This window comes from Hemitrygon akajei, chromosome 30 (genome assembly GCF_048418815.1).
Source record: "Hemitrygon akajei chromosome 30, sHemAka1.3, whole genome shotgun sequence".
NCBI classification, from domain to species: Eukaryota; Metazoa; Chordata; class Chondrichthyes; order Myliobatiformes; family Dasyatidae; genus Hemitrygon; species Hemitrygon akajei.
The window spans coordinates 30,182,611-30,254,699 of NC_133153.1; the positions used below are offsets into that span (position 1 = coordinate 30,182,611).

At 41.2% G+C, this 72,089-nt stretch overlaps 2 long non-coding RNA genes across 2 annotated transcripts; both read left to right on the forward strand.

Annotated features, from left to right (window-relative positions):
* Positions 1-18,811: 18,811 nt before the first annotated feature.
* On the forward strand, positions 18,812-58,162 carry LOC140718746 (uncharacterized). The gene is made up of 6 exons (XR_012096777.1): positions 18,812-18,958; positions 29,103-29,166; positions 42,261-42,340; positions 52,395-52,834; positions 57,039-57,190; positions 58,000-58,162. It is a non-coding gene; the product is annotated as an uncharacterized lncRNA (long non-coding RNA).
* Positions 58,163-65,526: 7,364 nt separating this feature from the next.
* Positions 65,527-70,218, forward strand: LOC140718916 (uncharacterized). The gene is made up of 2 exons (XR_012096830.1): positions 65,527-67,104; positions 68,908-70,218. It is a non-coding gene; the product is annotated as an uncharacterized lncRNA (long non-coding RNA).
* Positions 70,219-72,089: the final 1,871 nt, after the last annotated feature.

Consider the following 72,089-nt stretch of genomic DNA (forward strand, 5'->3'; position numbering starts at 1 on the left):
TACAATCTACATTATCTATGTCTCGCTTTAATTTTAAACACTTTCATAATAGGCTATTCCTTTTTCTTCCGTATTCCAAGGAATAAAGATCTAGCCTAGCCGGCCTCTCTCTGTAACTCAGGGTCTTGTAGCCCTGGCAATATCTGTGTCAAGTTCTGTATAATTGAAACATGGCTCAGACAGAGTGAGAAGCAGAATTGTTCTGGTCATGCTAAATCAAACATATGTTCACTGTTACTCTGCAGAATGAATTACACATGATCTGTTAAAACAAACAGCGGCCCGCTCAGCCTTTATTTGTGCAATGCTGAAACAGTAGAACATCTTTTTCCTAGACCTTTGAACCTTTCGCTGTGTAAGTTGGTAATGTTGACCTTTACATTGATTTTGCTGCCTGGTTAATCTGATTATAGCTTGCAACTATCACACTGGGTTTTCTCTCCCCTTGACGATCATTCACTCAATAAACAACCCAGTGGGCCGCCTCTAAAGATCGGTATTAACCTAATTCATGAGCGATTGACAGTCGCTCCAATTTACGTAGGCTTGACCTTAAAAAAGATTAGAACGAAATGAAATTTTCTGCTAGTCTGATTGCCTCTCTCTTGAATGCAGAAGAGCACCCAGGGAGAGCCAAGATATGCTGGCTGCTTTTAAATCAAACATTCTGACAGCTGTTTTCAGCCTTTGTATCTGCACTGATGTAAAAACAAACCCTCCCAGCTCTCCTTTACCTCCACGCTCCCATATGGTTAACCTCTCCCACAAGATCACTGCTAACTGGTGGGACAATTTGGCCTATCCCAATGCTACTGTGGACATGTCTCAGAATCAGAATCAGAATTAATATCACTGGCATATGTTGTGAAATTTGCTGTTTTGCAGCAGCAGGACAGTGCAATACATAATAAAAAATCTATAAACTACAATAAGAAATATGTATATAAAACATTAAATTAAAAATAGTAGTGCAAAAAATAGTGAGCTGCTGTACATGATTCATTATCTGCTCAGAAATCCCATGGTGGACAGGAAAAAGCTGGTTATTAACATCTGCTTTTTCAAAACAAATTAGCCTTTTCCCTACTATTCACTTTTATGATCCATTCCATGGATTGCTCTCACTTAAAAAAAAAATTCTTTATATTAATTTAACATTTCCATTCAATGATTTGAGCTTACATTCTTCATGCTGTACCCCAGTCTAAACTGAAGTCATATTCTATATTGTTTGTTTTTACTTCATAATAAGTGAAATCTAAAATTGTCTCAGATGACACAGGTTGAGGCCTCCTATCTATCTTTCCCAGTTGTCTACAAAATAAATTGCTTTGTTGCTTTATAACACTCTTTCAATCGTAATGCTCCGCTAAATCAATAAATTGCAAACCCCCTCATGAAATAAAAACCAAGGATGCTAGAAATATTCACCAGGTCAGGCAGCCTCCGTAGAGAGAGATAAACAAGCACCAACAATTAAGCTAATGGCTTTTCTTCAAAATCTTCCATTCAAGAAAAGTCATCGCCCTTAAGTACCAAGTATTTCTGGTTTCCAGCACCTAGGGAATTTTTCTAGCAGTAGGTGCTGAGGGAGGTGTCCAAGAAGATGCAGTAACCACCTGCATTTCACTTCCCATCTTGCCTTTTGGGTGCCAAATGTTCCACTGCACTGCTCTCGGCCATATCCTGAGACCCAGTGATGTGTCCTGACTCTTCTATCAATCACCCACTTTGACATCCATTGCAGAATCCGTTCATAGATTCATGCTTTTCTTTCTTGATTTGTAAACGCACTGTTTCAGATTGTATTGAGCTACAATAGCAGAGCAATCTGAACCACATTTACCTCAGAGCATGCCTGTGTCTGTTCTCAGGGCAATTGCAGATTGGAAATAATTGCTTTCCAGACTGGGAGACAATATTTATGATCTCACAAATGAGTATGATGTCTCCCAAATGTCGGCTTATCCTTTCAATTATTTTTCTTTGTCCTTCATTTTCCTCTGCTTTATTTCTATTCCACTTCATTTTTCAACTTTCTTTCTTCATTTCTTTCATTCCCTTTCGACCCCCTGCCCCCCAGTTTGATGCATATATTATAATAATTTGTTCCAGAGTTCCATCTGCTCCCATTGAAACACAGAGACTTAAAATCTTAAGTAACAACAGGAATGTTCTTCCTTGCATCAGATTAGATTTAAACTTCCAAACCTCAACTATGAGCGTGTCATCTTCCCTTAACAAATGTGGGCAGATCTTTTCTGTATTACCAGCACGATCTCACTGTGCCTTTTATGTTCACAGTGTTAGTTCTTGCTCACCCGCTTGGAGTAGAAGGTGCATAAAGATGGAGGCTCTTCTGATGCAAATGAGGCTTTTCATTTGACATGGCAATCAGTTTGGTGTTGTGAAATTTGTTAACTTAACAGCTGCAGTACAATGAAATACATGATAAATATAGAAAAAATCAATCAATCAATTACAGTAAGTATATATATGTATATTAAATAGTTAAAAATTGCACAAAACAGAAAAAAATTGTCTCTACACTAAGGAGAGAATTGTTAATAACTAAAGGTGTAAACTCTAGCTAATGTCAAGGCCAAAGTCTAAGTGAATTTATTATCAATTTATGTGTACAATATGTCACCATATACTACCCTAAGATTCATTTTTTGCAGACGTTTATAGGAAGTTAAAGAGATACAATAGAATTTGTGGAAAACTCTACATAGAGTCTGAGAAACAAGAATCTGCAAAAGAAGACAAACTCTGCAAATGTCACAAGCAGGGGTTGTTTTTAAAAGGAAAAGAAAAGAGTTCTTACATTTAGTATGTGGATTGCATTTTCTCAGTGTCACCTCATGGGTTTGCGGTGTTCCTTGGATTGTTTACCTTTTATACCTAATTGTTTGTCTTTGGACTAGCTCTGGGTTTTCACTTTGTTTTGCAGGTGTCTCATTTAGTATCATGTGGATTATTAAGCTTGCTTTGTATTTATCACTTTTATTCAATTTGGGATAATTTAATTAGCATGGTATTGTCAATGTCTTGCATTGTAGCTGTTGTTTTTGGAAATTATTGCTTCACCTGGACACTTGGGTTGTCTGATTGATCCTGAGTTACTAGGTGCTCTAGGGTGTATTTCAGGGATGCATGCCAACCCCTCTTTGCTCAGTCATTGTAGATTCTTCTCTGGTAAAACTCTGAATGAGCATTTCTGTGTATCATGAATGATTTCAGTTCTTCAAGATTCTGTGTACTTTGCCTGAGTTCTTGTTAGTTTTTGGTAATTTATGGACTAAACCTTTTGTTTTCTTAGAATTGCCAAAGGCTCTGGGATTCCTGCACTTGTGTTCGCTAGTGACCCTGACAGCAAATGTCTTGAAGGAAAGAAGAGGTAGAGAGGGAATTTCAGAAAAACATTGAGGACGACAAACACTGGTGGAATGATGAAAAATCACGGGTGCACAAGAGGTTAGAATTGGAATGTTCCGATCTCTGTGAGCATTGTAGAAGTGGAGAGAGTAACAATTAGGAAGGGGGCAACACACAACCAAGGGAACTAAAATAAGGATGAGCATTTTAAAAGGTGATGCTGAATCAGAGGCCAACATGAGCCTCTGACCATATAATTATAGCTGATAATAATTTGGTGTGTATCGTGGGTTAGGGATGGGCACTAGAGAATCGGGAGAAGGTGGTTATATTAGTGTTTCCCAACTCTCAGCCCAGCCTATGCTAGCGGTAAATGGAGACATTCATCCTAAATTGTACTTACTGGTTTCCCCCATTGCAACACAGTCCATCCCATTTCTAACACTTTTTACACCATATTCATTAAAATTGCTGCCAAGTTTATCATGTATTAAAGGGACACATTTTCAGTAGGCATGTCTGTGTGCAGAGCAAGGCAATGAATAATCGGATTCACTTGGTTGGTATCTGGAATGAGCTGCTAGAGGAAGTTATGGAGGCAAGGTCAGTAACAACATTCAAGAGCTTCTTGACAGGTAATTGAATGAACAAGGCATAACGAGCATGGAATATGGAATAAACATGGAATTAATGCAGGCAAGTGAGATTAGGAGAGATAGGCAGTATGATGGGGTGTTGGAAGGGGTAGCACTTCTCGTGGCCGGCTTGTTGTTCTCTGCCCAGGATCAGCTCGTCCACCTATGGTCCCTACCTACCACTCATCTCACCTGTGGCTCCAATGAACTGTTTGCATGCGACGGTGGCCACACCCTGGTACACCCCCTCTGCAGGCAAGCTAAACCAGGTGAGGGTAGCTGGAAACCTCCAACCCCTGTGAGATAGGGTTATGCCTCCCTCAGAATGTGAAGCCAGTTCCAGCAGACTGGGCAGATGTGATCAACTACAAAATGCAATGGCCAAGAAGGCGGTGCTGCAACGATTCATGGAGAGTGAAGGGCTTGACAAGGCACTGAAAGCGTCATGGTCATCCGCCGCACTGATGAAGTCTCCAGTTGTGATGATTTTTTCATACCATTGGACCAAGATTTTTGAAGCCAAGAGAGTGGAATTGCTCCAGTGCAATGGCTTTTTCACTATAAAACTCCTCCCACACAGGTTTCATCATCCTTGGAATCAACAGACAACCCACACATGGTCAGTAAAGATGCAATGGGCTGAATAATCAGGTTCTATGCTCTATGTTCATGACCTGTGTTGTCTCAGCAAGCCACAGATGCATAAGAACCATTTGACAAGGAACAGTGGGGTCAGAATCCATTCCCATCTCTGGAATTAGTGCCAAAGTTTACCACTTGTAGAACTGCGCCTTGTATATCTCTTATATTTAGAAATGATCTGCAAATCTTTTGGAGACCATATGTCTCTTATGATGTTTTGGGATGAATTCATGTAATTTTTTTCCATGTAAGATTTCTTCAGATTATGATCTACAGATATCCAATTTGAGTGAGCAGTGACTCCAACATGATATTTAAGAGAAGCTTATCACTATTTTGAGTATCTGTTTTGGAGGACTTCAGTCATTAGGTAGAAATTAGTTAAAGTCTGCTCGATTTCCATTACTGAGTTAGTTTCCTGTGGAGCATTGATCAGTGTGAATTGACCCGCACCAGTGATGAAACTTCCTTCATCAACGTGAGGAATTGTGTTTATTGTATGTAATCCACTTGTTGATTCACAGCCAAGGAAGGCAAATCTGTAATGCTCTTTCTCCCTACTGTGTCGTTGTTAACTTAATGGCACAGCTACCCAGTGCCTCCAAGAATTCATTTGGCAGCCACAATGCTGATTAGGGCCATAGAAAGATCAATCTGCAGCATATAAGATACTGCAATTAGTCTCAGAGCCCACAGATTACAGAGGGGATAATCAGCCTTAATATTATACACTCAGTGGCAGCTTATTCTGTTCCCCATGTACCTAATAAAGTGGCCACTGAGTGATTTTCGTGGTCTTCTACTATAGCCCATCAACTTCAAGGTTCAATGTGTTGTGCATTCAGAGGTTCTGTTCTGCATACCACTGTTGTAACGTGTGGTTATTTGAGTTAGTATCACCTCCTGTCAGCTTAAACCAATCTGACCATTCTCCTCTGACCTTTCTCATTAACAAGATGTTTTCACCCTCAGAACTGCTGACTGGACACTGATTTGATTTTGTTTTTCACACGATTCTCTGTAAACACTAGAGAAGTGTGCATAAAGGTCCCAGGAGATCAGCAGTTTCTGAAATACTCAGACCATCCTATCTGGCTTCAACGATTATTCCATGGTCAAAGTCACTTAGATCACATTTCTTCCCCATTCTGATGTTTAATCTGAACAACAGCTGAACCTCTTGACCATGTTTGTCTGCTTTGATGTATTGAGCTGCCGGCACATGATTGACTGATTAGATATTTGCATTAAAGAGTGGTATACAAGTATACCTAATAAAGTGGCCATTGAGAGTCTTGTCTGTTAGTCTTCACCAGTAGGCGTCACTGGTTAGCAATCTAGAGCAGAAAAACACGTTGATTACATGATCCCCTGTTTGCAAAGAAGACGATACAGCATCTTAATGCACTTATTGAAAAAGATATTTTCTTCCATTACAGTAGCAATCAATATCCTCAACTGTACTTTTTTTCTATAGCATTTTGTGTGTGTTCCTCAATGATTCTAGGTATTTTGATCCTGTCTCCTACTGAAGAATTCATTCCAAGCTCTGAATATGAGGGGATATGTGGAGAACAAAATTGGACTAGGTTAGGATTATTGCAGGTTGCTTATTGATGGTTAAGAAAGAACCTATTATCATGATATATCACTCTATTACTCCATGAATATTACTGTTTGTCAATGAAAAGGCTCATGATCTCAAACTCAAAGTTGACTTCAAAATATTGAACTTATGGGACTAGAAGGGTAGCTGCACAGCCATGAATATATTGGCATTAAGCAGTTCCCTTCCAGCATTCTACAGGATGACATATTCCTGTAGAACTGAATTACCCACCGTCAAGGACAAGGAGTGAGCACATTTCCCAGAACCATTTGGAAGTGGAAATAATTGAGTTAAGTTAGAATCCTGCAGCCTCTTCCTCCCCACTCTGATCCCACTTCTAATCTCTGCATTTCTTCACTATTCCCGCCAACCTTCCCCTCTCTAAGGCTGAACATTCTGTCCTCAGCAAGGACCTTACCTTTGTCCCCCTTTGCCCTCACCGCAGTGAGTTCTGCACCCGGCAAGACACTGAGCTCTTCATTAGTCCCATCCGTCTCCAAGCCCACTTTTTCGGTAAGGATTCCAACCCCCCCACCCCCCCCCCACTGATGATCCCTTCTCCCATCTCCAACTGTCCTCACCTTCATGGACACCCCACACTGGTTCTCTGCTTGCTGTGCATCTTTTCACCTCTAATTGCCGACAAGTCATCAACCAGCTTGAGTTTAGCACTCTTCCCTCCTCCGCAAAGCTTCCCCCTTCCTTCATTCCCCATTCTGTTGTTGTTTTACCTTGTACTGCCTCAAAGCACTGTGTAATAATTTGATCTGTAGTAACAGTATGGAAGACATGCTTTTCACTATATCTCAGTACATGTGACAATAATATTCCAATTCCAGTTCCAGTTCCAATAATTCTATAACTGGTTAGATGCTACTCCCCCTCTGTCTAAACAATTAATTCCCCCTTCCTTCCTGTCTAACCTGGAGAAGGCATCAGCCCAGTGCTGAAGAATATTTCATCAGGATAACTGCATTTCAATCCCTCATTTTACTCTCTGTAAAATTCTTGTTGCAAGCCTGAAGCTCAATGTTGAGTAACGCACACAAAATGCTGGAGGAACTTTGTAGATCAGGCAGCATCTATAGAGAGGAATAAAGAATTGATATTTCAGCCAGAGACCTTTCATCCGGGCTGAAAAGCAAAAGGAAGAAGCAGGAATAAGAAAGTGGGGAAGGGAAAGACTACAAGCTGGAAGGTGATAGGTTAAGCCAAGTGAGGGGGCAGGTAGGTAGATAGTGGAGGGAGGGGGAAGAAGAGAGAAGCTGGGAGGTGATAGATGAAAGAAGCAAAGGGCTAAAGAAGAAGGAATTTGATAGGAAGGGTGGAGTGGACCATGGAGAAAGGGCAGGAGGAGGAGCACCAAAGGGAGGTGATAGGCAGGTGAGGAGAAGAGAAGGGGTATGAGGGGAGCACTATATGAAGCTTAATTTTGTAGCCTTTCAACAGCCACTATTCAGACTCAGAGCGTACAGCCTTTCCCTTCCAGCACCCTCAGCCCGACCATCCAGCCAGTGGTCCACAAATCTTCAAATGTACACTCCGACTCAAAGCGATTTGCATTCACTTAATTCATCAGAGACTGGAAATAGAATTTGGGTGCCCCCTGAAGTGCTTGGGTCACTTTCAGATCGGGAGGTGTATATTGACAGAAAACTTGTATTCACGGGGGCCTTTAATAACCTGCCTCTTTGAGGACTGAAGAAATATTATCAGCTGTAAATCAACAAAGATAACCTGAGGGCAACGTTTTATCTGGGAGAGTGATTAATTTCATCTGATCTGCAGCATTTGTTTAAGCGCCTGACGATATTGTGCTGTCAATCAGAGCCCTGGGAAAGGTTGATGACTTTGCAGGCTTCACTTGGATCCAGGACATGCACTTGGAGATTTCAGATCAGACACAATCACATGATAGGAAATTGCCTGTGAAGAATAGAACGAGGAGACATTTCCTAACACAAGAGGGCTGTTAATTTTTAGAATTCTACCCCGAGAAGCCTGTGAACAATAGATTAACAGATACAAAGAAAATCAGTGGATATGCAAATTGCTTGGGAAAATGGATTTGAGGTGAAGGGTCAGAAATGGTGTTGTATTAAGATGATGGAACAAGTTTGAGCGTATTTAGATTGGTATTGGTTTATTATTGTCAGACACACCACACTACAGTGAAAGGCTTGTCTTGTATATTATTCATGCTGATCAAATCAAATCAGGTAAATAATTAAGCACAAGGGTCCACCTTATCGTACAAGAGGTCCATTCAGGGGTCTGATAGCAGTGGGATTGAACCTACACACTTTTGTATCTTCGGCAAGATGAGAGGTGAGAAGAGAGAATGTGGAGTCTTTGGCTGCTTTACTGAGGCAGTGACAAGTATAGACAAAGTCCATAGAGGGGAGGCTGGTTTCCATGATGCATTGAGCTGCGTGCACAACTCTCTGCATTTTCTTCTATTCGTGCATAGAAAGGTTGCCACAGCAAACCATGAGGAAACTGGAGAGGATGCTTCCAACCCATTCTTGATTCTACTTCTTAGATTCTTGGAGAATTGTAGAAACGTGCAGCATAGCAATTGCACCTTCCGGCCTACTTCCTCCGTGTTGACCATGGTGCGTCTCAACACTAATCTCATTCACATTGGTCCTGCATTCTTTTGTGCCTTTCCTATCCAGTTATCTGTCCAATTGCCTTAACAAGATGGCATAGAAACAGATCAAAGGCATCCTTAACTCACAGGCAGAAAAACTGAGACAAGAGCATCCAATAAAAGGAGCAAGACTTCAGCACGTACTGCACAGCAAGTGTTCAGCTCCCTGTATGATGATAGAGTGAACGTCCAAAACCTGAAGCTGGAATATGTACTTAACACTCTGTCAATAATGATCCCAGAACCTGCTCAAAGCCCTCTGAACCTCAACCACCCAGGTCTTACTCTGTTCTGACTGGTGCCATCAGGAAGAAGACACAAGAGCCTCAGGACTCACACCACCAGGTTCAGGAACAGTTATTAACCTTTCACCATCAAGCGCTTGAATCAAAGGGGATAACTTCGCTTGTCTTCACTTACCCCAAAACTGAAATGTTCCCACGAACTATGGACTTACCTTCAAGGACTCTTCATCTCATGTTCTTAATATTTATTGCTTGCTTGCTTATTTATTTATCTATCTATCTATCTATTTATCATTCTCTCTTTTTTGTATTTGCACGGTTTGTTGCCTTCTGCACACTGGTTGTCTGCTCAGTTGGCATGGACTTTCATTGATTCTGTTCTGGCTATTGGATTTATTGAGTATACCTGCAAGAAAATAATCCTCAGGGTTGTATATGGTAACATATATATACATTGATAATAAATTGACTTTGAACTTTGAAAAGGGGTCTAAATTTGCCAGCATCAGGTGTCCACATTCATCCTGAACCACCTATGGAGGATACAGGATGTGAATAAAAATTATTGCACATCAGACCTGTAGACATAGGAGCAGAATTAGGCCATTCAGCCCATCTGCTCTGCTATTTAATCACAGCTGCTTTATTTTCCCTCTCAGCCCTACTTTCCTGCTTTCTCCCCATAACTTCTGACGTCTTTACTAATCAGGAACCTACCAACCTCTGCTTTAAATATACCTGGAGAACTGCATTTGTGTAATCTTCCAAGAGAACTAAATTTGTATGATTACTGTTAGGTAGCTGGAATACAAATACTCTTAGCAGTACTTGTTTCTAAGCATTTATGCCAATGTTATTTACTTATGTAACTGCCACCAATAACCTCTAAGCCACCTTCCCTCTTCAAGGCTCCACCTTCATCTACACTAGCAGCTGGAGATAACACAGCAGGTGTTCAGTTAATCCGTGCGCAGCTGCCATTTAATTAATCTGGATGTGTGGCACATTTCTCAGCAGAGCACACAATGTGCACAGGTCAGGGTTACTTGTGGCAGGCAGGATGAGTTGTACCAAAACACCCTGCCCCCTCCCCCACCTCCTTTGCTTACGTGTCTTTTGGTTAAACGTTGTTCTAAAATGTCTTCGTCAGACGCACGTCAAAACATACAGTGAACTGCGTCGTTGTCATCAAATCTAATCCGTGAGGATTGTGCTGGGGGCAGCCAGCAAGTGTCTCCATGCACAAAGCTTTACTAACCCTATCCCATATGTCTTTGGACTGTGGGAGGAATGTGGAGCACCCAGGGGAAGCACATGTGGTCATGGGGAGAACGTACAAACTCCTAACAGGTAGCAGCTGGAATCAAACCTTAGTTATTGATTGCTGGCTCCTTAAAGCAATTGCACTAAGTGCTACACTACCCTGCCACCCCTTACACTACTGTCCCTTTTCTATATTTTGGACTTTGATCCACTGATGTCCATAAGAAGACAGAGGTCAGATACAGTTGCACAAAAACCTGGGGATCTTGTTATCCACAGGGGGAATCAGTCACAATTGATCTTCCCTCCAGCATTTCCAAACTCAAATCCCCCAAAGCATATAACTCATTTCTTCCTCCTCCATAAGTCCACAAGTAGGACTTCACTATTTCAGAATGTTCATCGTCCACAGAATTAATTTCTTCTTAACTTAACCCTATGCAAGCCTTACTTTGACCATGCACTTTCCAGCCAAACTTGCAAAACTTTTAAATCCCTCAATTACATTAAAACTTTTCCATTTACTGGTTCCACATGCCTCGCCTTTATACCATCGACATCAGAGTCCTCTCCAAATCTTGAGCAATTAGTCTGAGGCAACGTTATTATTTCTTTCAACAAAGAACAGGACAGTCCCTTTCCTGTGGATTTTCCACTGATACCTATTGTATTGCCCACCATCCAGGCCATGTTCTTTTCTCACTGCTGCTTTAGCACTCACACCACTAGGTTCATGAACAGTTACTACCCCTCAACCAGCAGGCTTTTGAATAAAAGGGGATAACTGCACTCACTTGCCCCGTCATTGCAATGTTCCCACAACCAAATTATTTCACTTTAAGAACTCTTCATGTCATTATCTCATGTTCTCATTATTTATTGCTATTTATTCATATTTGCATTCTTCTGCACTTTGGTTGCTCTTTCACAGATCCTGTTGTGGTTACTATTCTATAGACTTGCAGAGTATGCCCACTGGAAAATGAATCTCAGAGTTGTATCTGGTGATATATATGTACTTTGACAATAAAATTTACTTTGAACTTTGTTTTCCCACCTCCTCTCCAACCGCTGAGTTCCCAGTGAAGCTGATTTAGCTGTATCTCCTTCAATACAATATTTGTTCCTCATTTTATGTTCTGTTGGCAGTGGGCAGCCCAAACCCCAAATAGTGATTGCTCAAAGGAACACCTCTAGTCAGTCTGCAACCAAGACCACCAGCAATTTAATCTTCCATCCTACTCCCACTCAGACCTCTCTGTCCTCTCTTCGTACTATTCAATTGAAACTCAATGTGACGACAAGAAACAAAACCTTCTCTTCCAAATAGGCACATTACAAATCTCCAGAGAACATAATGTACAACAGTTCAGATAATGATTCGGCTGCTCCCATTTAGCCATCATCTAGATCCATTGTTTGTTTCCTTCTTTGTATAATCACCATTCCTTTTCGCCTTACTTCATTTATAATAATATTGAGGATAAGTCTTCTCTACATGTGCCTTGAGAGGCTGAGTATACTGTAAGTCATCACTGACTTGTTCTGTGAAGCATACAAGATAATGGATCTTACTTTAAATATCTATGAAACAAAGAATACATGAACACAAGAGAAAAAGAGCAGCAGTACAACAGGATCATGGCTGATATACCTCAATACCTGTTTCTTGCCTGCCCTTTGATTCCACTAATATTCGAAAATCTGGTTTCAAATCAGTGACTGAACCTCAACAACCTTTTTGGATAGGGAGTCCCGACAATTCAACGCCATCTAAGCGAAGCCAATTCTCCTCACTTCATTCCCTAAAACCTACCCACTTTTTGAGAGTGTGATCCTGTGTTTCAGGTTGGAGTTCTGTCTGGGTGTGCAAGTGGGTAGGAAGGATGGATGGGAAAGGGACTTATTTTGCTGTTTTTGGCTTCTTTTATTTTGTTATTCTTTGTTGTTGTTGTTGCTCATGTTGTTCTGTGGGCATGCTACGTTGGCGCTGGAATGTGTGGTGACATTTGTGGTCTGCCCTCAGCTTATCTTTGGGTATCGCTGGTTGTTAACGCAAAATGACACATTTCACTGTATGTTTTGATGTACTTGTGATAAATAAATCTAAATCTTAATCTTATCTGGGGAAATATCACCTTGCATCTGCCCAGTCAAGTCTGTTCAGTACGCTGAATGTCTCAATTAATCTAAATTCTGGAGAATAGAGGCCCATAAAAACAGATTGTGCTCTTTGAATTATTTCCAATGTTTAAACATTTAAAATTTACTTAACGTTTCTGATTTTATTGCCAATGTGAATAACCTCACATTTTCCAGATTGTACTTCAACTGCTATGATATTGCCTACTCAATCTGCAGGTCCCTATCCCAATTAAGCCTTTTTGCATTCTTACCGCTACTTACCAGTGAATCTGGAAGTGTAACATATGGTTCTGTCAAGCCAATTATTAATGTAGATTGCAACTAGGTGAGATTCAAGCACCAACTCTTGTATAGTTTATTAGTCACAGTCCGCCATCCTGAAAAGGACTCTTTCACTCCTTTGGTTTCTACCTCAGATTCAGTTTCAGGTTTGCTTGTTTATCACATGTACATCCAAACATAAAGTGAGATGCATCATCTTCTGTTAGCAACCAACAGAACCTAATATTGTGCTAAGGGTAGGCTGCAACTGTCGCCACAAATTCCATCGCCCACATAGCGTGCCCACCATGTTCACAAATAACACTGACAGCCACAGGACAACGGCAACAAAACACCAAGAGGAAAACAAGCCCCATTCTCTCTCTCTCTCTCTCTCTCTCACACACACACACACACACACACACACACACACACACACACACACACACACACACACACACACACACACACACACACACACACACACACACACACACACACACACTCCTTCAACTGCAGGACAGGCCGCCTCGTGGCCTCCAACCTCTATTGGGCTCATGAATTCACAGATATCAGGCCTGCACCTTTCCCAGTGACTTATTGATCCTTTTATCCCATGGACTCTCTGTGACTCACAAGTGAGGAGTGTTCATATAAGGTATAATTCAGAGAGGTTAGTTCTCAATATAGATGTGTACAGTAACTCCACAACAGGTTAAACTGACTCTAGGTGAAGTGACTTTACCTTTAACTTGGGAAATTCACATTAACATTCAGATCAACTTTTCATTTATTTTATTCTGTTCCTGTCAGGCTAACAGGTAGTTAGTTCCACAGGCTAATGATAGTTCCATGTATTTAATTTCCAAACTTTCCTAATTAGTCACAAATATCTTTTCCAGGACCTGTCCTTTGCAGTAAACTTTCCAGAAATGCTTTCAACCACTCCACCCCCACACAGTAGTGCCCCCACCCTTAGTTCTGACAATAATCATCCTGAATGGATTAGATGTGGAAAAGTTCGACTATTTTCCATATCTTGGGAAACATCTCCCATAGAAGGCTGACATTGGTGGTGAAATTCACCGTCATGCTCAGTGCATCACCAGAGCCTTTGATGGACAGAGAAAAAGGAAGTTTGATGATCAAGGTGTGAAACCCAGCACAAAGTTCATGGTCAGCCATGATTCCCTAATTCCTTGTAAGTTGCAGAGATACAAATGGCCTTCAGGAGGGAACTCACCAACAACATTTCAGCAAAATTCTCCAATGGGACAGGGTACTAAAAAGGAGGGTATAAATTTAAGATCAGAGTCCAGAGAGCGAAAAAGATAGCAGGATCAGCTTCTTCTTGCAACAGGTGGGGCATATTTGGAATGATCTGCCAGAAAGTCCCCCTTACCATTGAGCACATCTATATGAAACACTGTCGTAGGAAAGCAGCATCCATCATCAGAGATTCACATTACCCAGGCCATGCTCTTTTCTCACTGCTACCATCAGGCAGAAGGTACAAGAACCTCAGGACTCACACCACCAGTTTCAAGAACAGTTACTATCCCTCAACCATCAGGCTCTTGAACAAAGTGGATACCTACACTCACTTGCCCATCCATTGAAATGTTCCCCCAACTAATGATTTCACTTTACGGACTCTTTCATCTTGTTATTTCATGTTCTTATTATTTTTTTATATTTGCATTTGCACAGTTTGTTGTCCTCTGCACTAAGGCTGACATTTCATTGATCCTGTTATAGTTACTATTCTATAGATTCCCTGAGTATGCCCACAGAAAAATGAATCTCAGGGTTGTATGTGGTGACATATATGTACTTTGATAATAAAAATTTACTTTGAACTTTGTACTCTGTAGTGGTTCAGGTGGGTGTGCTAGCAACATTCAAGAGCTATTTAGATAACTACGTGGATAGGAGAGGGCTATGGTCTAAACATGAGCAGATGAGACTCGCTCACGGGGCCACACAGTCAGCATGGACAATTTGGGCCAAGGGGCCTGTTTCCATGCTGTGTGGCTCCATGACTAAGCTATGCGTAAAGAAAGTGAGAGACCACCTAACAAAAGGGAAACAACAACATTATTCCTTTTGTCCATCCTGACATAGCATTTTCCTTTGTTCGCTGGCTCTCTTCCCCTTTCTCCGCATCTTAAAAATCTGTATTCCTCCCTCACCCCCCAACCCCCCACCTAAGTTCTGATGAAAGGTCATCGATCTGAAAAGTTAATTCAGTTTCTCTGCCTACAGATGGCTGGGGACATTCCGCACATCTGCGGTTTCTCAGCTGTCACCCTGTGAGACTATTTGACTCTATGCAGAGCTAAAATAATGTTGACTTCATACAACAAGGCAGATCCTGAGATGTTAAAAAAATAGCTCCAAAGGATCTATTTGAGGATTTCTTGATGGATGTGCATGAAATTTAACCTGCCAGCCCAGAGGAAATCCATATGGTCACAGGGAGAACGTGCAAAACTCCACACAGACTATTCCAGAGGTCAGATTTCAACCTGGGTTTCTGGCACTGTTCTTCAGCAGCCCTACTAGTACAGCTGTGGATATGGTGGATTGTTCTTGGCACCAGTATCTCTGAGAGTTATTCCTAATTATTTAGGAGAAATGAGCTGAACACACAAATAGAAAGGACTAGAAGCCATTGTTGATGAGATCAGACAGGGAATGGAAGGAGACGTTTGTGGAACATTATCATTAAAAGGATTGATGCAACCATCTCTGGCTTCCCATTTGTATTATTAGTAATTCTGTAAGGATATCTAATTATAGCTAGGTAGGAAACTGGTTTGATTGCTTACTAATGCCTATGTTCAGTTTTTGGTCTAATGGCTACTGGGAATGAAAGGGTTAACATATGAGCAGTGACTGAAGGCTCTGGGTCTGTACTCACTGGAGTTTAGAAGAATGAGGGGAGATCTCATTGAAATCTATTGAATATTGAAGGGCTTAGATAGAATGGATGTGAAGAGGATGTTTCCTTGGTGGGGTGGTGGGGGGGGGGGGGTCTAAGACCAGAGGGCACAGCTTAGAATAGAGAGACATGCATTTAGAATAGAGATGAGAAGGAGTTTCTTTAGTCACAGGGTGGTGAATCTGTGGAATCCATTGCCACAAGTAGCTGTGGAGGCCATGTCACTGGGTGCATTTAAAGTGGAGGTTGATATGTTCTTGATTAGTCTGAGCATGAAAGGCTATGGGGAGAGGACAGGAGAATGGGGTTAAGGAGGAAATAGATCAGCTATGATGAAATGGTGGAGCATACTCGATGAGCCAAATGGCCTAAATCTACTCCATGCCTTCTGGTCTTATGGTCTAACATAGCAGGTCATTCGCACCAGGCCTCATTTGTTACACCTTCATGTTTTAACCAGAGGCTGTTTTTGTGAGATTATAGAGAGGGTGACCATTTGCAGCCAAACAATCTTCACTCTTAAATAACCTCTCCATCAATGGGCTTGACCAACTGACTCTCTAAGAAATGGGTGGGTGGAAGACCCATGGAACTCCAGTTTGGCACCCTGTACAAGAGTTGCAAGGTAATGGGACAACTCTATAAATCTTTGGTTAGACAACATTTGGAGTATTGTGTTCAGTTCTGATTGTCTCTGGAAGGATATGGAAGATTTAAAGAGGGTGCAGGAGGGATTTAACAGGATGCTGCGCGGATTAAAAAAACATGTCTTATGAGGAAAGCATGACCAAGTTAGGCCATTTCTCTTTGGAACAAAGGTGGATGGAAGTTCACTGAAAAGATGTTAAGAGTCATTGATAGAGTGAGCAGTCAGCCCCTTTTTCTCATTATGACTGGCTAATACCAAAGGGCATAATTTTTAAAGTGATTTGGAGAAGGTATAGGGAGGATATCAGTGGTAGTAGAAGCAGTTACATTAGGGATATTTAAGAGACTCTTACAGAGGCACATGGATGAAAGGAAAATGGAGGGCTATATGGGAGGGAAGTATCAGATTGATCTTGTAGTAGTTTAAAAGGTTGGTACAAGATCATAGGCTGAAACACCTGTACTGTGCTGTACTGTTCTGAATTCTATGTCACACTTCAATAACTTCAGTAGAGAGTAAAATCTGAAAATGGTTCAAAACCAGTGTTGCACCCAATTTGATCAGTTCCCAAGAGCCAGATTAGGACAACATCTGATCTTCTGTGTGGGGATCAATTGATTTTTTTCAACTCTACTCCAGGAGACAATTTACAATGTCTCTGATAGAAAACAAATGACCACTAATAAATAAAATATATTAAGGGTTAATACTTGCAGTCAAATAGGTTTCTGTTCTACTCACATTCCCATCTCGATTACTGATCAAATTCATGCACAATACTGATTTATATCAACTTTAGCTGGTGAGAGGTCAACTCCCATCTAGGCTGTGAAAATATATTTGTATGAATAATTATTTCCACAGCTCTACTGTATCCAAGGGACAACTAGGTTTGAATATAAATGTGTGTGCCCAGGCTCACACAGTCAGGTTACAAATAGTTGGGATGATGCAGGGCAAATGAAATATGAATTTATTTAGATTTGTCTTGCAGAATGATTGAACCTCCAGTGTGTGGGTAGGAAGGATTGCCAAGCAGGAATGAAGTAAATAGGAAATTGGAAAAAAAAATACCAAGTCTGTGGAGTTGATGTACATTTGTTTAATTTTGAAGTGTAGTTTTAAATATTTACAATAACACACACAATTGCCCCATATAGAGAGGGTACAGAGAAGATTTACTAGAATGTTACCTGGGTTTCAGCACCTAAGTTACAGGGAAAGATTGAACAAATTAGGTCTTTATTCTTTGGAGCATAGAAAGTTGAGGGGGGACTTGATAGAGGTATTTAAAATTATGAGGGGGATAGATAGAGTTGACGTGGATAGGCTTTTTCCATTGAGAGTAGGGGAGATTCAAACAAGAGGACATGAGTTGAGACTTAGGGGGAAAAAGTTTAAGGGTAACATGAGGGGGAATTTCTTTACTCAGAGAGTGGTAGCTGTGTGGAATGAGCTTCCAGTAGAAGTGGTAGTGGCAGGTTCGGTATTGTCATTTAAAGCAAAATAGGATAGGTATATGGACAGGAAAGGAATGGAGGGTTAATGGCTGAGTGCCTGTCAGTGGGACTAGGTGAGAGTAAGCATTCGGCACGGACTAGAAGGGCCGAGATGGCCTGTTTCCGTGCTGTAATTGTTATATGGTTATATGGTATCGATCCAACAACATACAATATTTGTGGGCTAAGACTACAGAACAGCACCTAATCAATCTCCTAATCAGCTACCTCAACACGCTACCTATGCGAGAGTAAACACTCAAATGATATTTCACGTGCACATCGATTACATTACAGTTCAATGGACATCACAAAAAATTATACCAGCTTTTATTTTGTAGAGGTTTTTTTTTACATGTATTAAGAGTAAGAGTGGACCAGTCTCTGTAACCCGAGCCCGGTATACTTTAGGCTGTACTTCGACAATCATTCAGGAACACACAATCAACAAGAGTTTGTATTTTCTTTAAATGTCTGGAGTGAAATATTCCCCCAAACAGCTTGATCGCAGCCCAAGGGTTCTCGCCAGCATTTCAAAGATCTAACACAGAGACTCTTCTTTTGAAAATGAGATTTCCCTTCAGGATGACGCCATGAACTCCCGCATAATTGACAGGCCACCTGTGGGTTGACAGGGAGGAAGAGTGGTTTCAGCAGACAGCCCCTGGCCAAAGGTGAGGGATGGAAGAGGGGGCAGGAGAAGAAGAGAAAGAGCGAGAAAGGAGAGTGACAGAGAAGGCTGGTGGGGGGGGGGGGGGTAGATGCTGGGGGAGGGTGAGTGAGAGGGGAGGGGAGAAAGAAGGGAAAAAAAATGTCCTGCCTATTGTTCCAGCCTAACATATAAGAGAGGCTCTGGTCTCCCGCCCAGTACTCCTGGCTGATTGCTTCTGTCACTGCTAATAAAGACGAGCAGGGAACCAGGCTGGGCAGAAGCCAGCGCTCCTGTGATGCAGGGGCTCGATTCCAGTTTCCTGTCAACAACAGTGTCTCAGTCAGACTCACAAGCATGAACAGACCTGGCCCCGCGGCTGGAGGGTGAGTTGCAAAAAAAAAAAAATAGAATTAACCATTACTCCCAGCAAGGTAAGAAAGGGATGGATCTTGGGGAAGGCATGTTATTGGGGTAATATGGTACTAATTATATTAACTGTGTATTTATCAAATGCATTCATGGAGAATCTAAATGGATGAGATGTTCCGTCTTAAAATGTATCTCCTTTTATCTTTTAACTTATTTGAGCAATACATTTGTAGAGCGGATTTACAATTCAAACTTTCAGGCCAGCTAATTGTCTTCCAACAGTAAACTGGCTTTAGCAAATAATTATTTGACTCAATTTCCCATACAGGCTTTTCATTGTGTCCACCACTTCTATTGTCGAATTGATATTCTACATAGAAGGGTGGGGCACATGAAGTGTATTAAAATGAAGGATCGGTTGTTACTTAAAGAATAACATTTTAAGATTTTTGTTTTATCTTAAATGACCCGTTAAGTTGACGAATCGGCGCGCATTACTTTCGCCCAGTTGGTTCAGATTGTCCAGTGTCCCTGAAGCGGTCTCAGGCGCTCAACAGGTGTTCGGAACGCACTGAGCTGTTTAAACTTCATCCCAATTTCTGAGAAATATCATTAACATCGTAGACGTGAAGTCCCAAAGAAGTGTCGGTGAAAATGTTGTGAAGAGAGGTCAAGGAAGAAGAGGAAGGGTTGTGAATATTTTGATGCCGATGCATCACTGGCTTATCTCTTCGTTTTTTTTTTGTACTAACAATGCTGCGACATTTCAATCCTAAAATGGAGAGGCGCGGGGGAGTTGAGCGGACAACGTTAAAATATCCGGGGCTCACGAGTTAGGAGAGTGTATGAGGGGTGTGGTGGCAGGTGACGCGTAGGTACAGAACAACGTAAGCATTTCCGAGTTAAAGTTTCGGATCTGGCGGTGAAAGACTGGACGTGCGAGAAGCTGCAGTTGACCGCATCCCTACCAATTCCTCGCCTTCACATTCAGAACTTCTGGCTGATTTGGGAGAGACGGCTGTCTCAAATGCAAGTATTTCTGCCCTCTTTTAAATGAAAAACAAACCGCTCAATTAGTTTAATAAATGGTGCTCAGTGTCCAGTTTGAATTTGTCATCGTGCCTCCACTTTACGGACTACGGCGTCTCTCCGTCGTGCTTCTTGCTCCCGATGTCTAGTTCTGCGTGTTCCTCGCTGCTTTGAGCGTGACCTCGGTTTTCTTCCCCCCTTTCTGCATCGGTATCTATGAATCTCTGGATCTCGGTGTCCGCGTGTGTCTCACCTGATCTCTGTCTGCTCCTCTCCTGGGTGTTTTGTTTTGAATCCTTCCCTGAATATCTGCCATCGTGTCTGCCTGCCTCTCAGTCTGTCTGCCACTGTCGCGTCTTTGTGTGTACACGATCTACTACGCAGTTGTGTGTGTGTGTGTGTGGGGGGGGGGGGTATTTATTGCTTTTCCTTTAAACTTACAACTATGCTTTCTTTTTTGATGACATTATACTAATTTCATGGATAATCCAGGAACTGTATACATTGACCATCAGGTTAGTATTACTGGTAAATCCCACACATCTCTAACATTAATCTCGCTGCATATCGAAACTCCTGAGAGTGTATTGGATTAAAAAGTGTAATTTGCAAATTTCGTACATTAGCAGATCCAGGTCCATTCACTCGTCAGCTCAACCCCAAATTTAGAGTCTTGTAAAAGGTGAAAGTACCTAATGGATTTAACTGTAGATCTGTGTATTTCTCTAACATTTTCATATCTTCAGTGGTTTACTAGGAGAACCTGGATCTTCTCAGCGGGGTTCTATAACCCTTATCCTTTGGCCTCAATATGCACAAAATCAAACAGAGCGACTTAAGACAAAAACCAAGTAAAATCAAAAATGTGAGACGCCATTGACTGGACATCAAGGATTAGAATTTTTACACGAACATACGAATTGCTATGTTCTTCCTCTCGCTATGCTTAACAGCTCTCAATGGATCTGAGGCTCAGGGTATTTTGGGTTTTGACTGAGCACCTGTTTCATTCTCGCGTTGAGTACTGATTGAGAGGTGAAGATTGTCCTTCGTTTCAGCACTGAGAGAGGGACAGCGCCCCAGCTGTACACCCTGCCACGTGTTCAGTGCTACCTCTCAATTCTGTTTATTCTTCGGCCAATTCTGTAACCAACCGTGCAACCGTCAGGCACTTATTTATACAGCGGCCAGTGCAGCCCGTTCCTAGCAGTTCGCTATAGCCCAGAGCACGGAAATAAATAATTCCCAGATGAAAGGTCTCGGTCCGAAACGTCAACATATATTCCTTTGCATAGATGCTGCCTGACCTGAGTTCCTCCAGCATTTGTCTGTGTTACTCTCAATAATTTTCTTGTAGCTGATCACTAGTGTTATCCTGAATTTTATTGCCCTCACTCTTTAGTTCACAATAGTGGCTGCTCACCTGAAATTCCTGTTTGATTTCTAATGCAAGATTTATCATTCTACCTAGTAACAAGATAAAACCAAATTCTATTCCCCAGACACTTTTCCTCATTATCCAGATTTTTCAAACTACACATTTTCTAAACTTTTGATATTTTACAAAAATCACCGCTTCACAATTTGTCCTATCTTTTCCTCTCTTGAACATTACTGGTAATCCTTCATCTGGATTTCTACCCCAAAGTATAATTCCCATTTATCCAATTCTTTATTCCCAGTATCCAGCTGTTCGGCATCACCAGGATCAGAATTATCCTACTGATGACCTACTGGAGAAGCTACGGGTTACAGCAGAATCTGCCACGTTCTATCAGAAATAATTCCTACTGAAATCCAATTACATGCCCTTTACATGTGCAGTTTGAGGCATGTCAGTTCTGTAGTTGACAACAACGACAGCGAATCTATAACATTTCAAGAGTATAACCCTGGTAACCATATTTGTTCTTCTAAAGCACCCATCGTGTTAATGCCCCAGGCAGAACCTCAGAATAGAGCTGCTTCTAAATGAATTGGACTCCGTTTGTGCTTTGAAAACAGCCAGCATTTTGTTAACAATTAACTCTTTGAAGATTGCATTAGCATTTCTGCATTGTAATAAAAGTATCATGTGACTCAATTAAAACTGCATTTGCAGAATGTGATTAGGAAGAATAGATTACCTTAATCAGGATGTGATTATATTCCCACATACCAAGTGATTTATATATCAACTAGGTTAAAAATCAATAACAGTTGTCAGACAGTTTCACTAGCCTCTGAGTAGTGTTATACACCCAGTGGCCACTTTATTAGGTACCTCCTGTACCTAATAAAGTGGCTTCAGAGTTTATGTTTGTGCCTTTCTGCTACAGTACCGCATCCACTTCAATATTTGATGTATTGTGTGTTCAGAGATGCTTTTCCACACTATATTGTTGTAACATGTGGTTATTTGAGTTACTGTCACCTTCCTGTCAGCTTGAACCAATCTGAATATTTTCCTCTGACCTCTCTTATTAGCAAGGCATTTTGCCCACAGAACTGACTGCCACTCACTGGATTTTTTGTTCGTTTTTTTTTTTGCCATTCTCTGTAAATTCTGGAGACTGTTTTGTTAGAAAAAAAAGTAGATCAGCAGTTGTTGAGATACTCAAACTGCCCCATCAGGCACCAACAATCATTCCACAGTCAGAGTCCATTAGATCACATTTCTTCCCCATTCTGACGTTTGGTCTGAACAACAACTGAAGCTCTTGACCATGCTTGCATGCTTTTATGCATTGAGTTGCTGCCACATGAGTGGCTGAATAGATATTTGCAATAATGAGCAGGTGGACAGGTGTACCTAATAAAATGGCTGCTGAGTGTAGTTGTTACAAGAAAACTTATATTTATGCAGCTTTTTTCATGACTTTGAGACACTTTAATGTACTTGCAGCTGTTGTGGCAGTTTTGAAGTACAGTCATTGTATTGTATGTGATCTTGTAATTCAGGTAACCTTCTAAACGTGGCAGCCACTTTACATAGATTAAATTCCAAGTAGCAACATTGTGATTAGTTTTTTTTTACTTTGGGTAATGTTGTATGACATTGGCTTGTCAAATGGGAGAACTTCGACACAATGCCTCAAATTAAAGCCATTAGATCTTTTACACCAACCTCAGAGTTTAACATCACATGCAAAAGCAGCATCCTCAACAGCATTGTATTGACTTGGTACTACAATGGACTTCGGACCACTGGATTTACACCATCGGAGTCAGATATGGGAATATTACCCAAGTAACTATGGATGGCCTCAGTTTAACAATGAGCTGTGTCTGACCACATAATAAACATGGATAAAATTATACATTTTCTTTATAAGTGATAGGGTGTAAAATATAATTTGACATAGGACACCTGGTAGTACACTAATCTGAAAATTTTATTACACTATTGAAATGTAGATCATTTTTAGGCCGATGATTCAATGCATAGTATGAGGTTAATTGGAAATATTTGGAATATCATGGCAATTTATAAAATAACTCTCTAAGCCCCTAGAATAATAATCATGATGCTATCATGCTGTGATGACAATAAATGGAAAGCTTAAAGGCATAAGTATGTTCAATGAGTATAAAACATCAACTATTCCCCTATATAGATGCTGTCCAAAGCCAGCCTGTGGTGTACTGGCATACGCACTAGATTTGAAGCAAATGGTCCCAAGTTCAAATCTGGCCAGCCCTTTGCGTGCTTTCCATCCGTGCTTGGCTTAGCATAGAGTTAGCAACTCGGCCTCAGAAAACACAGTCAAATGCTAAGGAAGCAGTAAAAATGCCGCCTGATGCACCACAGGGCGTGAAAAGGAACAACAATAGGGTTTCGGCCCGAAACGTCATCACTACCTCCTCCTGTAGATGCTGTCTGGCCTGCTGAGTTCTGCCAGCATTTTGTGTTTTTAACAATAGATGTTGCCTGGTTGTTGAGTACCTTCTGCATTTTGTGGGTGTTGCTCTGGATTTCCAACATTTGCAGAATCTCTTGTATTTATGGGTATGTTTGGGTTGGAATAAAACAGAATGTTTATTCTTATCACAAATAATGAGACGTTCAGATGGCAGTTGTATGGATAAGTCATCAGCAAATAAAGAAAAAGAAAGTTACGACAGAAGTACAGTACATCAGAGATGAACAAGTATTGGGTAGTATCCCTGGTTTAAAAAGACTGTAAGAAGGATAGACTGAGAGAGCTAAATTGGTTGAAATAGAGGCACCTTTCAAAGGAGAGTAAAATCAGATGGGTAAATCAACAGCCAAGACAAGAGAGGAGATCAACGATACAAGAAAAAACTGGAATCAATCTACGTTTGTTTAAATTTCACTAGAAGTTTAATTTGTGATTAATGGGTTTAGTTACTTCTGTTGTGATCCACAAGATTCTTAAAGTTTACAGGATGGGAACCAAATACAGTAGTGGTTTAATGATTAATATGATACCTATGGCTCAATCAGGTTATATTGTTGATATTATTGGCATTGGAAGAGATAACCCTCCCATCTTTACTGGATCACTAATGCATTGATGTGGCTGGATCTGTAGGAACTTCTAAACACATGGGGAATAATTTCTGTTCCTCTTATTTTTTTGTCTGGTGCTTGCAACTCATGCTCTCTCTTCATCTTCAGTCTTGTGATACCTGGACCTCAAATGCATTTCCTCATTTTGTGCTTTCAGTCCATTCACCCTTACTGTTTTCAAGTTGTCTGCTGCAGCGGCTAATGATCATACCAGTTTTAGTTATGAACTTTATTCAAGCCTGGTATACTACAAAGAGGAAATTCAGCTTATGTTGCCAAAGACTGAAATTAGAGTTTGTCAGGATGATCACAAACAAAGAATTACTGGGCAGGAACTGTTGATATATACGCAAGGTAGCAAATAACTTGTCAGCTAAGTACCATAAACAGAAGCTATGAGTACAAACTAAGGTGTTAGTTATTCTTAATGAGAGAAGAATGTTCATTGAACCATGTTCTTTGTGCCTTAGAATCCTTGGAATCTACTTGAATTAAAATGATCAAAACCAAATCACTGGTAATGCATTACATCTCTGTCCTAAACTCAATGTTAATACGGATTGAGCATTCAAGTTACGGAGTTGGTCTTTAACTTAGAAACAGCTGACCACAATCTGCTACCATCTAATTTAGGCTGATCCTAAATTAATTGAATTTTACTTCTAACAACAACATCAGGTTCTATTTCAATGCAGGACCTCACTCAACAAGAGTCATTTATTTATTTATTGAGATACAGTGAGGAATAGGTCTTTCTGGCCCTTCAAGTTGTGCTGCCCGGCAATCTCCTGATTTAATCTGAGCCTAATTACTTGAAAATTTACAATGACCAATTAACCTACCAACTGGTATGTCTTGGGACTGTGGGAGGAAACTGGAACACCTGGAGGAAACCTGTGCAGTACAACGTGGGAGAACGTACAAGCTCCTTACAGGCAGCAGCGGGAACTGAACCCTATTTTTGTAAAACGTTGTGCTAACCACTATGCTACCGAGCTAACCACTATGCTACCATGCCACCCAACAGCAAACATCATGGCATCTGCCTTGTACTGTTAAAGGAAGTAGCTGTGACCAGCAATCCTGCTAAGTGAGGTTATTGGCTTGAATCCGTATCACTTTTTTTGTACTTAATGCTTCTGGGCTTTTAATTCAAAGATGCAGGTTAAAAATCACGGTACTGGCTTGGTACTTGCATTAATATTTGTAACCACCATACTAAAGTACAAAAAGAACAGCTGGAGTGAAGGCACCAAACTTTACTTTTCAACAGAGCGTGAATGTGCTTGGCCTAAGCAGTTTGAATCTTACGAGCACTCCGAGCTAATAACCTGTACCATGTGGCTGTTTAAACTCTGGCACCGGCAACCTGCATACAGATTTTCAATGTGAATCCCATTGTATAAAGAGTCAGTGCTTCATCTTGGAAATTTGCCCTTATGGATTCCTGAATCACTTCATTTGGAGACTACAGTAGGTTTTCTATTAAAAAGACACCCAGCCAACAAAGAAAGATTTTTCTCTATCACTTATTTCCTTCACAGTTGACTTTTAATTTTCATCCCAGCTGCAACTCTTTGCACCTTTCATTACGCTAAGCCATACCATTCAAAATGGACATTTTAGTGTTTCATTTCAGTTCCTATTGCTCTGTAGAGAAGGAATTACACAAGCAGAATCTTACATTAATTGTGTTACTGTGCATTTTTAAAATCAAGAGCAATATAAATTGCTCTCAGTTATACAATCATTATTGTATAAACCCTTGCTAGGTGGATATCGGGACATGTTTTAGTAAATTTACTCAGCCAGAAAATTACCTCGGTCCATTGCAATTTTGTTTTTAAACTGAAATCTGCAGCCATTAATGTTCTCTTGTCATTGTTAACAGGAATCTATTGTTTAATGAAATCTTTTTATTTGTGAGATTGTTGCTCATCAGGTACACACATATTTTGATATCATGTTGAGGTGTTTGATTAATACTCCTACAGGGTACAGTAACTCTGACTAGTTATTGGCCTCTCCCCAGAAACTTTGTTTTATTTAATTGTAGTTTCTACTTTCATTAATTTTTACCATTATAATGTTTTTATGACAGAATTAAAGTCATTGTGAATAGCAATCCTTAATGAGGAGGTAACTGATAAAAAACAGTCCCACTTATAAATGAAAAAGTGAAATTGCCCACAACACAGCAAAGAAAATCTGAGCTATTCATGTGAGCATCGACCACTCTGCTGACAGGATTTCACTTTTATAGCAGGTCCACTGTCTCCATGAGGCCTATGCCTAATTTTTGGATGCAATTCAGTGATTTTGGGAGAGAAGGAAATGAAAAGGGAGTGGGGTTGTACACACAAAAAGCCGGAAGAACTCAACAGATCAGGCAGCAATAGGGAGAAGAATAAACAGTTGACATTTCAAGCCGAGACCCCTCATCAAGACATAAAGTCAGGGACTATGTGTGTTTCTTTTGATCGGAACAAGAGTAAAAGGGGAGAGAGAGAAAGAGAGATTCCTGACTCCTACTTCTTGCATACGGAGAAAACTCCTGTGCAAAGGAAGAAATGTACCAAGAATACTGTTGTGAGAAAATAAATGAGTAGGTAGTTTGCTCTTAGAAAGGGGTAAGGTAACGAAGTGTGCAGAACTGTACTTTTCCGAGTATCTTTCAGATGATCAGCATTTCAAAACTCAAAGTTCAAGGTAAATTTATTATCAAAGTACATATAGGTCACCATATACAACTCTGAGATTCATTTTCTTGTGAGCTATCACAGTAATTACAAGAAACACAATAGAATCAATGCAAGATTGCTCCCAACAGGATGGACAACAATCAATGCGCAAAAAAACGATGAAAATACAAAAATAGCAATAAAAATGATAAATGAATAAGCAATAAATATCAAGAACAAGAGATGAAGAGTCCTTGAAAGTACGTCCATTTGGACAACATCAAATTTAAATCTTTTAAAGGTATTTCCATCAAGCTGGCTATCAAAGATGGCAGTTCTCCATATCCACTCTCCAGCTCTTCACTCTCCACTGTGTACACCTTTTCATTCAAACTACAGACTATTGGGTGAGTTTTATTGTCTCTGTCCTGTTACATCCTCATATCGATGGAAATCGTTTACAAATATAATGGGGGCAAATACCCTTTTTCTTCAGGGGTACTATCCCTGTGTCAGACCAACAGAGATTAAATGTATACATAAAAACATAGTGGGTTCTGTGCGGTCATTCAATATTGCCATAACTGGTTCTCAATATAACCATTTCACCATTCCTTTGATTCCTACTGTGCCAGAAGTAAGTCTCAAATACACTCTGTGGCCACTTTATTAGGTACACCAGCTCATATCATATGGCAGCAAATCAATGTATATGAGCATTCAGACATAGTCAAGAGGTTCATTTGTTGTTCAGCCAAACATCAGAATAGGGAAGAAAAGTGACCTAAATGACTTTGACCATGGAGTGATTGATGGTGCCAGTCAGGGTGGTTTGAGTATCTCAGAAACTGATGATCTTCTGGGATTTTCTCACACAGCAGATTCTAAAGTTTACAAAGAATGGTGCAAAAAAGAAACAAAAAAAATCCTGTGAGTGGCAGTCAGTCCCCGTTAATGAGAGAGTCAAAGGGGAGTGGCCAAACTGGTTCAAGCTGACAGGAAGGCGACAGTAACTCAAATAACCACACATTACAACAGTGGTGAGCAGAAGAGCATCTCTGAGCACACAGCACACCAACCTTTAAGTGGATGGGCTACAGCTGCAGAAGACCATGAACATGCACTCAGTGTCCACTTTATTAGGTAACAGGAGGTACTTAATAGAGTAGCCACTAAGTGTAGTTTTAGCAACTAAATGGAGCTAAGAACTCCAAAGAGGTCCAGTGAAAAAAAATGTCTTTGTAACTCAGCACTAAGGCATGTGAATACAAGGGTGGTTTAGGCATCAAGCATTAAAAGTAGAGTTTGGCTACACTTCAGAGCAGAGCAGGACAAAAAGGATGGCCTATGCATTCTGAAACAGAGGAAGAAATGGAATGACACAGTACTAATCAGCAGCTGAATTAATTTTGTTTAATAACAAAGTAAATTGTGCTATCCTGACCAAATGTACCGCAAATGTAAGAACCATTATTCTAGAAGCCTCGTAATCATCCTCTTCATAATCTGTCCTTTCTCCCTGCCCCACTATTCCTCACAGGCAGGGTTATTCCATTTGCTCTTAAAGAGTTAAAATTGCTGAAATCTGGTTAAACATTGCAGAATTGTGGTAATTGTTTTTTAATTAGTTTCCAGGGTAACCATATCAGTGTTTTTTTTAAATAACATCCCTGATCTTGTTTAGTTTTTGGTTCCTCTTTTATTCGGAGCCTTTGAACTGTCGTTGTTTCTTGTTTTTTCTTTGGATTGTGTGTATTTTCCTGTCTCTTTTTTAATCCTTCTATGTTTGTTTTTTTTTAATTCCCTTTTGTCTGTCTCTTTTTGCCTAAGTCTCTCTTCTTTTCTCTCTGAATGTTTTATTTGTCATGTTCCCTTCCAACCTTTGTTAATTCAGTCTGTTTGGTTCCACTATAACCAGATGTCTCTCCTCCAAAGCTCACAGGCTCGAAGAGCTGACTGCATGCAGCTAAGAGGAGGTCCCTAGATGCTCTCTGTAAAGGTTAGTCTGAATATATTTTGCCATTTTCTTCTCTTTGAGCTGTAATTATCATTGCTTGGTTTCTAGGTAACCTCAGTCACAGCTCTAATGCCTCTTGGCCTTCTTGTGTATGAGCGCATGTCATATTTCTAATTAAGGAAATATTTTCTGTCTGGGAAAGATTATATTGTTAACGGATTTGGCTGCAGCCTTGCCTATGATCTCCTACTTCTATTTGTTTTTTTAAACTCATGATCTATATATCTCCCCTATTGCAAATGAGGAGAATCAGTGAAAAGAGCTGAAGGTTAACTCAAACCAGGTTAACAAAGACGTGAATCAAATACAGTACTGTGCAAAAGTCTTAGGCACATACATATAGCTAGGGTGCCTATGAATTTTGCAGAGTACTCTAGTAGTTTTATGTATTGCATTGTATTACAGCCACAAAAAATGCAAATTTTATGGCATATGTGAATGATGATAAACGTGATTCTGATATGGGTCTCTATTGTGGACTGAGAGTGGGAAGGGGGCAAGGAGAGGGGAATCGTGGTTGGGAAAAAGGGAAGGGAGAGTGAAGGGGGCAGGAAGCACTAGAAAGACATTCTGGAATAATCAATAAACCAATTGTTAGGAATCAAGCGACCTTGCCTGGTGTCTCAGGGCAGGGTATGTCTGCACCTGCGCCATCACTCCTCCCATCCCTGGCATATCCTGCTCTGCCATCTGTCCCAAACCCCTCCCGTGGCACTCCACCCTCACCATTCCCGGCATTGTCTGCTCCCACCAGATTTACAAACTCACTCTGTACTTCACGCTGACAAGTACAGTACTGTGCAAAAGTCTTAGGCACCCTAGCTCTATATATATATATATATATGTATAGAGCCAAGGCTCAACAACTAAGCTGTGCTGAGTCTGAATTGATCTCAGGATCTCTGGTGTCATGAAGGGGAAAGTATACCACTGCTGTCTATAAGGAGTTTGTACATTCTCCCTATGACCACGTGGGTTTTCTTCAGGTGTTCCAGTTTCCTCCCACAGCCCAAGACAAACCGGTTGGTAGGTTAATTGGTCATTGTAAATTGTCCTGTGATTAGACTAGGGTTAAATCAGGGTTGCTGGACCGTGCAGCTTTATTTCAATAAATAAATAAATATACAGCCCACATACTTGTTCCTGTTTTCTTTCGATCAACATCAGTTTCAAAATGTATAGTGAAGTTGTACAGGTAATCGGGAAATTGTGGGAAAACATTTTACGCATTGTAACAAAGGAGGATCCAATTGTGACTTTTCTGAAGATGTTGGCTGTAGAGCTGAGCTTCGTTCTCTTCTACAATCTGTAAAGTGGTCTGCAAGGTAATAAAAGGTCTTTGAAAGAACTAAGTGCAGTGTAAGTCTACCTGTAACAGAAATTGTGAGAGGTAGTCCGCAAGTCAGGCAGTAATCAAGGAGAGAGAAATGTTTAACTGTTCAGTCCTTCAGTAGAACAGGAGTGTTTTTATGGAGCAGGATACTTATTATTCTGCTGACAGAAGAATGCATGGACAATCTCTGACTGAATCAATACCAAACCCCAAAGCATCCCTTTTCTGAAATTTCTAAATTTCTATGTTTTACTCCTGGGACAAGAAATTTGGTGGGGATGGGAAGGGAATAATGGAGATGGAGGCTGGATTTATTCTCCAAAATTTGGGCTGAATTCCTTTGGAAATCTGTGAGTGTTTTCCTTCTACATATTTCCTCAACCAACTAAATGGGCTAGACATAACTTATATCAAATAGATTATACCCTGGCATGAAAAGGAATAAGAGGGTGGTTTAGAATTGAGGCCGGCTAGATTTAGGAACTAAATAATTTGGATAGAATCTGATGTAGGTTAATTATATATAGGCTTAGGAAGTGGTTTAAGTGCTGGGAGAGAAATGATGTAGTAGGCTTATTGCTTTTTGCATCTTTTTTAAGAGATTCAGCACAGAACAGAAGACACCCAGCATCCCACCTATTTAACACCTCCCTATTCACAGGATAATTTACTGTGATCAATTAACCTACTAAATGGTACGACTTTGGACTGTGGGAGGAAACCAGAGCACCCAGAGGAAACTCACACGGTCATGGGGAGAACATGTAAACTCCTTAGAGATGGCGCTGGCATTGAACTCTGAATTCTGGATTCCCCCAAGCTGTAAAAGCATCTCGCTAACTGCTATACTACCGTGGTGCCCTACATCTTATCCCACCTTGAAACGGAATAAGAGGGTGGTTTAGAATTGAGGCTGGCTAGATTTAGGAGCTAAGTAGTTTGGATGGAATCAAATATAGATAGATTAAATATAGGCTTGGGAAGTGGTTTAAATGCTGGATGAGAAATAATGGTAGGAAATCTTACTGCATTTGGCATTTTGAGGAATAATCTCCAGGACAGAGTGAACTGTACATGGTGAATATAAGGTTTAAACTGGGGAGCTGGAATGTATCATCGGGTAGAATATAAATATGAAAACCCTCAATGAGACAGGAAGCATCAGTGGAGAGAGAAACAAAAGTTAACATATCAGGTCAATGACCTTTCTCCGATAAGTTACAGACTTCCAACAGTTGTTGGACTTTACTTTGGTTGATCATAAATGCTATGTCGGATGGCTGTTTCTCGCTCCATGCTTTATGACGATCAATCGAGGTATGAATGCCTACAAGTTTCTTTTATCTCCCTTTGTCTGCTTGAAGACATGAACTTGACAAAATACAGATTGACAGCTAGTAGTTGTCTTCAAGATCTGATTTATTTTGTATATTTGGATAGGTATTCAACCTTGACCGTCATCAAGGCTAATTCAGAAAATGCTTTCTTCCAATGACAATAACCCATCATTTCTTGCTCATTCTCAGATACAACATAGTGAGATTCTTTTGACTGAGCAAAATGTAAGTTCGGCTCTATTCAAGAGCATTCACAAGAGGGGACCTTGGACCATAGCTTCCCCAAATAACATTACTTCAATGTGTATAATATATATGTGTTTGTGTATAATATATGTGTGTTTAACATGCCTTCCAAACCTATGACATTTAAATTCTTACACATTACCATAATTGTATTGGTGTGGAACTGGGGTCACACCTAATCAGAACAAGGAAGGATGTTTGCATTACCTCTGTGTGTACACTGTGCACAAGTCTAAGGCTTTTGCACCCCATATAGCTGGGGTGCCTGTGACTTTTGCACAGTACTGTATTTGTCAATGTGGAGCAGAGAGCGAGTTTATAAACCTGGTATGATCAGAGGATGTTGGAAATGGTGAGGGTGGAGCGCTGCAGGAGCAGGGTAGGGCAGGTGGTAGAGAAGGAGTGCCAGGGGTGTGCGGAGGGTGGGGGGGGGGGGGTGGCGTAGGTGCAGACCTACCCAGCCCTGAGACAACAGGTCAGGTTATTTGATTTCATACAATTGGTTTATTGATCAATACAGAGTGTCTCTCTGGTGATTCCCACTCCATCCCCTTTTCCCAATCATTATTCCCTTCTTCTTAGAAGTGTGGTTTTCCGCGAACAATTCTGTAAACAAACACACAGACCTTGGTCTTATTTATGAGCCAATACAGGCAAAATTCCAGACCACAACACACGAAGTTCACTACACAGCCGATCAGTGATGAGATTTCATCCCCACATCACAATCGAGTTTCTGAAAAGACATCCAGTCAGCTATTTGAATAGTATATAAAGGCCAAGCATTCAGGGGAGACTCCACAATCAACAGCACGCTCACAATGTCTTCTTGCATGGTGATGAAAAGTTTGCAAGGAAATTGCCAAAAGATTGGAGAGCAACTCAACCCAACCATCCACCACTTGAAGTATACCTCTTTTAAGTTACTCATAGAGTCATACAGAATGGGAACACAGCATTCTAAGTCTACACCAAGCATCAAGCTTCCATTTACATTAACACAAGAGATTCCATCTACATTAATCCCATTTTTAAAAAAATTCTCTTGACATACAAGCTTCCAGTGGTAGAGACAGGTAAAACTACAATGTTTAAAAGACATTTAAGATAGAATAGGATTATAGGAATATGAGCTAAATGCAGGCCACTGGGAATAGCTCAAAAGGCATCTTGGTTAGTATGGGGAAGTTGGGCCAAAGGGCCTGTTTCCATTCTGTATAAGCTCCATCACTCTGTTCCTGCTAATTCCCCCCGGATCCAGTTTCTATCACTCACCTACAAAACAACCTGCCACTTCTTGCTAATTCTAGCATTTTGTTTTTAATATTACAGTACTTTCAAATAAACAAAATTCTAATTCCTGTAGTGTAGTGGTGGGGCTTGAACTGAATGCATCCCGTTTGCCCGTGACTGTGTCAGTGCTACCTCCAATAATAAGCCTGCACCCATCAATAAACCAGCCAGTTATCCTGGCTGCCCTGGTCTGGTGCGATTCTGTGAATACCAAGCAGTCCGTGATTAAGGAAAGATGCACCTCAGGGCTCAGATTTCTGGCTTCTCAGAGGAAGGAAAGTGATAAAAAAGGATGAAGCACTTCAACACCTGGCAACCAGAGAGGCAATATTCCTGCACCGATGACGCACTCACTTAACCATCCCCGTGCCAGGCCCCTCTGCTCTAATGTTGCTTTTTATTTGCTGGATGTCTGTACCGAATAAAAGGCAAACTCCTCACCTTTTGTGAGCTGAAACATTTGAGAAAATACCAAGGCACTTTTGTTTCAGGCCAGCTTGATGTGAATGGGTGCCTGGGAAGAATCCTACTAGTGAATAAAAATTAAAAGAGACAGATATTCACAGAGATAATGGTCATCTGCACTGAGAATGGATTGTGAGGTGACAGGGTAGTGTAGTGGTTAGTATAATACTTTACAGTACAGGAGATCAGGGTTCATTTCCCTCCACTGCCTGTAAGGAGTTTATACATTCTCCCCGTCAACACATGCGTTTCCTCCGGCTGCTCCAGTTCCTTCCTGCAGTCCAAAAACGTTACTGGTTAGTAGGTTAATTGGTCATTGTAAATTGTCCCGTGATAAGGCTAGGGTTAGCTCAGTAGGTTGCTGGGTGGAGTGACTTGAAAGGCCACTTCATGCTGTACTTCAATCAATCAATAAATACAAAACATTTTTTGGATATGATGGTGATGCTGTTTTATTTACTTTGTGACAAAAATCACTTATACTCTATATAGAGCAACACACACAGAATGCTGGGGGAGAGGAGTAAACACTCAATGTTCCCAGCTGAGACCCTTCATCAGGATCCTGATATATGTTGACTGTTTATTCCTCTTCATAGATGGTGCCTGACCTGCTGAGTTCCTCCAGTGTTTTGAATGCATTGCTCTGGATTTCCAGCATCTGCAGAATCTCTTGTGTTTATCACAAAGACATGCACACATGCATCTACAAAACAGCTTTAAACTGGAAATATATCCTCAGAGTTATTAGGTAAAAATTGAACATCGCTGTCATAAAAAGTGACTAATTCTTTCACCAGGCGGTTCCTGAGCTAATGGAGGAGAGAGGTGGAGGAGTTAAAGGATTTCAGGAGTTTATGAGCTCAGGCAGTCAAATGTCCAGTGACTGTTTTGAAACTAATGAAAATTTGGAATGTGCAAGGGGCCATTATTAAGGATAATAGAGATCACAGAAGGTTTTGAGGCTGGAGGGGTGATGGAGGTCTCTGAACCCTTGAAGGGATTCAGATTTGAGGCACTCTGCCTCACAATGCAGGACTGCAGTGAGGCTCAAATGATGGATGAGCCAAGTAGACACTGAAGTAGTGAATATCTAACTCCAAACAAAGATTTTAAACATCGATAGGTTATGGGAGAAAAGGGGAGAGAGGGACGTTTCAAAATCCTCATTATTGGTGTCCTGCTCAATTCTGCTAATTATTATTTATTATTAATTACTGTTTATTTGCATTTCCATACATTCCACTACTTTCACATAAAAATTGTGGAATATCAGAATGGGTGTTGGAGAAATGAGTTGAGTTAGCCGGAGAGTCTATGTTTCTTTCCTCTGCTCAGGGAGGCAATTTTTGTTTTACACACAAACCTCTGGCAAGGAGTTGGTCAAGTTTATATCAACAGTGCAATGCAGTTAGATTTATTAGAAAGCACAACAGATTTTGTCTAAAATTGTTTTAATGTGTAAACTCTTTCACTACCACCTTTTGGAAAGCACGTGTGTGTCTCTGCAATGTTCTGATTGACCCTGAGAATGTGTTTTTCTCTGTGGCTGTCTCCATTTCATTTGTGTTTCTTTCATTTTTATCATAATACTTATGCTTACTTCTCTGTGTTATTCACTCCCTCAAGATGTGAGCAGTTATGTTTCTTATGTGTGTGTATGTTTTATTGTACAGGTTAGTGTCTCTATGTGTATGCCTTACTGATATTGATGATTCTCGTCTGTGTCTGTCTCTGTGTGTGTATGTGCATGTCGATATTTTTTCTGTGTAGGTGTGTGATTTTTATGATCCTTGCTCTGTGGTGCATATCCGTGCATGTGTGTAAGATTGTGTAATTGTTTCCTATTTTTATTTATTTAGATAGAGTGTGGAATAGGCCCTTCCGGTCCTTCAAGCCATGCTGCCCAGCAACCCTAATATAATCCAAGACTAATCAAGGACAATATACAATAACCAATTAACCCACCAACCTGTACGTCTTTGGATTGTAGGAGCAAACCAGAGCACCCAGAAGAAATCCAAGTGGTCGCTGTGAGAATGTACAAACTCCTTACAGGCAGCAGTTGGAATTGAACCAGGATCACTGGTACTGTAAAGTGTTGTGCTAACCATTACACTACCGTACCAAATGTATGCTTGCCTGTCCTTCTCTTATTGACATGAATTTCACTGTGTGTGTGTGTGCGCCTGTCTGTGAGTGCACATTTTTCCACTCTTCTTCTCACCATGTATTTCTTTCTCTTTCTATGTCAATATGCTTCTTAATTCACTTCTGCGCCACCACTTTTCATACTATTTACACACAACTATCTGCAGAACGTTACAGCACAGAAATAAGCCTTTCAGCCCAACAAATCCACCCTGATGCTGCTCCACATGGGCATCCAGCTCACTTTATCTGTAATCCTATCAGCATATTCTTACATTCCCTTTTCCTTTTAAGTACCTTTCTAGATTACGCTAAAAGAATCTGATGGACTTAATTAGCCCTTCTAGTTTTCTGAGGCTTTATAAGACATTAGTCAGAGCACATTTGGAGCATGTGTGCGGTTTTGTGCCCCATCTCTAAGAAAGGATGTGCTGGTATTGGAAATGGCCCAGAGGAGGTTCACAAAAATGATTCTGGAAATTAAAGTGTTAACATATTTGGTGTGTTTGATGACTCTAGGCCCCTTCTCGCTCGAGTTTAGAAGAATAAGGGGGGGATCTTATTGAAGAATACTGCATATTGAAAGACCTAGAATCGAGTGGATGTAGAGAAAGTATTTCCAATAGTGAGAGAATCTAAGAACAGAGGGCACAGACTCAGAGTACAAAGACATCCCTTTAGAATAGAGATGATGAAGAACTTCTTAATCTAGAGAGTGATGAACCTATCAAATTCATTATCACAGACAGTTGTGGAGGCCATGTTTTTGGGTATATTTAAAGCAGAGCTTGATATGTCCTTGATTAATAAAGATGTTAAGTGCTACAGGGAGAAGGCAGAAGAATGGTGTTGAGAGGGATAATTATTCAGCCGTAATGGAATGGTGGAGCAGGCTCCATGGGCTAAGAAGCCTAATTCTGCTCCTATGCCATATGGTCTTGTTCACTCTGTCGCTGATGATGAGAAAAACCAGCAAGGTTGTACATGCACTGGAACTCTTCTGATTCTGCCAGACCGTGGCTATCGATATGGCTATATTTCAAACAGAATTCAAACCCTAGGCTGGATTCACTTTCAATGCCAATAGAATTTCACTAATTGGAGCTTTACACCAACACAGGTAGAAGCAAGTGAGAAAGGAGCCATTTTGGTCTGAATTCTACACACTAAACACGCACACTGTTGCCGCGCAATAAAATGGACGCCAGAAGGAGTGGGCCATATGTCACTCTCTGCTCATTACACCTACAGAGGCTGGTGTCTGCTCTGAACGGGCTCAAATTTTTCCTCTCTGCAGTATCCTAAGCCCTGGCTTTACTTTAGGATTTTTTTATGATTATTTTATCTTTGGAGGATAATTTTAGGTGGGGAGCGGAGTGTATATAAAAACTGGGAATTCAGCTTCAGTTAGAAATAACTCCAAACAATTCTTCAGTTGAAAACTTTTTAGCAAAATAAAGCTCTGAGCATGGGTTAGCACCTCCTGGATGAATAGTCATAATTAACAAGGGCTAACGTTTAACGTTCATTTTTGGCATAAATATAATTCTTTTCTTTTAGTCACGCAAACTGAGATCAGGTCTACTGCCTCCAATTGTGATATGTTGAATTTAAAAATTAATTATTCATGATCATGTGAAGATAGGCCTGTGCAGCTTTCAGAGGCACTTTCAAAGGTACAAAGGTGTGTTGCCTGGCAAAACATTTGTTGCCTTGGTTACCAACTCACCAATCTCTGTGGGTTTAATGAGCAGCTGTAAATTCACAGGACACAGCAAGTGACACACGGCCCACTCTCTCCAGTTTCCATCTCGTTGCAAGGCGACTGGGCGAGACATTAACTCTCTACTAGTGATCACGGAGCTGTCACTTGGCAACCATCTTGTGATAGTGTTTTTCATTTTGACTGCTACTTTGGGTGTTATCCATGTACAAATGAAGCAAAATCCTGAAGCTATACACCATGCCGTTGACAAATTTTTTTCTTCCAGAAGGCTTTCAGAGAAGAAGTAAGAGAGCATCCATAAGATGAAAGTGTTCTGGAGAAGACACCATTTATTTGACTTGTTCAATCTTTTCCAGTGACTGCATGCAAAGCGTTGGTGATAGGAGTCCTGTCTCCGATCATTCCACAAACAGCACCAGATAAGGAAAGCTTGCTGCTTCCCTGTCTGACAGCGTATTATAGTAAGCAAGGTATTTTGGATGCAGTAGCAAACAATCTGCTGGAAGAACTGAGAAGGTTGGGAAGCATCTTTGAGAGCAAAGGAATTGTCAACATTTCAGTCAAACCGATGCATAGGTTTTCAACACAAAACTTCATTAGTTCCTTTCCTCTCAAAGATGATGGCTAGCTGGTGATGCAGTGGCAACAGGAACCGGACTTCAAGGGGAATGGTCCTGGGTTCAAATCCTTGCATGCTTTCCATCTGTGCTGAGCATCAAGCTAGCAACTTGGCCTCGTAAAAAACAGACAAAATGTTAAAGAATCGGCAAGCTTGCCACTTGCCACCCAAGGTGTGAAGTGGTATAAACAAAAGATGATGCTTGACCTGCTAAGTTCTTCCGGAAGATTGTTTGTTTCTGCAGATTTCAGTTTCTTGTGTCTACTTCAGATATTCCCTCTTTACTTTCTACTTCCCCCACCCCCCTATTTTCCATTGGCTTTGTTTGAAGCCATAATGATGGTTTCTCCAGCAATTGGCCATTACTCATGCTGGTGCCAAACATGAGAAGGAGCTTCAGGACCAACCAATCTGAGCATGAACTTAAGGAGACACAATCTCTCTGCTGGTGTCGATGGATGCTGAGCAGTAGTCTGAGCTTTTACTGAATCTTTTCCCCTCTTCTTCCCAAGATGGAGTGCAGTTGTGGTGGTCTTCTGGTTTAGCACAGGCCAGCCAGGAGTACATGGGCTATCTCAATGGGTTTGATCCCTTGAAGCTGCTCAGCTATTTAAAATGGATGATTACCTACTTCTCTACATTTCTATCGATGTAATAAACCACGTGCCTTATAGGTTGTTGAGCTGAGTGACTTATTTATATTTTTTAATTTAGAGATGCGGCATGAAGTAGACCTTTCTGGTCATTCAAGCAACCCCTGATATACCCCTGATTAAACCCTACCCTAGTCACAGGACAATTTACAATGACCAATTAACCTACCAACCAGTATGTCTTTGGACTGTGTGAGGAAACTGGACGGACCCAGAGAAAATCCATGCTTTGCATGGAGAGAACATAGAAACTCCTTAAAGATGACATTGTAATTGAACTATAATAGTGTCACGTAACTGCTACGCTACCATGGTGTCCTGTTTTCTCATTATTCCTTGTGAGCCAATAGTGGTAGTAAATGTACTGGAGCTGGTGTATGTTCATCACAAATTAATTATTTGATAGGCAGGTTTTATTTTAGTTACAAGGAAATGTCATTTTCTTTTCAATGGGCTTTATTTCTCAGCGACAATTTCAAATAATGCAGTAAAGTTCCTTACAAAGGCTCTTTTCATCTGATGCGTTGGTAACTCAAAGAAGGCTGGGTGTTGCAGCCTAGGTCCTTACAAAGGATTCACTCTAAATTTGACTCATCCATTGTAGCCCTTTCAGGAGACGCTTGACAAGGAACAGTCTCGTGCTTAGTCGCCTGAGTTGCAGGTAGATTGGTGTCTCAGATGCAGATTCACATTCCTTTATTTATCACATGTTAATCAAAACAGACAGTGAAATGCATTGTTTGCATTAACAGCCAACTCTACCTAATGATGTACTGGGGACAGCTCGCAAGTGTCTCAATGTATTCTGCGCCAGCATAGCATGACCACTATGTCTTTGGTGTGGATTGGTCCCATAGACGGAGATACTGCCTCACGACTCAGCACGGATTCAAGGTGCAGTGTATGGTGTTCAGAAGAGAGGCTCATCTCACGCAACAAGGACATTGTTTTAAAAATAGAGGAAAAATAGCAGTATCTGTAGATTCTGACCATTGCATGCATCACCTTCAGAAAAACAAATACAGGATCATTAATTCCATTATTAGCAAAGTTCCTTCTAAATTTTTTTTAACAGCTGCACGGACTAACCATTGCTCTGAGCAGGAAATTTTTACGTGGCCTGAAAACTGCGTGGCACTTTAATAAAACATAATATGAAAGAAAATTCCAGCAGTGTGGTAACAAAGGCTATGTGTGTGGGAGCATTTCAGTAACTGCGTGGCCATGCAGCAGAACAGCTTAGGGAAAACAGTGGTTATGAATACAGAGTATTGAGAATGGGGAAAAAATTATCACCAGCAAGAAACAATCTGCTGGAAGAACTCAGAAGATCGAGCAGCATCTGAGAAAGGAAAGGAAATGTCAACATTTCAGGTTGAAACCCTGTATCAAAACCATGCACCCCTGCGTCCTTATGCGGGGTTTCAACCTGAAACGTCAACAGTTGCTTTTTTCCATAGATGTTGCTCAACCTGTTGAGTTACTCCAGCAGATTGTTACTCCAGATTCCAATGCTTGCTGTCTTTTTTTCTAACTCCTATAGAAATGAATACGCACCCAAAATGTCACCTGGGCTGGAACACTTCATTTACAATGAGACTGGATAGGCTGGATTCAGTCTCTTTGGAGAATAGGAGCTGAGGGGAGTCTTGATGGAGGCATAGATAAGATGGGCACTCAGAAACTTTTCTCCATAGCAGAGGTTTCGTGGACCTGAGGACATAGGTTTAACATTAGAATAAGAGTTTTAGAAGGACTGTGAATAAGAATTAGTTTCACAGAGAGAGAGGGAGAACAGTGCTTATGAGTACAGAGTATTGAGAATGGAAAAAAAATCTCCAGCAAGTGGAAGCAAGTTACAGTCTCTACATTTAATAAACATCTGAGTGAGCACTTATTAGCCAAGGTATACTAGGCTATGAACCAAGCGTTGGTTAATGGGGATTAGTTTAACTAGATGCTGTTTTAAATGGTCGGTAAGGACAAGGTGGACTAAAGGCCCTCCAGTACATCTGAACCTGCCCCTGATCTGGGCTTTTGTGGCAAAGCTTAATTATTAGGTCAAGAAGAGGGCAAGAGAAGCTCTGTGGCAATGCCACAGGATCAGAAAAAGCTGCAGAGGGTTGTAAACGCACTTTGCTCCATCATGGGCATTAGCTTCCCCAACATCATGGACATCTTCAAAAAATGATGCCTCAAAATGGGGGCATCCATAATTAAGGAATGTCATTGCCCAGGATATGTCCTTTTCTCATTGCTACCATTAAGGAGGTTGTACAGGAGCCTGAAGGCATGTTTTAGGAACAGTTCAATGTTTTAGAAATAGCTTCTTCTCCTCTTCATTTCTGAATGGTCAATGAACCCATGAACACTACCCCACCGTTTTTGCTCTCTTTTTCCACTACTTATATAAATTTGTGGTTTTGTGGAAACAGTACAGTGCAATGCATAAAATGTTCCATAAATTATATGTTTTATGTATTGCACTGCACTGATGCCACAAAACAACAAATTTCACACAATACAGTATGTCAGTGATAATAAACCAGTTTCTGATTCAAATTGTAATGTAGTGTGTTGGTATGGAGTGCAGTTCCTGCACAAGTGTGCACACCTTTGGGAGTTGTGTCCAGGTACACATGGTGCAGGAATCAGGGGGTGGCCTTGGTCCCTTCCGACTGTACACCCAAGGATTATTTGTTTTCCTCACGAGCCTCAGTCAGTAGCTCTGCACTGAAGGAGCAGTGAGTTAACGAGGAAGAACCAAAGAGCTGAGGAGCAATTCACACCATCAGTGGTGACTCGATTCTGGTGAGAGGACATTGCACTTTATTCAACAAGGATTTCCAAGGTAACAGGCCCTTCCAGCCCAATGAACCCACGCTACCCAATTAATCCACTAACCTGTACATCTTTGTGGGAGGAAACCAGAGCATGTGGAGGAAACCCACAACATCACGGGGAGAACTTAGAAACTGCTTGCAGACAACAGTGGAATTGAATATGTAATTCTGGCACTGTAATAGTGTTAGGCTAATTGCTACCATTCCTTCAATCAGTAATTTATTCATCTTTGGTTCTGAATGTTAATTCCATAATCTTTTATTCTATTGTTATTTACTTTTACACAATACATTTCTCATTGTCTTTCCCTGACAGAAGAGAAAACTTTCACACAATGTAAAACATATGTAGGGTGTAATCCATGATACTGAAGCCACCCTTTCTCTCTCTCTCCCTCTGTTCCCTGTAGAAGGCATGATTGACAGGAAGCAGGATGAAGGTGAAGAGGAGGAGTCCTGCAGCAGCAAGCTGACGGCAGGCCTATGAGTGGTAAGTTTTGTGGAACGGTAATATTGGCTCAGTGGAAAAGATAGGTATCAAATCCTGGGGGATCTACAGCCAAGCACTCGGAGGAGTATTCAGGAAATGAGTTAAGCCTGTGCTCTGTCAAATAACCTGAGTAGTCTCAAAGCAGTCTTGTGATGGGAATGATCTAATGGTCTCTCATTTCCCCTATTCTTTACCAGTAGGTTTAATACTCTTTATTTACTCTCTATTTAGAGCTTAACTACACTTTAATACTTATCTGGCATGAGGGGGAACTGAAAAGTTCATCAGTGAGACTGGCATCAGTAGGGACATTACCAGTATTATTGGGCCGTGGTCAAGTGGTCAGTGGCATAGTGGTTAGCGTTATGCTTTACAGCGCCAGCTATAAGATCGGTGTTCATTTAAATTCCCGCCACTGTCTGTAAGGAGTTAATACATTCTCTCTGTGACCGTGTGGGGTTCCTCTGGTTCCTCCCACAATCTAAAAGATGCACAGGTTAGGGTTGGTAAGCTTTGAGCATGCTACGTTGGCACAGGAAGCATGGCGACATTTGTGGGCTGCCCTCAGCACATCGTTGGACTGTGTTGGTCATTGATGTAAACAACACATTTCACTGTCTGTTTCAGTGTACATGTGACAAATAAAGCTAATCTTTAGGAGGAATTACTGGGACTGTCTGCTCAGAGAAGCTGGATTAATGTTAGTGCAGATATGTCATCCACACAGGATGGTGAGGGGAAGCTTTCACAATCCTGTGCATATCTAGCTGAATCCTACTCTTTAAATCTTGCATCACCTCAACTCTGCTCTGTAAGGTGCTCAGTGCAAAGCTTCAGCTGCAGAGAACATTAAATCTTGCCTATAGGGAGATTGTTGTGATGAGCAAAATCCCCACAAATAGGGCAACCACAAAGCTTCAAGAGCAACTAATGTTTGATTGAGGAACAGAATATTGAATGACTTGTTTCTTATGGAAAGACACTATGACATGAGAAAAAATACTATTTGGCTTAAGTGCAGATATTGTATGATGCCATTTTTGATACAAAGCTGGACAAAAAAAAATTCGGCAAAAAACACAGCCTAAATCAGAATTGTCTTAGTTACCTGGTATCCATTTTGAAGTTAGAAGCCATTTTGTTTCAGAACCTGGATGATGCAGGCATTTCAATGACAATCAAGACTCCCGTGAACAAGTTTTGTATCACAGCAAAATAAGTTCAATATTCAGTGGTTTACATTTTTCTCAAAGCTGTAACCTAGAAAACCTATTCAAATTCAATCCATTCTTTCAAACAGTGATAAATATTCCTTTAAAGATTTGAATCCAAACTAAGTAAATAAAATCACGTTTTATCACAACCACATATCTGTCTTTCTTGTGTGTTTCTGTTGCATCTTTGTGTTCCTACCCTATTCCTTGCTTGAGCACTGAATATTCTTTGCTTGTCTCTGCATTGGTTCATTCATTTCTGCACCTCCGACACCATTTTTAGGCTTTAGGTTGACTCTTCTCGCTTTCCTTCCCTCGCTTTTCTTTTGCACCATCTTGTTAGATTCTCAGTGTTTAATTAGTTGCAACGTTTAATCAAGCAGTAAACTCGTCTTCATGCAAGTGTGAAGTGCGTTGTGAAGAAGGCTGCATCACGCAATGGATAACCGGGTGATTCCCTACTCTCTGAGACTTGTGTCTGAAGCCACTCGTGAAGATGACCAGTGAAAATTCAAGTGATTTGGGGTGGGGGGGGGGGGGGATCTCAAGGCATTCAGTTACAGGCGAACACGTCAAATTGGACATCGTCTGGATGAAAATTCTGAATGATTTATTTTCCTTTCTGACTTAGTTCTGCTGAATTTTAGTGTTCTGTGGAATATCAGAGAGCTAAGCATAAGACTTCGAAAGGAAAACAATCATGATGTCATCCTGGCACACAGCATTCTGCCGTTATCCACAGCCATCCCTGATGACATTAAGAACTGACCTGCTTGTTTTTAGCAAATATCCTAGAGATCTCATTATCCTGAGGGTTACCATGTCCTTGAGGTGAATCTCATTATACAATTGTGTTGCTACTTGTACTGAAAGCATTCTGCGTATTGGGCAGTTTTGATGGTTGCTACCGAACTTGAGGTTGTTGACATATTTCAATGATTGACTGGAAGAAACTTTGAGTAATTAACCTTTGGCCACAACTGTAGCACATTAAACAAACCCCTTAGGCATGGAGGGAAGTAAGTTTCACTAATTGGCAAACAGATGACCAAACTTGACTAAAGTGATTATAACAAAAGGAAAGGAGGTTGTACTATTTGCTTGTTGGATGTCAGGGTGCATGATGTGGTGCAATTAACAGGACAGTTCATTCAGTTGTGTGAAGGTCAACTTTTTTTGACGAACTTGCACTCATTTGTATGAATAAATTACTGTTTTTTCTATGTATAGATTTTAATACATCTTTCAAAATAGACAGCCTGTCCTGGGGTTAGAGGACTGCGTATGTGCATTGGGAGAGAGGAACGGGGCCTGTTTTGCTTGTGTTGTTTTGTTGCCTGCTCTGTGTTGTACTGCTGAGCACTGTGGGCATGCTGTGTTGGTGCTGGAATGGGGAATGGCCCTTGCGAACTACTCCCAGCGCATCCGTTTTTTTGGGTGTGTTGGTTGTTGATGCAAACAACACATTTCACTGTATGTTTTGATGTACATGAGATAAATATATGAAACTGAATCCAACTCTGAATTCATCAGAGCCACCTTTTTCAAAGTAAGTATATCACATCCTATTTCTGTATTGTTCTGCTGACCCTTGTGAGTGTGAGTATGTTTGCGCTGGAACTTGTGGTGACGCTTGCGGGCAGCCCCCAGCACACCCTTGGATGTGATGGTTGTTAATGATGTGTTTCACTCTACGTTTTGATGTACATATGATAGATAAATCTGAATATTGAATCTTGACGCTGTGGCAGGGCAGCTATTAAAGCTCTGGGCACTGGAGTTCAGGGTTCACTTCCAACGCCGTCTGTAAGAAGTTTGTGCGTTCTTCCCGTGAGTACGTGGGTTTCCTCCCATGTTCTAAGGATGTACTCGTTGATAGGTTAATTGGCCATTGTAAATTGCCCTGTGAATAGGTGGAGTTGAATAGGTGGGTTGTTGGGTGGTGTGGCTCATTGGGTTGGAAGGGCCTGTTCTACAGTGTATCTCTAAAAAACAATAAGATTGAATACTATTTTACCATGGCACTATTGTGTGTCTTATCTGGGCTTAATCTGTCCTCCTAGGACTTCACCTATCTATTTAATTTGGAACTCTGACCCATCTACCTGTCTACTTGCTGTTGCTACCCAGTCCACTGAGGCAAGGTTTGGACTGAATGCAAAATTCACAAATACAAAAAGAACAATATATTTATTTATATTCCTGCCTCTGTTTTCCAATTGTGACCAAATTACACCCTCAGACCTTTCATCCCATAGTTACAACTGGTAGTCATGAATAGATATTCACTTTTCGCTGCAGCCCATAATCTCAAATTGATTTCCAGCCAGATCTAGGCTATTTTTTGTAAGCATTTTGTTCTTTGAGTTTTTAATCGTGAGGAACATCGGCAGTGTTTGTTTTCTAAGAGTAAATTTTCCTGATCTCACATATTCTCCCTGATTTCTTTTTTAAATGTTGGGCCTATCTTACTTGGCAGCCATCCAGAATCAACATTGATTTGCTTCCACTCTGAGGTGACCAATGAGACCAACGTGGGAGCCACAGACTCTTGTACAGTGGCTCAAAGGGTAGGAGGGTGGATGGTTTGTGAGTGCCCCTCTAGGGCCAGTGGTACCCAACCTTTTTTGTGCCCTGGACCCCTGCTATTAACTAAGGGCTCTATGGAGCCCAGGCTGGGAAACCCTGCCCTAATATTTACACAGGGCTTCTTTGTGCCCCTGAGGCATGGTCTTGAGGTTCTCAATGCCATCCCAAATGCTCTTTCTCTACCTTAACTGAACTTGGGAGAGGAGCTCCCAGGAATCGGTCTGGATGTTTCAATGGAATCTTTGAACACCTCTGAAATCTATCTCCTCCACCCACCTGGTAATCTCCTCCCATGACAGACTCAGAATAGAGCTTCAATTGTCCAATATGTACTTTTGGTTTAACAAACAAACCAAGTCCACATTTCGAGTCATCATCATCTCCCCAGGACAAATGTGGACCTAGCCCACTTGTGTGTTTGCTAACCCCAGCTTTGTTGATGGTTTTGCACCTTGCTATTTGCAAGGTGAATGCAGCCATTCATCAATATATCCTGTATTAAATATTAGAGTAATGGAGTTGTACAGCACAGAAACAGGTCTTTCAGCCCAACTTGTCCATGCAAGTGAGATGTTCGTCTGACTTAATCCCATTTGCCTGCATTTGGCCCATAACTCTGCCTTTTCAAGACATGCAATTATCTGTCTTTGAAACATTGGATTTGTACCCACCTGCAGCTTCATCTGACAGTTCATTCCATATACCCACCATCTTCTGTGTGAAAAACATTTCCCTCAGATTCCTTTTCAACCTTTCAGAATCAGAATCAGGTTTAATATCACCAGCATATGTGGTGAAATATGTAGTACATGATAATATAGAATGAAAATGTGAATTACAGTAAGTACATACTTATATTTTACCTCTTGCTTTATATTTATGTCCTCTAATTTTAAACCTTTCTAGCCTGGGGATAAAGATTGTGACCATCCCTCATGATTTCACACACCACTTTGCCATCTTCCTCTCTGAGTAGTAAAGTACTACCCTATCCAACCTCTTTTTTTTTAAGGCCCCCCATCCTGGTAAGATTCTTCTGAATATTTTCTGCATTCTTTGCAGCTTCATGACATCGTGGTTCACCGGAATTGCACACAGTAGTCCAAGTGCAGTCTTCCCAACAACTTGTACTGTTGCAACATAGAGCACAGAGCACAGAGCACAGAATGTGTAAATTATAGCACAATACAGGCCTTTCTGCTCACGATGTTGTGTTGACCTTTTAAGTGACCCCAAGATCAATCTAATGCTTCACTATCACATAGCCCGCCAGTTTTCTTCTATCCATCTACAGCAGGTCCCATAATTTGTCCAACTCCTGTTTTTATTGAATGATCAAAGAAAGAATGTGCATTTATATAGCTCCTCGCATGAGTCTGAATCTCCCAGAAGGCTTTACAGTCAGAGAAATATGTTTGAAGTGTAATACAATGATCATGTGCACAGTAAAGCTCCAGTAATGATCTGATGCCCTGCATACAATTGTTTCCTCAATTCGGCTACCGGAGAAGTGGAGCGGCTTCATCAGATTCCATCTCCGCTGTGCGCCTCGGCAGCTGCCATCTAGCAATGAGACCCCTTCATTATCGGTGCAATCAGTGGTTTTCTGGCATGATTTTTTCCTGATATAGTGCAATAGAGCAAAAGGTGTGATCGCACCTGACAGCAATTAGCGTCTCCACTTAAATGAGCCAAGAAATGTTCCTGGAAAGCTGCCCGTGGTAGAAAGGGAAGAGAACCAGTGCAAGTATCAGAGATCCTTGCTGAGTTGCCTGAAATCTTGGAAAGAAAAGCTTTGGTCTTTAACAAAAGTGTCATTAATTTCATCAGGCAGAAGCCAGTGCTCATCCTGTCCATAAGACACAGGAGCAGATTTAGGCCATTCAGCCCATTGAGTCTGTTCTATTATCCCATCAAGGCTGATTTATTATCCCTCTCAACCACATTCTCCTATCCTTCCCCATAAATTTTGATACATTTATTAATCAAGAACCTAGTAACTTTCTGCTTTAACTATACCCAATGACTTGGTCTCCACAACCATCTGTGGCAATGAAATGAATTCCACTGATACACTGCTCTCTGGTCAAAGAAAGTTCTCCTCGTCTTTGTTCTAGAGGGATGGCCTTCTATTTTGTGGCTGTGCCCTCTGGTCCTTGACTCCTCTGCTATGGGAAGCATCCTCTCTATGTCCACTCCATCTAGGTCTTTTAATAATTGATAGGTTTCAATGAGATTCCCCTCCTCATTTTTCTAAACTCCAGCAAGTACAGGCTCTGAGCCTTCAAATGTTCATTGTACATGAACCATTTTATTCCCAGGATCACTCTCATGAACTTCCTCTGGACCCTCTCCAATGCCAGCAGTTCCTTTCTTAGTTAACAGGACCAAAACTGCTCATAGCCCCCCATGAATAGCTTTCAGCAGAGGCTGATTTGTGTAATGTAATGGTTCCGTATTTCCTCACAACATAAGAGGAGGATGCTTTGACCTATTGGGTCTAAGCTGGGTCACATTGTAAGCTGATCCTCCCCCCACTCAGTCAGCACCAGAGGACAGGATCAAACCGGGCTCTCTGGAGTAGTAAGGCACCAACTTTACCATCTGTGCCACTGGGCTGCTTCTGCTCGTCCCTGTTGCAAATGAACACCATAGAGTCAAAGAGCACTACAGCAACAGAAACAGGCTCTTCATCCTATCTAGCCTAGCGTTTCTACTTTAAAAGCTGACAGACTGAGAGTAATAATTTTTCCTAAACCTTCATTGAGATAAACTAATCTCATTGCATATGTGTTCACCTTCTGCCTTATTAAAACTAAAGCAAAGAGCTCCCCAACTAGTCTGAGAAAATATATTGCTCTATCTTTAGTGTTTCTTGGAAGCAATATGGCCGGAGCATTTGCCTTATAACTGTCATGAAAGCCATTTTCAGAATCAGGTTTAATATCACTGGCATATGTTGTGAAATTTGTTGTCTTAATTGGCAGTAGTACAATGTAATATAAAATAACCGAAAAAAACACCAATTACAGTCAGTATATATAGATTAAATAAGTAGTGCAAAGATAGAAATAAAAAAGTAGTGAGGTAATGTTCAAAGGTTCAATGTCCATTCAGAAATTAGACGACAGAGGAGAAGAATCTGTTCCTGAATCTTTGAGTGTGTGTCTTCATGCTTCTGTACCTTCTTCCTGATGGTGGCAATGAGAACAAGGCATAACCTGGGTGATGGGGTCCTTAATGATCAATACTGCCATTTTGAGACTTTGCTCCTTGAAGATGACCCGGACACTACAGAGGCTAGTGCTCATAATGGAGCTGACTAAGTTTACAACTCCCTGCAGCTCATTTTGATTCTTTGTAGTAGCCCCACCCCCATACCAGTCAGTGGTGCAGCCAGTTAGAATGCTCTCCATGGTATTATCTTTAGAGTTTTGTGAGTGCCTTTGGTGACATACCAAATCTCCAAGATATTGACACCCAAAAACTTGAAATTGCTCACTCTTTCCACTTCAATGTCTTAAAGCACTTTTGAATGATTAAAATGTGATAAAGTGCTACAAAAATGCAAATAACTCTTTCATTGGTGTATTGAAGAATTTACTAATTAATTTTATAACAAATACTGCTGTCCTGCTTTGAAAGAAAATCAGAGAACACCTTCACTTACTGCAAAATTATATTTTCATGTTATTTTGTTAGGGGCAAGTGAGACAGTGTTGTTTCAATTTGATTTATGCTGTAATGTTTGTTTAAAAAAAACTGAGAAGGCTTTGTGGTTGTCCAGTTGATTTATCATCAAAATTATTCAACTATTACAAACACCAGCCGGGAACTTGGTCGGAAGAGGAGGAACAATCATGTATTAGTGTGTTGCTGCAGTCTAGGATCATGAAAAATGGTGTAGAGAGTGAGGAAGGAATCAACTGGCAGCAGTAACTGATGGGCAAACTCTATAATTAAGAAGTAAGTGTTTGCAGAAGCATTTATTCATAGTGGTTATAGTTTGGAGTTTACTGTCTCAAGAAGTGGTGGAGACAGTTGTTCGCGGCTTTCAACAGAAATTGGATAGGTGCTTGAAGGGGAATAATTTGAAGGGCTGCAAGGAATGAGTGGGGAATGGCATCAGATCACTGTGCTACAAGACCCCTCCCATTACCAATGGAGAAGATGAGAGAATCAACCTCTTCTGTGATAATAACATTTCAATCATTCAAAAAGCAGTTGCAGATGAGACTCTTTGTTATGGAGCATTTGCTTGTGTGTCAGCTTGTTGTTCATTCCTTCTTGTTGTCTTCTCCTCTGACAGGGTGATCTCGAGAGGGGCAGGGACAACAAGGCTGGAGGGAGAATTGCAGAAGGTGCAACAGGTGGTACAGTGATTGAGGAGATGAGGGTGTGAATAGGGACCGGCACTCAGTGGCCATGTTATTAGGCACACCTGTACGTACACACCAACTTGTTAATGAAGATATCTAATCAGCCAATCATGCAACTCATTGCATAAAAGCATGCAGATGTGGTCATGAGGTTCAGTTGTTGTTCAGACCAAATATCAGAATGGGGAAGAAATATGATCTAAGTGACTTAGCTTGTGGAATGATTGTTGGTGCAGATGGGATGGTTTGAGTATCTCATAAGCTGCTGGTCTCCTGGGATTTTCATGCATGACTACCTCTAGAGCAAGGGTTCCCAATCAGGGGTTCACAGATCTCTTAGCTAATGGTAGGGGTCCATGGCATAAAAAAGGTTGAGAACCACTGCTCTTGAGTTTACAGACAGTGCTGCGAAAAACAAAAACAAAACCAGTGAGTGGGTAAAAATACTTTGGTAATGGGAGGGGTCGGAAGAAAATGACCAGACTGGTTCAAGCTGACAGAGAGGCAACAGTAACTCATGTGTTACAACAGTGAAATGCAGAAGAACATCTCTGAACACATAACACGTTGAACCTTGAAGTGGATGGGCTACAGCAGCAGAAGACCACACCAGGTTCCACTTGTGTACCTAATAAAGTGGTCACTGAATGTATACTTGGGAGTGGGATTACAGAACAGTACAAGGTTGTAGTATAGATCCAAAGATGCCATGAGGATTTAGTGAGACAGTAGGAAACAATCATGAATTGTACTTATAAGTGGATGAAGGCACAAGACCAGCAACTTTGCACCAATTGATTGTACTTTAAGAGAGGGAAAGCAGGAAAGCATAATAATCTCTGTTAACAGTCTCTGTTATAGGTTATATGGAGAGTTGAAAGTCACATCAAGTCACACCTTCAGTGATTCTGAACAGCTTCTTCCCCTCCGCCATCAGAGTTCGCAATTGACAATGAACCCAAGAGCACACTACCTCTTTATCTTTGCTCTTTTTACATTATTTATTTAATAGTTATACAATAAGCCGGGGGATTTAGTGGGGATAAGCTCCCACTACCTATTAAGTGCACCCAATGGCATGCATTTCAAATAGCCTCTGACAACCAGGTCCAGCTTCTGGCTTTCACGTATGGCTTAGCAACTAAGACCAGCAGGACTCTTTCTATTGATAGGAGAAGGGGCAAAGTTGGGTTACTGGTACCTTAAAACCAGATGCTTCAGGCAGATGGGGTTACCTGCCGTGTTTGGCAGCTCATCAAGGAGAAGGAAAACTCTGATCTCAAACCTCCGCTGTCTTGTGGCTACACCCACTCACGGGGAAGACTTTGGGAGTAAACCCTGAAGGAAAAATCCAGAGCTGGAGTACCCAAGGCAGTCCAACATTGAGTAATGCCTATGATGCCAATGGTGCCAAACTGTATTGGTCTCTGCTGTTCCTTTGGATTCATTAGCTGCATGGAGAAATGGAGCCTGCTACATGGGCAACAGCTTGCTCTCCATATCATACTGCTCTGGTGTGCATATGGCTTGCTTATCACATAGACAACCAGGTCACAATATCCATGGTCAACCCCAACCAAAAGAAGAACTTATACTGTAGAGATATATATTTTTCTTATCGTAATTTATAATATATTTTTATATGTTACTGTGAACTGGTGCCACAAAACAAATTTAATGATGTGTCATTGATAAGAGATCTGATTCAGATTCTGATTCTGAAGTAAGATATTAAGGTTACATCCCATTAGGTTAAACTTAACTAGACCTCCACAGAGTCAGCCTGCTTCAGGTAATTTACAGGTTTTACCTCTGCAGTTCCTGTTTGACCACTAAATTCTTTCAACATCCTGTTAATTTTTTGTATTCCAGATTCTAGCATCTGCAATCCCTTTTGTCTTCAAGCTACCTCATCTCAGGTAGTAGAAAATTTAATGGCCAGGAATCTGTCCCAGATTTTCAGACTTTCAGCATAGTTCACCAATAGTTGAACAGGATCAGAAAACCATTCAGATTTTTGCTTCCGTGATTCAGTAGCACTGGGGATCCACTGTCTCCTGACTGAGATGAAGCACTGCGGTCGGCTCTACCACTGGTGTGAGATCAGTGGAACTGCACACAGCTAAAAGCAGAACTTTTAAATTTATTAATTCCATAAGAAGATTTGAAGAACTCAGGTCTTGGAGACTTGACAAATGCCAGTGACCTTGAGAAAGACAAGGAAATGAAGCAAGAGGCTTTGAACAGTAAAGCTAATATAGGAGTGTAAGAGACTCTGGAGGATAGTTAAGGAAGCACAAATGAAATCATAGGTATGTATTTATGCTGATATGAAACTATTATGAAGCTTATTGTTATTGTCTGAGGTAAAATGTTAGAGTTTATGCTAAAGATTTGCTGACCGTTTCCTGAGACGTACTGTATAAGATTACTTCATGTATATATTATCATAATCCCACATGCAGAAGAAATGAGAAAGTTCCCACATTTAGGGTCTGTTAACATCCTGAAATAATTGATGATGGAATGAGTTTTTTTTCCATCTCACCAATGATCTGAGTGCTATGTTATTTCCTTACCGGCCATGTTAGCTTCACACATTTCTTTTTGGTATTGCTCAGGTTGGAGAATGTAGTGGGCAAGCATTACAGCTGGCAAAACAAAGGCGGGGAGATCAGCAGTAACTTTAATATGATTGCTTTTCATCTTTACGTGAGGATTCAGACACAGCATCTTGCCAAATACTGGAAACACTCAGCAGGGCAGGCAATATCAGGGTTAGTCTCATATCTCTGCCCAGGTGTAATAGACCCCAAAATAGAATTTTAAGAACATTGCCATAGCTATTGACATTCTATTGTGAATAAAGCCACACTGGAATGCTTCTGAATTTGTATTAATATCTACTAATCAGATCAAACAGCAATAACTTCATCCTGAAGTCCACTGCATTTTACCTGGTAGTATCTGATGACAGGTAGTTCAGAGATATTTACTCTGCAGTTGGTCAGAAACTCTTTGAGCATAACACTGGAGGAAAATAAATGTTTTTAAAGAAAAGCTCAAATCTTTGCTTATTGCCATTACTTCCTCCTTAGTGAAGTGCATAATTGAAGTAAAAGTGGAAGATCAAACTGTGCCTGTACCTGAGGTGAACCAAAAAAAGCTTCAAGAAAATAGCAGAAAACAGGCAGAGCATTAAACTAGTTGGGCAAAGGTTTTGATCTTTGGGCAATTGAAATGAAAGGAAAGGAAAATTTTAAACAAAGGAAAAAGGTTCAGAGAGGAATAGAATTATTCTTACATAACTATCTGAAAGGTTCTCATTCCTTTTGGATCATTTAAACCTGTTTTGACCCCTTTAAAGCTCATTAGTTTTCTGAAAAAATGATAATACTGGAGGATTGAAACAAAAACAAAAGCAAAATTTGCAAGCTAAAAATATTGTTTTTTTACAATCACTTCTTGTTTTTAATCCAAAAAAAAAGTGAATTTAAATGTCATGCTGACACGTTCAGGCAGGACTCTGTGTTTGGATTACTCATCAGTAGACGGGAAGTAATAGCAGACTGGTCCTTTTGACTGTGACTTTGCTAGACCTGGAGTAGTGATATTTCTGCTTCAGCTCATCCAAGGTGATGAGAAGATCAGACTTTAGATTCAGATTCATGTTCAGATTTATCACATGTACGTTGAAACGTACGGTGAAATGCATCATTTGTGTTCAGAACCAACACAACGAAGGATGTGCTGGGGGCCAGCCACAAGTGTAGACACACATTCCACTGCCAACAGAGCATGCCCACAAGATTTGTCAGAACAACACAGGCCAAACAACTACACAACAGTGAAACAAGCCCCTTTCCTTCCTCTTTCCCACCCTCACACATGGACAGTGCTTCAACTCCAGGACACGCCTCCTGTCCTCCAATCTCCAGTCTTCGGCCATCAGGCTTACACAGTATTTACAGTCAAAAGTCCTGCCGACTTCCATTCTATTGGCTCAGCTGAAGAAAAGCTAAAATATCCCTTAAGATTTGTACTCCCATTTTCTGAAGGAGTGAGCTAGAAAACCAAGGAGAGAGGTTTTTCCAGCTGCCTTCAAGGAACAAGGGGTTACTTCCACTGTCCCATTGTTGTCGCTGAATAGAAAGTTGGAAGAATTATATTTCCCAGTAATATTCCATAAATGCACTTCATGTGCATTTTTCCAGTCAGTTCTGCTCTGTTCAAGTACTAAGTGCATGGCTCACTTTTATCTTATCTTTGTAAATAAGCCCTAACGAAGTGATATGAATTCATAAACATCCCAGAACCAGCATGAAATCTGCTCGCACATCTAGAAGCATTTATTACGGTACAACATTAATTGCAAATTCAAATTCATTTCATTTTCCAAATGTCAAGTGCCTTCCCATTCTTGACCTTCCCTCATTAATAGAAGCCAGTTAATCCTTTTCCTTAGCCTGTGGCTCTTAATGTGTTTAATTCCCATTTAATTCCAGACTCTCAGTGAAAGCAGGCGCATCGCGCGCAGCAAGATTACAGCATTACAGGAGGAGGTCACAGGCTGACAGACTAAGGCCAACCAAGGGCTTTGGCAGTGGGTTCCTAAATGAACTGCTGAGGAGCACAAAAGACATTAGTAGTGCATTTTTTTTTAACATAGCCTGCTATTAAAGCACATTACCAACAGATCAATCTGGCAGGCTCGTATGTTTCCCTCCTGGACAGAGAGCTGCAAAATAAATGAGACGTGTTCAGCATCAGCCGGTTTTGTGCAACTTAAATGTGCCGTTAATTAAACAAATCTGCAGAAGAGCAGGTTCTGCCTTGGTGACTCAAAGAACTTTCTCCCTGGTTACAGAAGTCACGGATTCATGCCCAGCAGTATCCATACCTTGTTGTGTGTATAGCGCTGTTGATTCACTGAAGTTCTCTTTTCAGAGTGATCCTGCTACTAAATAGCTTCAGCTTAGAACCATTGAGCTGTTTAATACACAACAGGCCCTTCAGCCTAGCTCATCCATACCTGTTGCCTATCTAGGCCAATTCTCTGCCCGCAATAGACCCTTATCTCTCTGTTTTTTTTCTGTTAAGGTCTGTCCAAATGCCAATTAAAAACCCTCACACACAAAATAGAGGAGAAACTGAGCAGGTCAAGTAGCATCTATGGAGATGAATAAACAGTTGATGTTTCAGGTCCTGAAAAAAAGGTCAGCTGTTTACGATTTACATCAATGATTTAGATGAAGGCATTGAGAATAACATCAGCAAGTTTGCTGATGATACTAAACTGGGTGGCAGTGTGACATGTGATGAGGATGTTAGGAGAATTCAGGGTGACTTGGATAGGCTGAGTGAGTGGGCAGATACTTGGCAGATGACGTTTAATGTGAATAAGTGTGAGGTTATCCACTTTGGGAGTAAGAACAGAAGGCAGATTATTATCTGAGCGGTGTAGAGTTAGGTAAGGGAGAAATACAAAGAGATCTAGGAGTCCTTGTTCATCAGTCACTGAAGGTGAATGAGCAAGTGCAGCAGGCAGTGAAGAAGGCTAATGGCCTTTATTACAAAGGGAATTGAGTACAAGAGCAAGGAAATCCTTTTGCATTTGTACAGGGCCCTGGTGAGACCACACCTGGAGTATTGTGTACAGTTTTGGTCTCCAGGGTTAAGGAAGGACATCCTGGCTGTAGAGGAAGTGCAGCGTAGATTCACAAGGTTAATTCCTGGGATGTCCGGACTGTCTTACGCAGAGAGGTTAGAGAGACAGGGCTTGTACACGCTGGAATTAAGGAGATTGAGAGGGGATCTGATTGCAACATATAAGATTATTAAGGGATTGGACAAGATAGAGGCAGGAAATATGTTCCAGATGCTGGGAGAGTCCAGTACCAGAGGGCATGGTTTGAGAATAAGGGGTAGGTCATTTAGGACAGAGTTAAGGAAAAACTTCTTCTCCCAGAGAGTTGTGGGGGTCTGGAATGCACTGCCTCGGAAGGCAGTGGAGGCCAATTCTCTGGATGCTTTCAAGAAGAAGCTAGATAGGTATCTTATGGATAGGGGAATCAAGGGATATGGGGACAAGGCAGGAACCGGGTATTGATAGTAGATGATCAGCCATGATCTCAGAATGGCGGTGCAGGCTCGAAGGGCCGAATGGTCTACTTCTGCACCTATTGTCTATTGAAATGTCGACTGTTGATTCCTCTCCATGGATCCTGGTGAGTTCCTCCAGCATTTTGCATGTGTTGCTCTGGATTTCCAGCATCTGTGGGACCTCTTGTGTTTATGTTTTTAAGTTCATGTTCCATTGTGGATTCTTGGTTGTTAAATTTGCTCATGTGTTTCCACCAGCTTTTATCTCCAGTAGTGGCCTCAGATGTTCAATGGGGAGGGTGATGTGGAGGAATTCCCATCCTTGGTGAATCATTACACAAATGTCCTACTCATCTATATTGACAAAAATATTTATTTGTTCTTTGTACTTACATTTAATTGTTTTCTGCGTAGAATGATCAGGGGGAATACCGCAACAGATACCTATCCCACATGTTCTAGGAGCCTGGTATACCTGTGTGTAGATCCTGCCTGCTTTGAAGGTGAAAGAGCTTGATGGGCTACGTGAAGATTGCAATTACCACAGGAATGAATCCTTTACATTGGTAAGAGATTTCAGAGTCTGAATAATCAAATAAATGCTTTCATTTGTTTAATTGTGTACCTCTGTGTCATTTCTGCAATTAATCCCTCAAATAAGTAGCAAATCCTTCTAACATCATTCATCTGATTCAATTAGTGTATCTACGTAGAGTTATGCTTACCATGCATAACACAGTATACGCACTCACTGTACTTTTATACTAAACCCTCCAAAATGATGGTTATTTGAAAATAGTTTCAATAGGTGCATAAGAGTTTTTCCTCCGTATGCTGTTCTGTAGCCCAATAACAATATGATGGTCAATATCGTGATACCTGGTTGACTGCTTCTTTCAAACTGACAGGCTAATTCTGCAGATGTTGGAAATCCAGAGCCACACACAGGAATAAACATCCGGGTAGCCTCCAACCTTATGGCATGAATATCAATTTATCTAATGTCTGGTAATTTCTCTATCCCCTTTCTCTTTTTTTTATTCCTCATCTGGTTACCCTCTCAGCCCTTCTCTTCTCCTCGCCTGCCCATCACCTTCCTGTGGTGCACCCACCTCCCTCCCTTTCTTCCATGGTCTGCTGTCCTCATCAATTTGATTTCTTCTTCTTCAGCCCCATATATTCTCCATCTATTCTCTACCAGCTTCTGGCTTCATCCCCTATCCCTCATGCACCCACCTTGCCCCTTCACCTATCATATGCTAACTTGTACTCCTTCCTCTCCCCCCACCTTGTTATTCTGGCTTCTGCCTCCTTCCTTTTCAGTCCCAATGAAAGGTCTCAACCCATAATCTCCACTTTTTACTCCTGTCCATAGATGCTGCCTGACCTGCTGAGTTCCTCCAGCATTGTGCGTGTGTTGTTCGTTGAAAGTGGGTTGTGTTTTTTCTCATGGACAGTTTCGCCTAACAGGGAACTACTTCAGGTAAGCAACGTTACCCTGAAGAAATTACATGTCAGTGATATTTGGAATTGAAAAAGCGAACGAGGCCAATGAGATTGAAGAAGCTGGGAGAGAGGTACATGTGATTCCACACCAATATCCAAAACAACTTCTCCCAAGTTTCCTTCATTCTTCTAATCATTATTTTCCTGATCATCCCTGCTCTCCCAGTGTTATAATTTGCGGTTAAAGAGACAGACAGGGACACAGCCCAGTCCATCACAGTCAAAGCCCTCCCCACTAATGAGCACAATTACAAGGAGCGCTACCATAAGAAACTACCCATCATCAAAGACCCTCACCATCCAGGCCAGGCTCACTTCTCACAACAGGTTGAGTACACCTTATCCAAAATGCTTGGGGCTAGAAGAGCTTCAGATTTCAGAGTTTTTCAGATTTTGGAATATATAATGAAACAGCTTGGGATCACCATTATTTTTGACTCAATTTATGTGCTACTGGTAGACAGTCTTTGTCTGCACTTGTTCATCACACTTATGTACTGATTCAACGGCTCAGCATAGTAAATTTTCATCAGCGTCAATCCTGGCAAACTCATGAATGAATTTCTCTGCTGCTTCGTGTCAGCAGATGCTTTATCACCACAAGTCTTTAAAAAATTAATACCATGCTTTTACTTAAATTTCTGCAGCCTACCTGTTGAAAATTCACAGTTACCTTAAATTTTTCAGTTCATTGTGATAGATCTTTGCTTGTTTCATGATCACCATACCATTATGCGTCATATGTTCACTCCGACGCTGACGAATCCACTCTTGCAATGCACAATCAAGATCTTCATTTTCCGCTTCATGCGGTGCTTTCTTTCTATTTTCATTAACTTCTGTTCTTTACAAAAGTGAGATCACTTCTCAGAACTGTCTGCAGTGTGCAGGAACCTGCACATCACCTGGGAATCTTCCCAGCATTTGTGGAATTTTCCATTTGTGACGTCAGGTCAGAGTTCAAAAATGTTCTGGATTGCAGAGGTTTTCAAATTTTGGGATTTTGGATAAGGGGTACTCAACCTGTACTGCCATCAAGCAAGAAATACAAGTGCCTTAGGTCCCCCTCCACCAGGTTCAGGAACAGTTATTACCCTACAATCATCAGGTTCCTAAACCAGCATGGGTAACTTCACTCACCTCAACTCTGAACTGATTCGATGACCTACAAGGACGCTACAACTCAGGTTCTCAGATTTATTTATTTATTTTTGATTTGCATTGTGATCAAGAACATCCTGAGCAGAAAGTGATTCAAGAGGAGTGAAGATTGGGTAAAAAATCAGAAAGTAGAAATAGTAGAGCAGAGTCAAGGACTTTGCCTGCCCTTTTCTTGTGTTCCTATGTACTAAGGATATAAAGTGACTTCTCAGTGTTATTACCACTTCCTTCCAGATGGTGTATGATTCACTATCTCTATTAGAACATAGAAAGCCTACAGTGCAATACAGGCCCTTCGGCCCACAATGCTGTGCTGAACATGTACTTACTTTAGAAATTATCTAGGGTTACTCATAGCCTTCTATTTTTCTAAGTTCCATGTACTTATCCAGGAGTCTCTTAAAACACCTTATAGTATCTGCTTCCACCACCTTCACCAGCAGCCCATTCCACACACTCACCACTCTCCACATAAAAAATCCTACTCCTGACATCTCCTCTGTACCTGCTTCCAAGCACCTTAAAACTGTGCCCTCTTGTGTTAGCCACTTCAGCCCTGGGAAAAAACCTCTGATTATCCCCACGATCAATGCCTCTCATCATCTTATACACCTCTATCAGGTCACTACTCATCCTCTGTCACTCCAAGGAGAAAAGGCCAAGTTCACTCAACCTATTCGCATAAGGCATGCTCCCCAATCCAGGCAACATTCTTGTAAATCTCCTCTGCACCCTTTCTATAGTTTCCACATCCTTCCTATAGTGAGGTGACCAGAACTGAGCACAGTACTTCAAATGGGGTCTGACCAGGGTCCTATATAGCTGTAACATTACCTCTTGGCTCTTGAACACAAACCCACGATTGATGAAGGCCAATGCACTGAATGCCTTCTTAACCACAGAGTCAACCTATTCTCTAACTAAGATAATAGAAGTAGATTATAATTTGACCTGTCAACAAAGGTGTTTTATTCACACAATGATTCACTGCGTAGACATGGTTACAGTTGTTTACATCCTCATAGCTTCCTTCCGCTCCCTGGCACTTTTGCAACACGAACCTGCAGATCGTCATGGTATTGATAATCATGGTGGGCAGCGGTACAGGAAACAATTATTGCCTATAACATGTGTGCTCCAATGTGCATCCCTCTGCAGTTTTTTCCCATGGTGACTGTCACAGTTGGGTTTTGGTGAAGGTCACATGCCCTTATGAAGGTGTGGACTTTAAAAATCAGACAACAGGCTGTATAGCACATTCAGTGCAAAGGTGTTTATCGTGTGCCAGAGTTGGAAAACTTTTAGAAAAAGTGCAAATATTATCCAATAAGCGTAACTAGAGCACTGCTAGACAGGGATAATAATGGGACTATTGGGGGGAGGAAGAAATTACTTGTGGCTGACCCACTATCACAGTGACCTTTCTCTGCCTCATCCAAGAGGGTCAGTCTCACTGAACCTGTGTCCTTCAGTCTCTCTCTTTCTTTAAACAATGAAAACAAGTGCTTTCCTTGAAGGCCTGCTTTTAAAACAGTACAAATCTCAGTGACTGAGCCATTACTACTAGCTGGCATTTCTGTAAGTCTAACATTTTTCTACTTACACACTGCTATGTCAATTTTCAGTCATTCTTAGCTTTTTATAAAATCCCGACACTCTTACTGCAGTGAAACCGTCAGTTTACACATAAGACGTGTTCTGTTGCACCAGATGGATACTTAAGTGAGGTAACTCTGTCACTTGTGATGGAATCGACACTGGGTCAATGCAGTGGGCTTAAATCCAGCTCAACGTATAACTGTGTCATAAATAACTCAATGCAGTTTTCCAGTTGGTGCCTGGACTTATTACACAATAAAAGGCGATTAGGAAACAGGAAGTGTTATTTCAGGAACATTCTCAGTGATAGATCAGTCTGTGCGTTGTTCTGATTTGATGAGTGTGAAGAGAGTTGGATGATATATTCATCTCATTTTGACAGCGATTTCATCCAGGTCAATGGTGATTGAAGTGTATAGAATGAGAGCAGTTACTGTAATGACTCAGCCAATTGTCTCTGAAAACAAGCGTCCTTTAATGAGGACACAGAATCCTTTTAACTTGCCCCTCAAGGTCCCTTAGGCCGTTGCACACGTGGTGATATACTTGGCCGGTGACACACTCATCCATTGACACAGGTCACCCAAGGAATAAAGTCATTAACTGAAACAAGATGTCCCCTAACTCAGCAAACATGCTTCCGTAACTGAATTCAACACTGGACGCTCTGCAGCCTGTGTTCAATTTTTTGAAATCCCCCTTGAGGTTTGCAGTTTAAAGAAAGTTAAATCCAAGATTAATCACATGAAAACAAATAAATTGCATGTTTATAGTGAAAATTTAGAGAAGTCATTGCTTCAACCTAATAACTTTTACAATTTTTTTTCCTTCTGGGTTCTGTTGGATATGCCTTGCTTCGTTACATAAAAAGAACTCGCTCCTTGTTTTTTCACTTTCAGCTATTTTTACCAAGATTACAAATGGGAAATACTGGGCTTTGGGTCCCTAATGTTTGTCAAAAGAAATCATGTCTTTGTTTTGTTCTTTCTATATCTTCAACTGGTTGTAAGTTCACCAGATATAATTTATTGAATAATGTGAGGTTCTAGAGGTTCTAAGAATTCTCTGATTAATCTTTCTCTGTCTTGTTCTTATTTTTCCACAGACAAAAATACACATACAGATGCCTCTTCCATTATACATGGTCCTCGCATTGTGTATAAAGCTTGCCTTGTATACATTCTTTTGTCTCTTACTTGCATAGTTTTTGCATAAAAAGTTGCATAAATGGGTACCATGGTAGCATATCGGCTAGTCCATCGCCATTGCAGCTCAGGGTATTCCAAAGTTCAGGGTTCAATTCTGGTGCCGTATGCAAGGAGTTTGCATGTTCTCCCCGTGGACCATGTGGGCTTCCCCTGGGAGCTCCAGTCCCCTCCCACACAATCTAAAGATGTAGGTTAATTGGTCATTCTAAATTGTCCTGTGATTAGGCTAGGATTAAATAGGTGGGTTGCTGGGCTGGAAGGAGTTGTTTCGCGCTATATCCCTAAATAAATAAATTATGGAGTAAATATATTAGCGTACATATAAAGTTCAAAGTACATTTTATTATCTAAGTATGTATATGTTATACAACCTTGAGATTTGTCTCCTTTCAGGCAGCCTCAAAACAAAGAGCCCCAAAAGAACCTATCAAAAACAAAAGAAGGCTGATTCCTATACCCAGTGTGCAGAGAGCGAAAATAAAAATTGTGCAAACAATAAAAGCAAGCAAACAGCATTCAGAGCTGAAGTTCACAACGCTGGGCATCAATGCAGCCAATCCAGACGTACACTTGTTGCAGTCCATGGCCTCAGCCCAGCTCAGATTTGAGGAAACCCCGTGCAGCAGTGAGGCAAACTGGCTTGTCTCTCACCTCCAACCCCGACACCCTAACCATTTCAATCTGTCCCGGGACATAGATCGTCCAAACCGCAGGATATTCCTCACTCTCAGACTCGGGCTCTGCCACTTCAATATGGCCTGTACGCGACCTTTCAAATTTGGATTAATTATATTATTCTACGTTAATAATGTAGAAAGCATGTTCCAAATCACTGAATGGTAGTTCCAGTTAATTTCTGCTATGTCAGGAAAATCACAACAGCCCTAGACGTTTAAAGACCAATGAAGATGAGCCTTGCTTTGGATGTCTCCAATCATCTGACACTTTGTGGAAGACTAGTGATTTTGTTGTTGTAAAATGAAACTTGACAACAAATCACAGTCTACCTCACAGCATCAGATACTTGCAACTAACTGAACAAACTGAAACCAAGCTCTCTGCACAATTTCTGCTGTTTTGCCTGTGCACCTGAAGTTCCAGAAGATTTACTCTGTAGCACACTAAAGGAGACTCCAAGAGGACCACAACCTTGTCATAGGGTTTTGGAGGTTTGCATGCCTCAATGACCCACAGTGCCATGTTGGCTGGAGTCAGCGCTTTATAATTTGGGTCTTGGCAGGGTCAACCATCCCAAACAGGACAAAGAGTAGAGGCCAGACTAAGGGCGGTCCACCAGTCCGCCTGGTGCAGGGGTTAAGCACAGGGCTAACAACTGTGACTGATAAAATAAAATTGTTATAGATACAGCAATGAAGAATCCTTCTACATACAGTATGAGTGTAATAGTATTCCTGAGTCTCCAACTGGAGATTGCATGACTGACTGTGGTGAAAACCAAGAGGAAGCTACTGATAAGATGAAGGAAGCCCTGAACACTACTAGAGACAGAAGGCTTTCATTGCTGCCCTGAATACTAGCAGCATAATGGGCAATAAGTAGGTAAGTACACTAACGAAGCACCCAAAGCCACTAGCAGCTGTTCCATTCCATTCATTCAAAGTATCACTGATTTGAATCAACTATTTATTCCTCTCCCTGAGTTAAAGGATTTCTGATTTGTAGATACAATCTCATATGAGTCTCCTGCGTACCAACATCCATTTCAGTTCTTGAGAGAACACCACTTCACAGGATTCCTCAGTGTAAAAGTTAAAGGTTGGCTACAAGTTAACATGAGATGATGGTCCATCTGCTCATCCAAGGTGAGACTGAAAGGTATTCTCCATCACAGGAATTAAAGAAGGAGACTTGTGCCGTGGAGACACTAGAAACTGCAGATGCTGGAATCTGGAGCAAAGAAAACAAGCTTCTGGAGAAACTCAATGGGTCAAACAGCATTTGTGGAGACAATATTGAAAGGTGTTTTAGGTCAAGACTCTGCATCTGGACTTGTTTCACAGCAGCTCCCTTTCTTGATTATGTTAAAACCAATTCCATCCTTTTCTCCCCTACAGCCTTCAAATCTCCAATTCTGTTCTAATTGTTTTATTCTTTGTCGTGATAAAATAGTTATTATCACACAATGTACCAAAAGAAAGTAATTCCTGCTTTTGGTGTTTTTGTATTAATAGGGGGATTGAGTTCAAGAATAGAGAGGTCATGTTGCAACTCTACAAATCTCTGGTGAGACCACACTTAGAGTATTGTGTTCACTTCTGGTCACCTCATTATAGGAAGGATGTGGAAGCTATGGAGAGGGTGCAGAGGAGATTTACCAGAATGTTGCCTGGATTGGAAAACAAGTCTTATGAGGCAAGGTTAGCAGAGTTGGGACTTTTCTCTTTGGAGCGTAGAAGGATGAGAGGGGACTTGATAGAGGTATACAAGATTATAAGAGGCATAGATAGGGAGGATAGCCAGCACCTGTTCCCCAGGGCATGAATAGCAAACACCAGAGGGCATATATACAAAGTTAAGGGAGGGAAGTTTAGGGGAGATATCAGGGGTAAGTTTTTCACACAGAGGGTTGTGGGTGCCTGGAATGACTTGCCAGGGATGGTAGTGGAGGCTAAAACATTAGGGGTATTTAAGAGCCTCTTGAACAGGCACATGGATGAAAGAAAAATAGAGGGTTATGGGGTAGTGTGGGTTTAGAATCTTTTTTTAAGGAATATATGGGTCGGCACAGCATCGAGGGCCAAAAGGCCTGCACTGTGCTGTAGGGTTCTAGTGTCTAGTAATAATCCTAAGCAAATGAGCCAGCAAAAGGAATATTTTAAATGTTTAACCTTTCAAAACTTCTCACAATTTGACAGTTCTCTCTTTTCCAGTGGATTCCTATTTTGAGTTTTTTTACAACTACTTTTTAACAACTTCGTTTTATTCTTGGAGCATTCCTTCTCAATTATTGCTGTCTTCATTCTATATTGTCCTGCTAATGATCTGCCTAAATATGTATACAATACTCAACTCCAGACAGCATTTATGGGAGGAGGTAGTGACAACCTTTCGGGCCAAAACCCTTCATCAGGAGTGAAGTAACATGGGATGGTCGAGGGGGGATAAGAAGTGGGGGGGAGGGATGAAGCAGAGAGCTGGGAAGTGATAGGTTGACTATAATACCGGGTCTGGGTTAGCATGTGGTCCAAAAGTTTAGTGATGCCTACACTGAAGAAGTTCAGACCTTCTCTCCGATGGGAGTTCAGCGAGAGTCTCTCTCTCTGCTCCCAACCTACTATTTCTTCGGCCCTGAAACTTTTGGACCACACGCTAACCCAGACCCGGTATCATAGTCAGCCTATCACTTCCCAGCTCTCTACTTCATCCCTCCCCCTACTTCTTATCCCCCATCGACCATCCCATGTTACTTCACTCCTGATGAAGGGTTTCGGCACGAAACGTCGTCATTACCTCCTCCTATAGATGCTGTCTGGCCTGCTGAGTTCTGCCAGCATTTTGTGTTTTTATTTATTTCCAGCATCTGCAGATTCACTCGTGTTGCCTTTGAATACAATGCTCAAATCAATGTTTTGTAAATAATTTGTTTGGTTTCATATTCAATATCATGGTATGTAAAGAGGAGATTTAGGATAAATATCCTGGAAATAACTGGGTTAACGTATAAGGAACATTAGATGGCTCTGGGAGGGGGGGGGGGATCTCATTGAAACCAATCAACTGTTGGAAGCCTAGATAGAGTAGATGTGGGGGAGCCTAGGACTAGCGGGCACAGCCTCAGTAAACAAGGATATCCCTTTGGAGCAAAGATGAGGAGGAATTTCTTCAACAAACATATGGTGAATCTGGGGAATTTCACTGCTGCAGGCAACTGTGGGGGTCAGTTCATTGGGTGGATTTAAAGAGGAGGCTGATAGCTTCTTGATTAGTATGGGTGTCAAAGGTTATGGGAAGAATGGCCTGTTCTGCTCCTATGTTTTTGCTCTCATGGTCTTATATAACAGCTGAATCCCATTTCCCTCTTCTGCCTCAAAACCTTAAGTGTATTTACCTTTTTAGATCGCTCTGTTCCAATGTTACTCTTCCTACTATTTGAGATATATTAAAGCCAGAGAGAATATAGAATGGAAACAGACACTTGGGGTCATTGAATCCTTGGATCATCAAGCAGCACTATTATAAACATCAAATTTTAATCTCTTCCCATTCCCACCATCACCAAATTCTCCCATTCACCCGCACAATAGGACAATTTACAGTGGCCAATTAACCTAACACACACCTCTTTAGGATATGGACAGTAACCAAAGCACTCCAAGGCGACCTACATTTCCACAGAGAGAACATACAAACTCCACACAGACGGCACCAAAATAACACACACAAAACGCTGCAGGAACTCAAAAGGTCAGGCAGTATCTACGAAGAGGAATAAAGAGCCAGTGTTTCTGTTTCAAATTCATCCGGACTGGAACGGAAGGGGAAAGAGGCCAGAATAAAAAAGTTTTGGGGATTGTGGGAGGGGAAGGAACACAAGCTCAAAGTTAATGGGTGAAATCAGGTGAAGGGGAAGGTAGGTGGGTGTGAGAGAGGTAATGAGGTAAATGAAGTGAGGTGACAGGAGGGAGAGATAAAGGTCTGAAAAAGAAGGAATCTGATAGGACAGGAGAGCAGACTATGGGAGAAAGGGAAGGAGGAGGGGCACTAGAAGGAGGTGACAGGCAAGAGAAGAGGTAGAGGGGGATCCAGAATTGAGAATGGAAAAAGAGAGTATGAGGAAGGTGGAGAAATTATTATTTGTTAGAGAAACCAATGTTCGTGCTGTCAGGTTGGAAGCAAACCAGACAGAACATGAGGTGTTGCTCCTCCAACCTGAGAGTGGCCTCATCATAGCAGTAGAAGAGGACAGCACCGAAAGTCAGGATTCAACCCAGGTTGCTGGAGTGAGACACCATTTCTACTATCTGTGCCATCGCTTCACCCCAAAGGTATGTTTTTTTTTAATCTTCCTTTTATATAATATTTTCTATATCATGTTTTTCTGCAGGATCTAATAATTTATTCATTCTGTCAAACTGTCTATACTACATTTTCCCATATTTATTGATTTATTTACTTAGCAATACAGTGCAGATTAGGTCTTTGAGCAACGCTGCCCAGAAACTGCACAACCCCGATTAACCATAACCTAATCGCTGGACAATTCACAATGACCGATTAACCAAACCAGTACATCTTTGGACTGTGGGAGAAACAGGAGCACCCAGGGAAAATCCCGGCATTCCATAGGGAGCACATACAAAGACTCCTTTGGAATCAGAATCAAAGTTAACAAACTTCATAACCTGATTCTGACTCCCTACAACACGGCGCCAGAATTGAACTCCAAACTCTGGAACGCCCCAAGCTCCAATCGTGACGCACTACCATGGTGCCTCACTGTTTTATTTTTTTCCTGAGTTGGCCGCAAGCACTAATATAATGTGATTTGTCTGCCTGAGTGCAAGTCAGTTGTGTGAATGGATTCATTCCAATACAATTCAAACTTCAGGAACAACATTCCATCGAATGAAAAATATCTGTTTGCCCTGCCCAGTGTATTTAGACAGGCAATGAAATGAGAGGTGACTTGTTAGAGGCTGGCGAAGAACATGAGTAAAATGAGTTGAGTTTTTTCAGGGAGGAGTGTGGTTGAAGGGAAGACCTGGAAGACAGCGTGGGCCAAAGCGTAGGCGAAATGGGTGGAGGACAAAGAGACAGAAGGGATCACAGAATACATTTCAACCCTGCTTTAGTTTCTAAATCACTGTATAAAAAAAATTGGCAACTGCCTTGTGTGGGAAGGCTTTGTCAGGTTTCATTGTCAACAGCTTGACAATCATTTCAGAAAAGCTTTTGATTTTAAGATTGGAATCCTTACATTTAAAAATCAAACCTCTTGGATTATTTTTCCTCTTTTTACTTCAGAGAAGTTGTTCCACCAAACAACTTTTTTTTAAAAATATGTAATTGACCTGTTTTGTTGAGGGTGACATGGTAGTGTGGTGGTTAGCACAACAACTTAGAGTACAAGTGACCCGGTTTCAATTCCCGCCACCGTCGATAAGGAATTTGTACGTTCTCCCCATGACCGCGTGAGTTTCCTCCTGGTGCACTGGTTTCCTCCTACAGTCCAAAGACCTACTGGTTGGTAGGTTAATGTGTCATTGTAAATTGTCCCATGATTCAACATCATCGTTATGTGTTGTGTCATATGGTCAGGGCGATCATAGTCTTTGACCATGATTGTCCTTGGCAAATATTTCTGCAGAAGTGGTTTGCCATTGCCATCTTCTGGGCAGTGTCTTTACAAGATGGGTGGCCCCAGCTATTATCAATACTCTTCAAAGACTGTCTGCCTGGTGTCAGTGGTCACATAACCAGGACCTGTGATATGCACCAGCTGCTCATTTGACCTGCTCCCATGGCTTCAAGTACCCTGATCAGGGGGCTAAACAGGTGCTACACTTTGCCCAAGGGTGACCTGTAGGCTAGCAGAGGAAGGAAGCACCTTGTACTTCCTTTGGTAGAGAAATATCTCCACCCTGCCATCCCATGATTGGGCTGGGAATAAATCATGGGTGGAGTAGCTCAAAGGGCTGGAAGGGCATATTCAGTGCTGAATGTTTATAAATAAATAAAATAAAAAATCACTTTAATTATTGAAATTCTTATTTTGCTCACTAAGTGTAAAATCTGTTGCCCTATCATGACTTACTATGGTGATAGAATTTTCTACCTTTTCTACTCAGCCATGTAAAAACACTGGATTCAACTGATAGAACCAAAGACTATTATGGCATTGAGCAATCCTTATCAGTACCTAAGATGACTTTTTGAAAGAACCACCCAATGTTATAGACTTTGCCTGGTAAATATTTCATTTTCAAGTATTTATACAAAGCTTGGATACAAATTTCTGCTGTGCAAGTAAGTCAAGCAGTCCAAATCCACATTCTGCTCTACCAAGTTCATTATTTAGGGAAGGAGCAAACTTAGACATATTTTCTATGTTCTCCCAATGACTGCGTGGGTTTCCTTCAGGTGCTCTGGTTTCCTTCCACAGTCCAAAGATGCACTGATTCATAGGTTAATTGGTCTTTGTAAATTATCCTGAGATTAAGGCATGGGTTAAATAGGTGGTGGATTGCTAGACAGTGCAACTCGTTGGACCAGAAGAGCCTGTTCCATGCTGTGTCTCTAAATAAAAAAAAGTCTCAGTGAGCAACACCATGGAGCTCAAGCAGCATCTTGAAACTTATCACCAGAAATAAGGGAGCCTTCTACCCATCATAGTGGCATCTGTTTGGCCTTGGCAACTGTTTCCTTCCTGCTGTGGTATAAGCATTGGGCCCTTATCATTCACTTCCTCCCTGACCCACCACCCACACCAGGTCTCCAGAGCCTCAGGTGGTAAGATGTAACAGTGAAAGAAACAAGGACTGTGCTTGCAAAAGTTCTCTTTATTTCCAACGGGAAATCTCAGTGGATGCTTGTGGGCTAATTGCTGATTGAAGCAAGAAGTAGTGACATTGTTAGAAAAGGCCAAGGCAAAGGCAGCATCAGTTAGGCAAGGTATACGCATACATGTTACAAAGTGGAGGATAATTACATACTATTAAAAAAATGTAGAGCCGACTTGGTATTGGGGGATTTGAACACATTCCATTACTGTGACCTCAGACTGGACAAACCAGCTGGGTCCCCTATATAGACGTTGAGGAGGTTTGAGTTGGTCACACAATGTTTTGGGAATTAGGATCATTGTTGTTGGTCAGGGACAGAGAACAAGGTAACACGCACAACACGCTAGAGGAACTCAATAGGTGTCTGGTTTGCATCAAGGAAAGATACAAGAGCTAACTATAGCAGTTCATGACATGGTAAAACAGTCCCCTTGCATTTGTAAAACACCTGGATGTGTGCAGATGGAAGAACTAGTAAAGGGTATAATAATGGATGTTTCCCTTTTTTTCTTTAGAGCTGTTTGCTTGAGATTTTCCGTGACTCCCTTCACACAGATGCACTTATCTATTTAATAAAGCTTTGGGACTTGAAATGGATCTGGTCATATGTGGTTCTTCATTCTCTGGTTTCCACTGACAACATTATCTAAGGCCATAAGACATAGGAGCAGAATTAGGCTAATTGGCCCATCAAGTCTGCTCCACTATTTCATCATGGATGATCCATTTTTGCTCTCAGCCCCAAACTCCTGTCTTCTCCCCATATCCCTTCATGCCCTGACAAATCAAGAATCTGTCAACCTCTGCCTTAAATAGACATGATGACTTGGCCTCCACAGCTGGCTGAGGCAACAAATTCCACAGATTCACCACTCTGGCTAAAGAAATTCCTCCTCATCTCTGTTCTAAAAGGACCCACTCTTTTCTGAGGCTGTGTCCTCTGGTCCTGGACTCTGCAATCATAGGAAACATCCTCTCCACATCCACTCTATCAAAGCCTTTCATCTCTCAAGTCCCTTTGCAACTCAGTTTTTTGTATTTTTTCTCCAGTTAGGAAATAATCAACCCTTTCATTTCTTCTACCAACGTGCATGACCATACTTTTTTGACAATATTCCATCTGCCATTTCTTTACCCATTCTTCTAATCTGTCAAAGTCCTTCTGTAACCTTTCTACTTCCTCAAAACTTCTGCTCCTCCACCTATCTTCACATCATCTGCAAACAAAGCCATCAATTCCATCATCCAAATCATTGACAAATAAAGTATAAAAAATTTGGTCCCAACACCTGTGGAATGCCACTAGTCACCAGCAGCCAACCAGAAAAAAAAATCACTTTATTCTCACTCTTTGCCTCCTGCCAGCCATGCTAGAATACTCTCCATAATACCATGGACTTGTAGCTTGTTAAACAGCCTCGTGTGTCGCACCTTGTCAAAGGCCTTCTGAAAATCCAAGTTTACAACATCCAGTGATTCTCCTTTGTCTATCTTGCTTATTATTTCTTCAAAGCATCCCAAGAGATTTGTGAGGCAAGAGTTTCCCTCAAGGTATGCTGACTACAGCCTATTTTATCATGTGCGTCCAAGTACCCCAAAACCAGATCCATAACAAATTGACTCCAACAGCTTCCCAACCACTGAGGTCTGACTAACTGGCATATAAATTCCTTTCTTCTGCCTCTCTCACTTATTGAAGAGTGGAATGACATTTGTAATTTTCCAGTCTTCCAGAACCATTCCAGAGTCTGGTGATTCTTGAAAGATCATTACTAATGCCTCCACAATCTCTTCAGCCACCTCCTCCAGAACCCGGGGTGTACAGCATTTACCTACAGCCCCTTCAATTTCCCAACAACCATCTTCCTAGTAATGACATCTTCACACACCATGACCACTGACATCTGGAACTTCCATGATACTTTTAGTATCTTCTACATTGAAGACTGATGCAAAATACTTCTTCAGCTTGTCCGCCATTTCCTTGTACCCCATTGGACCCCCTTGGGTTCAAGTGTAACCTCTCCCTTTTGTACAGGTCATACCTTCCCCAGAAGAGATCCCAATGATCCATAAATCTGAATCCCTACGCCATGCACTAGTTCCTCAGTCACGCATTCACCTGCCAAATCATCCTGTTTTTACCCTCACTAGCACATGGAACAGGCAGCAATCCAGTGATTACTACCTGGAGATCCTGTTTTTCAGCTTTCTATCTCACGCCCTACATAGAGGAACAGACACAAAATGCTGGAGGCATTCAACAGGTTGGACAGCATTTATGGAGAGGAATAAGCAGTTAATGTTCAGGTCAAAACCCTTCATCAGGACCAGAAAGGAAGGAGGAAAAATCCAGAATAAGAAGGTTGGGGCAATGGGAAGACGTGTAATCTGCAAGTGATAGATAAAACTAGGTGAGGGGGAAGATAGGGGGTGGGGGAAGGGGAGGAAAGAAGTGAAAAGCTTGG